General features: G+C 44.1%; 2 protein-coding genes across 3 annotated transcripts; both read left to right on the top strand.

The window, feature by feature from the left end:
• Positions 1 to 6,238: 6,238 nt before the first annotated feature.
• LOC143295359 (protein PET100 homolog, mitochondrial-like) lies at positions 6,239 to 36,634 on the top strand. 2 transcript variants are annotated; one of them, XR_013057006.1, is made up of 5 exons: positions 6,239 to 6,367; positions 8,766 to 8,852; positions 10,157 to 10,189; positions 22,521 to 22,691; positions 28,113 to 36,634. XR_013057006.1 is itself a non-coding variant. In XM_076607015.1 (4 exons), the coding sequence occupies exons 1-4, from the start codon at positions 6,338 to 6,340 to the stop codon at positions 28,188 to 28,190; spliced, it is 228 nt and encodes a 75-aa protein (XP_076463130.1). In that variant the 5' UTR covers positions 6,239 to 6,337; the 3' UTR covers positions 28,191 to 36,634. The 2 variants fall into 2 exon arrangements, 1 of the variants encoding a protein (XP_076463130.1); XM_076607015.1 differs by lacking the exon at positions 22,521 to 22,691.
• Positions 36,635 to 61,474: 24,840 nt separating this feature from the next.
• On the top strand, positions 61,475 to 66,008 carry LOC143294834 (uncharacterized). The gene is made up of 2 exons (XM_076606340.1): positions 61,475 to 61,796; positions 62,607 to 66,008. The coding sequence occupies exon 2, from the start codon at positions 62,854 to 62,856 to the stop codon at positions 63,385 to 63,387; it is 534 nt and encodes a 177-aa protein (XP_076462455.1). The 5' UTR covers positions 61,475 to 61,796; positions 62,607 to 62,853; the 3' UTR covers positions 63,388 to 66,008.
• The last annotated feature ends 6,081 nt before the right edge of the window (positions 66,009 to 72,089 follow it).

A 72,089-nucleotide genomic window follows, 5' to 3' on the forward strand; every position in this document is an offset into this window, starting at 1 on the left:
GAACACCACTGGTTATGTAAACGGACAGTCTACAAGCTTCAAAACAGATAAGTAATTTTTCTGTGATTCTGATTAATAATTTGTCATCACGTTATTGTTTAATCTTTGAATTATTAGTAAATTATTGAGAGGGCTCAAAAAAAAAAAAAATCACTTATCTTTGTGAGGACAAAGTGATATTTCTGTGTAATTGACTGATAATTTGTTCTCGCGTTGTTGTTTAATTATTGAATTATTAGTGAATCACAGAGAGGGCCCAAAATGTGCAGAGCACCGGGTAAAAACCACGCTATGATGACCATTGGGTTATGTAATGCCCAGTGGACCCACCTCGAGTGGCTGGCAGGCTAGTAGGCAGGATTCAAAAGGGTGTTGATACAAATGTGTATCTGAAAACTGGATGTTAACTTACTCAGTACGGCCAGTCCTCTCTTCTCCTCTACACAGACCCCTCGGATGTCCAGTGGGTGTCTGAATGACCCAACCTTTAGCTTCCGTCGTCAGAATTGTGGTATTCTTTGTCAACATTCACGTCTTCAGTATAAGAGCCTTCCGCTTGCAATATTTTGATGATGGTAATTGGGGTGAAACGCTGTTAACGTCGTCTCTTTCGCCGTTCGTATGGAGAGAGTTAAAATCACTCAGTCAGTCAGTGTAAAAGTCTACCAGGTGTTAAAACCACCACTGGTTATGTTAACGGACAGTCTACAAGCTTCAAAACAGATAAGTAATTTTTCTGTGATTCTGATTAATAATTTGTCATCACGTTATTGTTTAATCTTTGAATTATTAGTAAATTATTGATAGGGCTCAAAACTGCCCTCGCTCACTCCGCTCGCTCGGGGAATATTTCAGAATAACCTTCATTTTTCTGCAAAATAGAATCTGCTATGAAACAATACCCATATGCACCCTTCCACTGGCAAAGAGGAGACAACCCGACAAAAATCCCCAATCCCACGGCTTTCATACAGTACCAATGGGATGAATGGCTGTTGGGTTAAACAGTCACTAACTGTATGCAGCCTGACACCAGGCTGACGGACTCCACACAGATGGACATCCATTGCCCTTCCCTGATAAGGGGCTCTGTCAGGGTGACCGAATATTTTCCCTCACCACATAGAACATCCTTCTATGGATACTAAAAAAACCCTGTCTCGCGTGCACCTCGGGGATCAGCTGTATAGCACGAGACATAAATTCAGATCCCCAAAACCACAAAACAGGCGTGGCAAAAGAGGTGGGAAAAGATTGTGCTTAGGTAGCAGAATGACAAAAGCAGAGCGGCTGTCAAAGAAATTCTTTAGAATCGGCAGTTGGAATTGTTCCAGCACAAGAATGAGAATCTCAACAATTGAGAAATTGGCATATGATTTTGACATTCTATGTCTCCAAGAGACCAGGACAAGTGCAGACAGACCAATACATTTTGAGAATTTCACAGTCTTTCAAAGGAATGAAGGAAGAGGGGTAGCAATCATACTGAACAAAAACCTAAAAAACAAAGTTTCCACCATAAATCTAGAGAAATGGTGTAGCAACTCATGTGAATTAGTGGGGGTGCGTCTTGAAAAACCTGACGGAGTTCACAAAAGCATCGTGCTCATCAATGCCTATGTTCACCCAGGAACCTGCACAACAAAAGAGGATTGGGCCTTTTTAGAGGAAATAGAGAACGAACTTGGAGACTCGGTCATTATCTGTGGAGACCTTAATGCAAGATCGAAGTTATGGGACCAGCGGAACACCAACCCACAAGGACTCGCACTTGAAGGAATGATAGGGGAAATTCTTCTTAGCCCTTTAACAACCACATCCCCAACTCGCCTTGGAACAAGACAAGGGGACAGTGACAGTGTGATCGACATCGCTCTAACATCTCCAAAATTCAGAGCAGAAATGAATGCAGAGACGCTTCCATACCAAGGCAGCGACCACCTCCCGGTAGCTTTCAGTCTACAGAAACTGTCAGATAAACCCTGTATGAAACTGCGTGATCCATTTCAGTATGAAACCAAAGAGACAACCGTCATCGAAAAATTAAGACGCAGAAGAAACAAAAGAACGGCACTGAACAGGATGCAAACTATTCAGCCCCCATGGTGGAATACCGACACAAAGAGAGCCTGGATAGAAAAACATGCGGCTGTCAAACTTTGGCAAAAAGAAAAAACAAAACCATCTCCGGACAAAGATATTGAAACAAAAATGAAAGAAAAAACGGAACAGTTTGAAGTCATTGCTCAAGAGGCCAAAAATGACAAGTGGAAACAGTTTTGCGAGGCACTCAGTTATGACACAACATTGACAGAGTTCTGGCAATTTTATCGTCGCATGGAAGGAAAAACGTGCACAACAACAACCCCAGACATGTTAGACACTGACGGAACCAAGCTTAAGACAAATGAAGAAAAAGGATCTGCCTTGCTCAAACGTTTCATACAACAGAGTGATCAAAGAAACTTAGATGAGAAAAAGAAATATATTGAGGAGTTAAACCAAACCCTTATGCAGACTGGACCAGATGATGACTTGACAATGGATGATCTAAACGAGGCAATAGCTAAATGCAAGAAAGAATCGGCTCCTGGCCCAGACAAAGTTCGCTACTCAGACATCAAGGAGCTATCGGAAGAAGACAGAAGCAAACTTTTCAATCTATATCAAAACAGTTTCCACAATGGACAGGTGCCGGAGGACTGGACACACAGCTTCTTAAAACCCATACCAAAACCAGGAAAGGACCATCGTCAGGTAAGCGGCTACCGGATCCTAACCATGCAAAACATTGCTGGAAAGCTCATGGAACGCATGATAGCCAGGAAACTTGCAAGGGATCTTGACCACAGGCACATTCTCCCTTCAAATCAAGGTGGTTACAGAACAGGCAAGTCCACATGGGAAAATGCAGCTGCTTTTGCATATGAGGTGTATGAAGGATTTCAAAGAAAAGAAGAAACACTAGCAGTAGCAATTGACCTTGAAGATGCCTACAATAAAGTCCAGTTTGCGCACCTCATGGAGCTGCTACTAAGTTATGGAGTAAGTTTGACACTGACAAGATGGATAGCAGCAGCGCTTCAGGAAAGAACCGTCGTCCTATGCCTCGGAGATTGGATGTCTGCACCTTCTAAACTATCCATGGGACTGCCACAAGGGTCTCCGCTCTCTCCTGTCCTCTACAATGTCTACACGAAGGGCCTTGCAGACTTAAACAACAATGGAATTGCTCGGGTGCTTACCCTTGCGGATGATGGCCTGGTCTTCAAAACTTCGAAAGATGCTCAGGAGAGAACTAAAGCCGTCCAGAAACAACTAAACAATATTGCTCAATGGTGCAAAGACACAGGATCTTCATCAATCCAGCGAAAGCCCAAACGTTGCTGTGCACCCTCAACAACAAAACCGCGAGCAAATCACCACCTTCTGTGTCATTCGATGGGATTCAAATTGAGAAAACTGAATGCCTACGCTACCTAGGAATACACTTCGACAGGATGCTGACCTTCAGAAAACATACGGAAAATACTGTTCTCAAATGCAAAAAGGGCCTTTCAGTCTTAAAAGCAATGGCAACCAAAGGAATTGAACAACGCCACCTCTTCCTGCTATACCAATCACTCGTCCTCAGTGTGATCGACTACGGACTTGGGCTAACAACACCGTCTCAAAGCAACCTCCTAAAATTAGAAAGAGTACAAAATGAAGCTATGAGGCTGATCCTTGGAACAACAAAAGACACGCCCACAGAAACCATGCGATACCTGCTTGACCTTCCTTCAGTGCAGGCCAGAAACAAGTTAGAACAGGTCAAGACCTACTTCAAAGCATTAGAAAACCCTCAAAACCCACTGCATGACGCAGTCAAAGAACCAAAAGGCAGCCGTCTAGGACGAGGAAGATCATGGATGGGACAAGCAGAAGACACAATCCAGCTAGTATGCCGACTACAAGACCTGAAAGAAACAAAAGAATGGGAGAAAAACCCCAAAAACCTCAACCATCTATTCAACACAGTCATTTCACCCACTCTAGGAAGACATTGTCGGGAATGGCCATAGGGCAAAACTGATGCAGAAGTGAAGCTACTCATAGAAGAAAACAGTAAAGAAGAGGACATCATCATATACACAGATGGCTCAGTCACCAAAGACCAGTCTGGTTGGGGATTCACTGCGAAACAAAATGGGAAAACAATTTGGGAAGAGAATGCTGCCTACAAAGTCACAACCTCCAGCCTAACGATGGAAGTTGAAGCTGCGACACATGCCCTCCAGTGGCTATCGTCCATCCATACGCCCGGAAACCAACATGCCATGATTCTAACAGACTCAATGAACCTCATACAGAAAATTGAAAACGGAATGGGAAGCCCAGAGTGGCATAAGGCAATGCGCAACTTTCAGATTAAAAAACTCACATGGTCATACTGCCCGGGACATGCAGGTGTTAAGGGAAATGAGCGAGCTGACAGACTTGCTGGTAACGCAACACCAACGAGCGGCCTACATCTAGGAAAATCGGAAATCCTCAGAAAAATCAAAGAATACCAAAAAGAACAGGTACAAGGCCATCACACCATCGATCGCCTCAAAGAAATAAAAGCAGAGAGAGGGAGCGGCCGCAAGTCTAACATGAAAGGTAGAGCACGATGCTTTGCAAATCAAACAAATATCGGCATCATTTCCAAACCAACATTGCGCAAATTTCTTCAAAACGGAACAGAGTCTCTGTGGGCCTTTCCAGATCCAATCGACTGAGCAACACACTAGACGCCACGTTTTTTGGCATCAGAGATCTTTTCCCATCCCTCTTGCGGCCAGTCAGTGGCAGCCTCTGTGCGTGTGTGTATGTGTGTTTGTGTGGATGTGTGGGTCTGTGCTTTTGAGTGCGTTTGTGAATGCGCGAGAGTGTAAGTGTACACAAGTGTCAGGAGAGATCTGTGTACGTGTGTGTGTGTGTGTGTGTGTGTGTGAGAGAGAGAGAGAGAGGAGGTGGGAGTGCGGGGGGAGGTGGGGTAGAGGATGAGGTATGTGAGTATATGCATGCCTACACTGTGGGAGCAACAGGATATTGGAATATATATATATCTATATATATATATATATCTTTGTATATATGTGTGTGGGGTTGGGGTGGGAGATATGGACGTATGTGTGTGTGCTTGTACAAGTAAGTGTTCATCTCTGTGAGTGTGTGTTTGTGTGTGTGTGTGTGTGTGTGTGTGTGTGTGTGCCGTGGAAGCTGCGATACGTAGACTAGAAATGAGTGTGTGGAGGAGGGGGGTAGAGGAGGTGCAAGGTAATGTGTGTGTGTGTGTGTGTGTGTGTGTGTGTGTGTGTGTGTGTTGGAGCTCATGTACGTTTATATGTATTTGACTGTGCTTTCATATCTGTGAAACTGCATGTTTGGTGCATTTCTGTTGTGCATGTGTGGGTGTGTGTGTGAATGTGTGTCTTCATGTTTTACATTTATTCGCTTATTTATCACCATTGTTGTCTTTTTTATTGTTTTAAAAAAAAAATAATTTTATTTTTTCATTTTATTAGTATTACTATTATTATTACTACTACCTTTTTCTATATTATAATTATTATTCATTTATTTATTTATTTATGTAAGCTTATCTATTATTTATTCCCCCGGTTTTTTTTGGTTTTTTGTTTTTTGTTTTTTTTCTCAAGGCCTGACTAAGCGCGTTGGGTTACGCTGCTGGTCAGGCATCTGCTTGGCAGATGTGGTGTAGCGTATATGGTTTGTCCGAACGCAGTGACGCCTCCTTGAGCAACTGGAACTGAAACTGAAACTGAGATAAGAGAGAGAGTGAAAAAGAGCGATGTGTACATAGACGAAGGAATATTTAGAACATGAAGTAGTCGTGTAAGAAGTAGTTATAGTAGAAGAGGTAAGAAAGATGACGTAAAAAAATAGCATTACGTCACCTGTTAAGTGTAGTCTGTGATCAAGCTGCCGGGTGGTGGCGAAAATTCAGATTTTATTTTATTTTTTAACAAAATAGGTGTTGGTTTTCAACTTTGTTACACACACACACACACATACATACATAGTGTGTGTGTGATTTTGTTGTTGTTTGTTGTGTTTTTTGTTTTGTTTTATTGTTGCTTCTTTTTATTTCAGTTTCACACGAATGTTGCATGCACTCTCGCTGTGTAAATAAAACCCCATAATGTCCACAACTTCAGTGTATATAATCTATATTCTCCCCACGTTATTCACTGCAGAGCAACTTCCTGTTTTCCAGCAGGCAAGCTTGTGGGGAGTAAAGATTTCGAAGATTTTCCTCCAAAACTGAGAACCTTGATTCCACTGCAAAATGGGAGGATGGAAGCTTGAAGTTTTCAAGGTTAAATTTTTCACCTTTTATATATACAGATTCAGACTAGTCGCAAAAGATACGCACCTTATTGTTTCTTTGTAACTTGTTTTTTTTTTTTTGCATAATATTAATAAAACACGAATGAATGTCATGTGCAGTGAAACAGCTTCAGCTTCAGTTCGTCAAGGAGGCGTCACTGCGTTCGGACAAATCTACATATTACACCATACCACATCTGATGAGCAGAAACCTGACCAGCAGCATAACCCAACGCGCTTAGTCAGGCATAGAGTGCATGCATGTGTTTTACTTTTTGTTTCTGTGGTCTATCAGTGGATGGATTTCTTTACCCACATGTCCGTTGCCAGTGCGTCAAGCGTGTGCTGCCCAAGGGATGGACCCTTGTTTATCGTCTTATCAAAATGACTAGGCACTCAGTTTGATTTTCCAGTCAAACTTGCAAGAAAGGGTGAGACGGATACCCAGACCCTCACGGACACTGTATTGGCAGATAAGCAACTTTAGCAGTGAAACACAATTCAGGAAGGCAGAAGCGACATATAAAGTACTTTAAAACATTTGCTGGTTGGAAGGCTAAAGCATTTGTTACAGAGCAGTGTGACATGTTTATATGTTGTCAGACTTGTCTTAAGATATAAATTGTAAGATATATTAATGTCAGTATTCATAAAGTAATGTTCCTAACCATATCATGAAATGTTACTGTTGGTCCCATTGGATAACACTAAGAACAGTGGAGAAAAACAATAGGATTAACCCTTTCGCTGCCAGGAAAATAAGATTTAAATGAAATCTATTTGCCAGGGTTTTTTCCCCAAAAACGGGTATAAATTTTCCAAAAATTCTGTGCTCTTTGTTATTGGAGAAAGACCCATAAAAGTATATATTTTCTGAAAGGTAAATGAATAAAGAATACAAAACACATGCTGTTTTCCCATTTTATGTATTTTTAGTGACATGCTGTTGTTTTGAAATCAGTGTTTTGTTTTTTGTCACATTTTCAGCTTGTTCATTACAAACATTAGTCAGGTAATTTGCACTAAAATATATTTTCTGGACAAATGGATATCTGCTAACACAAAATCATATTAGAACAAACACAATATATATATTTTCTAAGAGATAGATACACAATGCATTGTGACTTCTCCAAGTGATAAGATGGATGTGAGGCCACGCCCCCTCAGTCTCCAACACCCCCCCCCCCCCCCCCCCCCACCTCCTCTTTCACTTGATCCAGTTCTCATCAGACCGCGTTGGCTGAGTGCCAAGAATATCACTCAAACTGTGTCCTGCTACTAATTTGGTCATGTTCTGTCATCTGCTAACATCTGTACAGCCGGCATCACTCACTGACAGTCGCATCTTGGCCACTCTTTTGATTGCTCCCTTTATTTTCTATCAAATCGTCCTATAAATGTTCATCACTGTCTTCTCCTTCGAATTTACACTTCAATTCTTTCTGAGCATCAGCTGAAGAAAGAAATCTTGGTTGATTTAGTCTGTCACGATCGCATGTCTTGAGCACGGCGTCAGTCCAACATTTTGTTGAATGAGCGAGGAGAGAAGTCAGGCAAACACTGGGACAGTGACCCAACCAAAACGTTCAAATAAAGGACTGCTTCATGACGTAGATGGGGTTTCTAGCTATGAATAGAATCTAGAGAGATTCCCCAGGCTAAAGCTACCACTATTTTTGTCAGCGAAGTGAATGCAAACCAGAGAAAAGTCAGAATATTTCGGTGACGAGTTATCTCGTCATTGTGGCAGCGAAGCATACATACCTTGCCATGACGAGTTATCTCATCATGTAGGCAGCCTAGGGGTTAAAACTCATCTATCAATAGATAGGTGAAGAGACTAAAATAAATCTCCTTTGTTGTGTCCTGAAAGGTTCCAAGAAGTAAGAAATTAGATAATGATATTCTGTTATGACTTTGTGGAATATGTCATGTGAAACTGGTTATTCCTGAAGATATGAAGCAAGCATAATATGCACAAATGCACACACACACACTCACACTCACACACACACACACACACACACACACACACACAGATTCTGTTTGTAGTACGAGTACTGTACAGTACAGTAGTGATGTACTGTTCTCGTTGGAAAAGAAAGGTATGAACAAAACCTCATTTATAAAAAAAACCCCAAAACACATGAACAGAAGAACGACAATGTCTAAAAAGCAAATAGCTTACAATGGAAGATGCATTTGACATGAGCTATTGGATAGACGAAATAAGAAAAGTAATTTAGTAAGGTTGTGTTGTTATTTTGGGTAAATTTGTATTTTCTTGTGTTTTTCTTCTTCTGAATATATTAAGTGTTTTGAGCCTGTTGGCACAGAGCAGTGGACTGATCTTGATCAAATGTAATTTCTGTCTCTGTATGTAGATGGGAGTCTACATGACATTTCCTGTGGCCATGTTCTACTACTTTAACCAGCCTTCATTCTTTGAAGACTGGATGATGGAGAAAAGGGTAGGCTTTGTATTTTTTAATGAAAAAACATGTGTTTGAATTGTACATGCGTGTGTGTGTGTTTGATGTCTGTCCACAGTTGTTATTTTTGTGTTACTGTGTGTGGGGGGGACGGAGAGGGGGAAGGGAGGGTGGGGGGGGGGGGGGGGGGGTTGTGTCTGTGTGTTGGTGTTACACTTGAAATTCTGTTATTATTTTTTAAGATTTGGTGTCACACTGTGATCTTGATTGATTGTATAGATATTTATATAGTGCTTCTCTTCAGTCAGAGACAAAGATCTAAGCGCTTTACATTCATATGCACAGTGGGCTGCTACCTGGGAACAGCCAATTGAGCACTGCCTGTGGGTGGTGGTCATTTGTTTCCTGTGTCATTTATTTGAGCTTCAGTCACACACACACACACACATACACATGTATGAAAAAGGGTTTTACTACAAAATTTTCCACAGACAACTCTCTTGTTGCCCCGGGGTCTTTTGTTTTACATGTATTAAGTGCTTGCAACACATGGAACCTATGCATGTGACTGTTGATCAGTATAGAAAATGTGCTTGTACGTCCTGTAGTTCATTATTTGATAACAGTGATAATGAATACTTATAGCTCACTGCCAGAAAAAAACAGAGGTATCTATATATGGTGGAGTTCAGAAAGATATTCCAATCCAGAGCCACTGACAGCAGGAAAAGAGTGGATAACTTTTACAGAACTTTGTAATCTGTTTTATTGGAAACACACAGCTAGTGGAGAGATTGAAAGAGAAGAGAAACATTGTCAGATTTAAAAACACTGCAAAGGAGTCTGTCAGTGTTATTCTGGAATTATTTCATAAGATAAAATCATATTTATCTGTCATCTTTTACATTAAAAAAAAAAAAAAAAAAAAAAAAAAAAAAAATATATATATATATATATAGAGAGAGAGAGAGAGAGAGAGAGCTTTTTGTTTTATTTTTGCTCAGGAAAGAAATATTAATTATTATGATGTTTCCTCACTTTGGAAATGCAGTATAACACGATAACTAATATATTCTGTTCCATTGTGGACTGCGTTACAGTATCTCTGGCTTTCACTCAGGTCCGCCTTAGAGTCTTTCAGTCCACTTAACTTCGTGGGTAAAAGTGAGAAGATATTGTTAAAACTGAAAGGAAATATTTGATCTGGAAAAAAATCCAGCTTTAATACAATGAAAGGGGGAGGCAAAAGAAAATATGAACGACAAGACAGACTAAGTCTAAATGACACACTAAAGTTAAAAATGATTGTAAGTTGTTCTTTTATATATTTCTGTCTTCCCCAGAATCAGCTGTTCCCTCCACAAGAAAAAAATGCTGTGAGTATGCATTGTCATTATATTTACAAGCATCCTTTGTTCTTGTCTATTCTTCAAAAGTGACAAGCTTATGTGCAAGAAACACAAACATCACATATATTTCTTTCTGGCAGTAGAGATGATTGATCATTCTTTGTGACACTTTGACTTTGGTACCTTAACCAATTTCATTGGTTTGAAAGATTGTTTTAACACACACTTACAAATGATCATACAGTCACATGCATGAATACAGGCACTCAAACATGCGAACACATATGTACACATTTAAATGTGTAAGTAGTACTTAATATTTTGTATGTTGTGATATTGTTGACTATTTAAAATCTGGCAGACACGAGCACATCAGTTATACTGCAGTGGAGCCAACTTCCATAAGGATGGATCACCAAAACCAGGTTTAATTACACATACTTAACCGTGACCCAACTAGTGCAGACTCCGGCAGGGGTCTGACATTCCTGTCCTGTGCAAACTACTATCCGCCTATGCGGAGAAAATGAGAGAACTACGGCTGATAACCTCCCGGAAGTAGGTAACGTCCCCTTTGTCCCCCTGGCTAGCGCCGGTTTACTGGTTTACACAAGCAAATTTTGCATTCCAGGCCAACATTATTATTTTTCTTCATATGTTAAGGTTAGAAAGCAATAACAACCCACAGCATTTTATATGAAAACAAAGCAGAAAGACACATGAAGACTTATCCGGGATTTGCATGAATTTGTCAACTGGAAGCTGTCTCCTGTCATTGTATGTGAGTTTTGTTTTTACTTTTATTTGGTGGTATGACAAAGTTGTTACAAGACAGTAAGACTGTGTTTTCAATGACCATCGGATTGAAGTATTTTTAACTGATTCTAGAAAATTATTGTTTGGTGTCATATACTGTACCATGTCAAACTGATGCAAACTAGGCCTATCGGTTTGCTCTGCTTGTCCAAATTTTGCGCGGCTAACAGTGGAAAGACGAGCAGTGCTGGCCCGGTCCGCTCTCAGCCAATCAAACGCCTCTAAAAGCTATAAGCACTGAATCATTCCTTTGCCCAAGGCTCTCCATGCCATCTTGTCAGGTTTACGCTCTGTCTCGTCTTACGCTTTTTTTGGGCTATTAAGCATATTCATTTGGCCTTATTTTGCTGCATGCGGCTTGTCTGTATTGTATTCTTACATTCTGTGTACTCGATTCGACTCGGCACCCTCGATTCGTTCGTTTTTCTCTACCCTCTATGTCGATCCTGTGTTTCCTTTCTCTGTTGGGGGTCGGATTTTGGGTTGGGTCCCAAAGCGGGGTTCATGCCCTGTGCATACCATGAAGGGGGTATGTTTGCGGGACGAGAGGCAGGACTCCCCCAGGCCCCGGGCTAGATTTTTGATATGGACGCGGCTATGGTCTTTAGACGTGATAAGGGGCGCCTTTATACCGTAAAAGGTCAAAAAAGGGGGGGGGGGGGAAGGGTACGGCGTGCCCCCCGAGGTGCCCGCGCGAGGCGGGGGAAAAGGGGGGGAGTTGAAGTCCCCCCTTGGGGTGGGGGATCGCAGTAGGTAAAAATCCCAGGGAGGCGGCCCCCGGCCTTACCGGGTCCCATGGGCGGCCCCGGGCCCTTGTTGTTCCCCCTCCTCCCTTCTTGTCGACCCCCCCCCAACCCCCTTTTTGGGGGGGAAAAGAAAAATTTGGTTTCCGGGGGACCCCTTACTTTGCCACCCGGCCAAGCCCCCCCCGTCCCCCATGGAGGGGATTCGGGGGGTGGCAACTGCTCTGGGTCTTCCCGCTTTTGGGCCGGTCCCCCCTGCTGGGGGAGGCCACGCATGTCGGTGGCCCGGGCGTGCCCCCGTCTTGGGGGGGGATGATCCCCCAAGTTCCGCCCTATCAATTGGGCCGGGTTTTTCCCCTTTCATGGAGGTAAAGGCCCCCAGTGACCCGGGGGTTGGTCACAGTAGGCTGGCGCCCACGGGGGGGGGTTTCCCCCATTTACCCGTGGGGGGGCCACCTATGGTGCAGTGGGTTGCGGGGAAAGGGCCCCCCTTGCCCCTCCCACTGGCCCCAAACCCAGCCTTCACGGGTAAACCACACACCCCCGACAAGTGGGACGACCTTGTGGTAGGTCGAGCCCCTTGACCAATATTGCCCTAGCCCACAAATCGGGCCTCTGAAAACCACAGGTGCCCCCAGGGCGCCGACGGATTCTTGTCGGTAGGTCGAGCTCCTTGCCCTATGCCATAGTCCACAAATGGGGCCCTGTAACCCCCCAAGGTGCCCTAGGGCCCCGGATGGCCCCAGGGGTCCCGACGGTGCTGAGGGCCCTGTGGGCCCCAGGGGACCCTCGGTTCCCATACCCCCCCCTCGGTCCTACAGGGAGTGGGGGGGTTGTTGTCCCCCACAGCATTTGTGGGCCCTTTGCATCGGGGGACGCCCTCTTGAGAAGGTGGGCACCCCCCATCCCAAGCAGGGTTTGGACTCGGCCACCGTCCCCCCCCGTTCAGGGAAAGGACTAACAGGGGGCCCCATGGCCGGGGTGGGGATGCCCCGTCCCCTGGGCGACCATGCCAAGGACCCCCAGTGGGTTTTAATCCACTTGGGAGGACCGCGGGTGGACTGGAAAAAAAAAGGTGGGACCCCCTTCTTGGTGAGGGAACAAGCGGAGGGAGCACTTCCCCCACCCCGGGGGGGGCAGTTTGACCCCCCCCTCCCTGGGACCAGCCGAACCCAAAAACTCGGCTTTCCCAAGCTCGAAGACCCCCCAATGGGTCCTTTGGAACGCCCTCAGGTCTTTTTTTCCCTGCCCTCCTTACCCCATGTGACTCTAACCCCAAAACAAAAGGCGATCAGGGCCGAAAGGGTTTTGCGGGAAAGGGGTTTAACCCACCCTGCATGTCAGGGGTGTGTCATGCCTCCTCCGGCGGGAGTCCTCCTCCCCCGGGTGCTTTTTTCCGAGAAATTTCCCTTAAAAAATCCCCAAAAGGAGGGGTGGTGTCCGGGTAACGGGCACCTGCCTACGGGAAAGAGAGCCCTCTGCGCAGGAATGAGTTGGTTCACAGCGCCCCCTTCCCATTTCGCTACCTATCTTTAAAATTTTTAGCAGGTGGGAAAAATTTGGCCCCGCGCTGCCCCTCGGGTTTCCACTTTTAACCTTTTTCGACGCTTTTCCCCCAAGGGGGCAGTGACTGGGGAAACGTCCGGTTAACCAGGTTAGGGGGTCTCTTCCCTGTCCCCCCCGGCCTCTTACTTACCAAGGTTAAAAATTTTTGGCTTGGGTTTTGTTTTGGTCTCATGGCAGCTGCGAACGTCCCAGCTTCCCCTTAGTACTGGTAGCGGGCGTGATGCCCATTCTCTCCCTTCTAAATTTGTGGAGGAGAGGGCTCCCCTGCAGCCCATCCCAGACAGCAGCACTCCTCTTTGGATTTGGGCCCCTTTTGTCAGCCCAGGGCAGAGAAAAAACGGGAGGGGGCCCTCATTTGGCCCACCCTCCAGAGGCCCCCGGGGTTTCTAGCCTTGAAGAGGCCCGGCCCGGGGCCCCCTCAAACCCCCCAAACCCCAAAGTCAAAGCGGGTGGCGGGAATCGGGGGGCAGGGAATAAACCCCCTTGTCCGCCCAACCCCGACGGCCAGGTTAAGGCAGAAGGTAGCCCCCATGACGGGGCCCCGATTCAGCACCGCATTCATTAGCCCCCCCAAGTAGGAAACTTGCCCGGGGCATGCAATCAGGGGGCTGCTCTGGGTTCAACGAGGGATTGTATCGGTGTAGAGTCGGGGGTACTGCTGCTTGGGCGGAGGACCGCCCCCTTAAGATCCCTCCCCCCTTAGTGCCGTAAAATGGAGCAGGAGAGCGTCTTAGAAAAGAGTATCGCACAAAACCTCTGGGGCGAAATTAATTTTGGGGCCCGGGGGCCCCCGGTTTTTCCGGTGGTTTGTTTGTGATTCAAAGGTGTGGAGCCCAGTTTTGGATTTGCCCCCCTCTCAAATTCCTCCCCAAAAAACAAATTTTTCAAGATGGCCCAAACAGGCACAGATTCGGGGGGACCACCCAAAGGCGTTTGGGCTCCCTTATTGATCTAAAAGATGCTTATTTTTTTCTCATCTTGGCTCCGCGGTACCTGAGGTTGTTGGAGGGAAAGGTGTTCCTTCCGGCCCCTCCCATTTGGTTGCCCTTCCCCCTTTCCTGTTTCCAAAGGTGGTGCGGGAATTGGTGCCCATGTCCATCGGATATTTTCTTGTTGTATGGGAGGGTTACCCGGCCAGTCGGGGCCCCTGTCCGAGTATACGGCCAGACTTCTAGCCCCTTTTGCCCCAAAACGGGCTTCCCTGACCGGGAAAAATGGTGTCCCCAAAATTTTCCCCTTCGATTCTTGGGGTGAGTTTTCGCCCCGCGGCCCATATAGTTCTCCGCGCCGATGGGGGGGTCTGGCACCTTCGCCACTTGGGTTTCCCAAGAACAGCGCGGAACCTTTTTCCCCGGGAAGATGGGAGTCCATGGCCCCTTCTTCCCCTGGGCGGTTTTTCTAAAGGCCCTGCCCAGAGGGATGGGTACGCTGGTCCAAGACCGCCAGGGGTACCCGTTTTTTTGGGCGGGGGGTTCCTGAGGGCACAGGTTTTAATCACCCTCTTCGGACACGGGGTTTTGCCCATAGCCCACTTTTTCGGTGGCATATTCAAAACGCCTCCCCCCTGGGTGGGGAGCCAAGGATCACCCCCAAGCAGCAGGGATTGGTCCCGGGGGAACCACCCACATCATGTTTGGGAAAAGGGGCAGTTTGCGGGCCCCGCATTTCTGGGGGGGCCCATGGCAAGACCCCCGCGAAAGGAAAGAGGGTCGATGTTATGTAAACCAAAGGGGGGGGGGGGCCACTGGCGCCCCTCTCCCTGGGGAGATTTCCCTCGTTGGGCCCCAAGCAAGGGCTTGCACTTCAGTGAGCATTAGCGGGAAAAGGCCAACTCTGGCAGTGCTCTCAGAGGCCAAAGGTGTAATCCGCACAGATTGGACCTAGAAAAGGCCCCCTTCAGGGGGTGGGGGAAAACGGGGGTTTCAGCCGATGATGGATTTTTGTCACAAATTTAACCAAGGATTTCCCATTATGTCTCTCCGGCCCCGCCCAGAGCGTGGGCAGTGGATGTCTTCCTGATGGGCATTTTGATTGCCTCCGCTTTCCTCCTTTCCAATTCTGCCAAGGTGATATGGAAAAAAGACAGATTGGAAAACCCGAAAGGTGACCCTCTTGCGCAAAAGGGCCCAAAGCCCAGCCTGGTTTCCGGACCTTCAGTCCTGAACTTTTCCCACCCGGAATAAAACCCAAATTCATTGTGGGCGCCTCGCTGGGCACCCCTATTCAACCCTCAAGCCCCCCTGCCGCTTGGTGTGTCGGTCAAACTGTCGCATCACCATTGAAGTCTTCGCCCCCTCGGTGGCCTGTGTCAGCGACTGACCGGGGGGGTCCCTCCTCGACCTCTCCATAGTCCCAGAGAAAGGAGGGGGGGACAAGTTTTGTATGCTTTCGGGGAAAAGGAAAGGGTTTTGCAGTGGGGTACAGCTCGGGTTCCCCCCAACTAACCTACAAGCATGCAGGGGCCCAAACTTTGGGGTCATGTTCTCGGTTTCACCCTTTGCTGTTCTGTGCGAGGGAAAGGGCTCCCTTTGTCCCTCAATAAAAACAGCTAGGGGTCCTCCCTTTGAAGGGATTTTCTTCGGAAATGGCTGGGGGCCCCCTTGAAGGAAGCTAGAAACCCAGAAGAATCCCCCTTGGCCCTTTTTCCGGGTGTGGATTTCTTGAAAACACCCTTTTGAGCCATTGGGGACTATTCCTTTCGACTTGCTCCCCCTAAGGCTTTCCTTCTGGCTGGCCACTGGCCGTGAAAGAAGCAGATTCATGGTTTTGGGAAATTGCCACAAGTCGGGCCCTTCCCACGAGGGGTTTCCACATTTTCGTTTCCTTCCGGGTTTTTGGGCTAAGAACAAGACCGGGGCCCCTTCCCTCCTCTTGAGGGCAGCCTTTTTTGAATTCTTGCCAAGTGTGAGGAAGGATCTCTGCCCTTTTCGGTGTCTCGATATTGGGTAGGTCTCGCTTGGGTTCTTTAGAGGCGTCTCTCATCTCCCCAATGAAAATTTAAAGAAGAATGCGCAGGCACTTTCCGCTGGGTTTCCAGTCATTCGAAAGGCCTACTTATGAACAGGGAATCGGGTCTTCATCCCGGGCAACGAAGTGGGGGGACTAGATTTCGGCTGTTTCCAGCCCGTGCCAGCAGCATGTCTTGGGGGAGCCTTTGGCGGTCTGAGAATCCCCTTTATCAATCCTGGAAAAAAACGTATACCAGGGCTGATGGTTCCCAAAGGGGATTTCCTTTGTTTCGGTAACACTGCCCCCTTTGTTACAAGGCTCCCCATACGAACCCGTAGGCGTTGCCCCCCTAAATTTTCTTTAAAATTTGTTTAAATTTCATGGTACGTATATGAGCCAAAGGGAGGGTTTGTATTTCCCAGTTTGGTGTTACTATACTTCCCTGTCAAACTGAAAGCCCGGCCCCTTTCCTGCGTCTCCAACCCCGGTTCTCACGGGGCATTTTTTCGATGGCCCGGAAAAGTTACGCTTTAGCTTTTAGGGCGTTTGATTTGGTAGGCCCACCGGGCAGCATGCTTCTTTTCACTGTTAGCCACGCAAAATTTTGGGAAGCAGAGCAAAAGAAAGGCCTGTTTGCATCAGTTTGACCAAAGGTAAGGTTATGTAACACCAAACAGGGAGTATAATACAAACTCCTTCTTTACTGTTAGTTGGGTGTCTTGAAATTTGATGAAATGTCTAGTAAGCCTGGAAAAATCTATTTAATATACACATACTTAACACTTGATCTGCTAGTGCAGGACTCCGGCAGGGGTCTGACCTTCCTGCCCTGTGCAAACTACTATCCGCCTATGTGGAGAAAACGAAAGTAGCGACAGCCGATATACCTACCGGAAGTAGGTAACCTCCCCTTTGCCCATGACTAGCGCCCTCTTTTCGGCAGCCATCTTGACTCCTGCTCCTGTGCTCTTCATATGGCTAAGGTTTTTTTCGTATTTTCTGTCTATTCTTGGCGTTCGTGTTTTTGTCAAATTAAGTCTTCAACCAGGTCACATAATTATATAGCTTGATTGGGCAATCGGCTCTAAATTAAGGCGCAATCGCAATCGATTCTAAATCACATACTTAACCATGACCAACTAGTGCAGACTCCGGCAGGGGTCTGACATTCCTGTCCCTGTGCAAACTACTATCCGCCTATGCGGAGAAAAAGAGAGCAACTACGGCGAATAACCTCCGGAAGTAGGTAACCTCCCCTTTGTCCCCATAGCTAGCGCCCTCTTTTTCAGGCAGTCATCTTCGACACCTGTTCCTGTGCTCCGCATTCGGCTAAGTTTTTTCGTATTTCTTTCTGTCTGTCGACCCCTTGGCGTCCTTGTTGTTTGTCTAATTATGCCTTCCAACAGGTCGCATGATTATGTAGCTCGATTGGGCGATCGGGCTAAAATTAAGGCGTGATCGCAATCGATTTGGTGGACACTCCGGGCCCTCTACTTTGGGGCCCGGTAAACAACAACACCGGCCTGCAGCCTCCACTTCCTCCTCTACCTCCAGTTGACTCCAGGCCCCACTGCCTCCGACGTCTCCTCCGCTGATTTCTAGGGGTTTGTTACCCACATACTAAGGCCAGTGGTGCATTGGACAATATTTCTTTTTCGATCCCGCGAACGGAGCTCGACGCGATCCGCGTTTTCGCGGTCCTGCCAGTCGGCAGTGCCCGAGTCGATCTCCTCTATCTCTTTTGCCAACTCCACTATATCAACAATGGAATGTGCCCCAATCCCCTTTGGGAAATCAACACACACTGGCTTGGATCCGCCTGCTAGACAGGGCCCTATAAGCGATGTGTCCCGTGGCGGCGGCCGTGGACATCAGCTCACTCGCCCCCCATGCGGCATGCCCTCTTCCGTCTCGGGTCCTATAGGGACCGAGGCGCTTAGGGATGCCCTCCCCCTGTGCAGGGAGGAAGGTGGACCGTTAGGGGATCTGCTCGCCCATACGTGTGCGTCCTCCCCCTTGTCTCAAGCAGCCGATCCAAGGAGGCAACTCTGCTCCGGCGCCCTTTCCGGACACCGACGCAGTTACCTTCCCTTGCTCCGACACCACCCTTCGCCTTCAGTGCAGGTGGTGGCTCGGCCCCTACAAGCTCTGCCCATACAGCGGTAGCTCCCTGTTCCCCACTCACTAAAGGCGATCAGCAATCTGCTCAACCCAAACAACCAGCAACTCATTGCTAGCTTGCTGCATCAATTATGCACCACTCTGCTTTCTGGTACACACCATCTACCACTGCTCACTCTTCTGCTGCAGCAAATCTGCTTCCACCCTCCATGTCCACCTCCCAGCAGCCTGGTCACGTGCCCACACAACAGCCTGAGCATCACCCTATGCCATTGGAGAGACATTCTCTGAAGGGGACACTGATACAGAGGAACCACCTGGGGAAGATCATCAGCTGGTTTCCTTTCAAGAAGCACCTTGCCCTCCTTGCTTCCTACTCTCCTGCATAGGGTACAGACCATTCGCGCACCGGACTAGCCCTATAACATGTGGTGCTATGGAGATTATGGGCATCCAGATATCCTCCCATGCCCCTCCAGTATGCTCTTACTCAGTCAACCATGGTAGTTGAGGCACTGCAGAACACATTGGCACGCATCAGGGGCCAACCCATCACCGATGTCCCCCCTGACTCACTTCCAAACTTCCCAGCGGCAATGGGCCGGGGGAAATTCCTGAAAACTATGCCCTGATCCACTCCAAAACCCCCGGGCCCTATCCCTCAAAAACCACTTCTGCTTTCTCATTAGGACCTCATACTTCTCCCGCAAAACTTGCGTGACAGTCACAGAGTTACAGTACATGACAAATTCATCATGGACCTGGAGGAAACACTCAGATCTTCTTTAGAATCGACCTCTGCCATGGAAAGCTTCCTTGCGGGCCTTGCTGCGGCCCTCATGGAAGCCCCCACTGAACAACCAGCAGGCCTTGATGTTACAGTTTTCTCACCGTTCGTCCAGCAGATCAGCCAGCTTCTCGTGCGTTCTGCGGGCATACAAGCACAGGCCTACATGAATATAATTTTGGCCAGGAGGGATGCTGTGCTTGACCAGTCCACATGCGCTCTCCACCAGAACACGCTTCCCTCAGAGCGCTTACCCCCACCAACGGTTCCCTCTTTGGTCAGGGATTTCCCACGACGGCCATAAAACGGCACGCAGACTTGCGTAGGGACCTTGCTCTTGGCGCCGGCCCTCTCCGCACTTCGGCACAATCGTGGCACGCTCAGCGACAGCAACCATATTCCTTCAGGCGAAGCAGTGCGGCCACCTTCAGGCCACGTTCACATCAGCCATCCCTCTCTAACGCCAGGGGCCAACCCAGGGGGCAGCCCAGGGCGTACAGGTGTCAGCAGTATGCAGCTTGGCCTCCACACAGGCCGACAGCCAACTCCAGACCAGCCCACCCCCAATGACTCACCCCCGCCCTTCACCCCCCACTCGCGCACCAGCAGCCAGCAGGCAGCCTTTCCAGGCACATGCCAGCGTGGCTGTCCCTCCCAGCATGCGAGTGGGTCCTCCGGGTGATAGGGTCGGGGTTCCGCCTTCCTTGGCTCTCCTCCAAGGCACCTCTCACCCTCTCTCCTCCTCCCTTCCCCCCCCCTCACAGGGCGACTCAGCCCGCTCAGCCCTGCGGGACGAAATCATTTCTCTCCTCCACAAGGAAGCCATAGAAGAAGCCCCTCCTCTGTCACCAGACTTCTTCGGCCGCATCTTCATTGTCCCCAAAGCCTCCGGCAGATGGCGGCCGGTCCTAGAGCTTTCCCTTCTAAACGAGTACCTCCAGTACAAACCATTCAGCATGGATACACCCGCATCAATCAGGGACTCCATCAGGCAAGGCGACTGGGCAGTCTCCATAGATCTCACAGACGCATATTTCCATATCTTGGTTCACCCCAGGGACCGCAAATGGCTACGCTTCTCATGGGACAGCAAGTCCTTCCAATTCAGAGCACTTCCATTTGGCCTTGCGCCAGCCCCCTGGGTCTTCACCAGGGTGGTCAGGGAACTATGCCTAGCTCTCAGGAGCAAGGGCATACGCCTAAGGGTCTATGTAGACGACTGGTTGATCCTTGCCAAGAGCAGGGCCCTCTGCCAGCACCACCTGAACCTTGTCAGGAACCAATGCCAATCGCTGGGCTTTCTCATGAATGCAGAAAAATTGGAACTGGAGCCCTCTCAGCAGTTCGAATTCCTGTGTATGGCGATCGACTCAGTATCAATGACCATACGTCCGGCCATGCCCCGCCTCCACAGGCTACACAGTCTCCTGTCTCAGCTATCACAGGCAACCTCAGCATCTGCCAGGGAACTTGCCTCTCTGCTAGGCTTCATGGAGTCCCTCGCTGCACTAGTTCCACTAGGGAGACTACACAAATGCCCATTTCAGCGCCACTTCCAGGACAGGTGGTCCCAGTCTTCACAGGCATGGGACACCCGTATACCTCTGGGCACATGGTTCTCACAGTCGACCCAATGATGGATGGACATGCAATGGCTCAAGGCTGGGGTTCCAATCTCGAACCCAGCACCGGATGCAGAATTGTACACAGATGCCTCCAACATGGGCTGGGGTGCCCACATGGACAACCACACAGCCTCGGGGACTTGGAACCCACAACAGCAGTCGTGGCACATCAACAGACTGGAGCTGGAGGCGGTCTTCCTTGCCCTCCAGCACTTCCTCCCTCACGTATTGCACAGGTCGATCATGCTATGCACGGACAACACGACGGTAGCATGTTATCTGAACAAACAGGGGGGAGCTCACTCACACCAGCTGTCCCTGCGCGCAGAGACATTCCTCCTCTGGTGCCAGGAGCACAGCATCCACCTGACAGCACGACATGTCCCAGGCAAGCTCAACATTCTAGCAGATTACCTCAGCAGATCCCACACCGTGCTCCAAATGGAGTGGACCCTGTCACACTCAACTCTTCAGCCGATCTGGGACCATTGGCACAAACCACAGGTGGATCTCTTCGCCACAAGGTTCAACTTCCGCATCCCAACATACGTCTCCCCAGTCCCAGACCCGCAGGCCTGGGCCATAGACGCCCTATCGATCAGCTGGTCCAACCTTTCGAGGTACGCCTTCCCCCCACTTCCCATCATGGGAAAAGTCCTCAGAAAGGCAAGGCTGGAGAGTGCCACCTTGATTCTCATCGCACCACACTGGCCAGCACAGCCGTGGTTCCCCGACCTCCACCTCACTCACGTTCCCCCACTCCGCCTTCACATCGGCAGATGCTCCCTAGTCCAGCCCTGCTCGGGCATTCCCCACGGAAACCCAGAGGTTCTCAACCTTCACACCTGGCTACTGTGCGGGAATCTCTGTCAGCACTAGGCGCCTCCGATGACACAGCTGACCTTGTGTGCAGTTCACATCGCAAAGGCACTCAAGGTGTTTACTCTGCACACTGGAACCGCTGGCTCTCCTGGTGCTCAACCCACTCAGTCAATCCCACACACCCATCCAATATGGATCTCGCCAACTTTCTTGCCTTCCTCTCCTCCTCCAAAGGCCTCTCTGCCTCTGCAGTACGGATCCATCGCGCTGCAATCAGCTCCACTCTTCGGCATCTGGGCGGGCCCTCTTTCTCAGATGACCCCCTGCTCAGAGCACTGGTTTAAGGGGCTTCCCTCAGTCATGCACGTAAATCCCTCCGGACCCCTTCTTGGGACCTTTTTCTGGTCCTGCAATACCTCTGCAAGGCCCCCTTCGAACCCCTTGCTATAGCTCCTTTCAAGCTACTCTCCATGAAGACACTCTTGTCTCACTCGCCTCAGGCAGGCGCTGTAGTGAGGTTCATGCCCTCAGTGGCATCACACAAGATATAGCCTTTGAGCCGGACGGATCTATCTTGCTTAGATTCCTCCCTGAATTTCTTGCCAAAAATCAAAATCCCAGTACACCCTCTCCCATTCTTTTCATCAAACCGCTCTCCTCTATACTGGCCCATGACGACGAGGACAGATTCCTCTGCCCAGTCAGGGCCCTGCGCATATACCTTAAAAGGTCGTGTCCCTTCCGATCGTCCAAACGACGCCTCTTCATTAGCTGGAATCTGGACCATCCGCGTGACATTAGCAAGACGTCCCTGTCTCGATGGATAGTCAATGCGATTAAAGGCGTGTATGCAGACGTAGGATTGAGACTTGATGCCTCCTCAGCCAGAGCACATGAAGTCAGAGCATGGTCCTCTTCTCTTGCCTTAGCCCACTCACACGGCTGCCAGACATCATGGATGCTGCCTACTGGAAAAACCCTGCCACCTTCATCGACTTCTACCTGAGAGACGTCGCATGCTTGCGGGATGATGGCTCAAGAGGCATCGCTTCTGTGGTGGTTGCACAACAGGCCATCGCAGCACACAGACATCAGAAAAGGTGAGCCCTCCACCTTATTGCGCTATTCTGCACTAGTGGGTCATGGTTAAGTATGTGTAATTGAAAGGAAATTTTCTTCCTAAAATTACGTATAAGTAACATACTTACCGTGACCCAAATTTAACACCCTCCCGTCCTCGCTGCTTCCTGTTCTCCCTGCATGCTGCGCTGGTTACGGCATATTGCCGTCAAAAGATGGCGCTAGTCAGGGTGGCAAAGGAGAGGTTACCTACTTCCTGGAGGTCATTGGCTGTAGTTACTTTCATTTTCTCCGCATAGGCGGATAGTAGTTTGCACAGGACAGGAATGTCAGACCCCTGCCGGAGTCTGCACTAGTGGGTCACGGTAAGTATGTTACTTAAACGTAATTTTAGGAAGAAAATTTCCTTTTGAAAAATAAAATAGAATTAATAAACCTCCGGAATGTTTCACAAACTTTGAGCATCTGAGGCACAAAGGCATTGTTCTGTTTTAACTGCATCTTATTGTTTTTTTTAGGAACATGAAGACCAGAGGAACTTGAACAAACTTTTTGCTATTTTTGGCACTGTTAATAGGTAGCGGCAGCCCCCATGGCTGATGCCGGGAAACCTATGAACGCCTAAAAAATTGACTAATTTTGAAGTGCATTTTCTCAAAGTTGATTTCATTTTGTGAAAAACTATCCAACTGAAATAATTATTTATCATCCATATTTTTAATTTTTTGTGTTTGCTTTATACAATGCGTAATGAGTTCGCGGATGGAAGAAAAAGAAGTGTACTGTAACGCGAAATAGCGATCCTTGTTCAATGGTGGCCGGCGTCTTTCTGAGCGCGACACAGTTAGTTCAACCACATAGTGGAAAAAATCGCATCCGTTGTTTTCTATTCATTGGTTACTGTTCGAAAAACTGGGAGCCGTGAAAGGCGAAAGTTCAAGGAGAACTTTCGTGTGTTTTTTTACAAGCCTTGGGCGAAGTAGGGTAGTTAGATCTGAGCGCAAATTTACGGGAATTTTTCGGCTATCTTTCAACGCCTCGCGCAGTTCGAAAATGAAATCTGACCCTACGCGATACTGTATGAGCGGTAAAGAGCATTTTCTACTGATTTCAATGGTATCCGAAACTAAGATTTTTGATCCATGGTCAATTTGCTCAAGCGATTCAAAAGCAGGTACCCCTCTTCATCAGTTGCGTCGGCCCAATCAACATTCGACACAGGAGAGCGGCACTTCATCTAACACAAAAATGGCATTGTTTCTCCAGAAAATCTTAAGTTTCATCGGTAAGTTTTATAATATTTTTGAAAACAAATGTCTTTAGCACTTTCATGCACAATATTGAGCTGAAATTCTTTGAATCAGGATTTTGATCGATGTCAGTAACTGGGCAGCTTGGATCTATTTCATCAGTGTTTTCGTAACGTGACACCGTGTTTCAATTGGAACACGATTTATTTTTTTCTGAGTAAAACACACAAAAACTATTGATACAGAATGAAAAATGGACATGTTAAAACAGAGCCCATGAATTCCAATTACTAATATTTGATTGATTTTTGCTTTAGTAAGCAAAATATTACCTGGGTCTAAAACCGGAAGTGCTCGGGACAGCATTAGCGTCGTCTGCTACAGACTCGGTGAGTGTTAAATAAGTGAGTAAAAAAATTGTAATGTGGTTTCTTTTTCCGTAAGATGAGCATTTCATTCAACATCACACAAAAGTCTGATAGTCTGATATTATAGTTGCTTTCTGCTTCGATAGCTGTGAAACTTTATATAAATATATACAGATAGTTACTGTGCTCTCACATTCCAAAAAGAACAAGAACACCAATTCATACTACCCCCCCCCCCCTCCCCCACCTCTGCAAACTTCACTTTAATAATTTGCTGAAAGTTGTATAATCATTCCCCTCACTTGTCTCTGAGTATCATCCACCAATGGTAAGTAGAGGGGAGGGGGTTGTCAATGGTTGTGGCAAACTTGGCACTGAGCCAAATCATTGACCACTTGCTCCGGCTTAGAATCCCTGACTGCTGACCCACCACCTCCTCCCTCCAGTCATCCCCTCCCCCATTTCTTTCCTGTCAGTGGAGTAGGTGTGTGTGTGTGAGTGAGAGAGAGAGAGAGTGCAAGTTTGCATTTGCACATGTATGCTTGTGAGTATGTGTATGTATGTCTGAGTATGAAAAAAGTGTAATGTGAAGAGATATATGATTAATTTGAACAGTGCAGTCAAGATCCTGTTTCTTAAAAAAATTAACACCAATTTTTAACAAACTAAAATTAGTAAAAAGAAAATCAGTACAATAATACCCATAGCCTAAGCTGCACATCAGGTTAAGTCAAACTATATAACACTATCTGGGATCCAGCAATTAAGAGTATAACGTGTGTGTGTGTGTGTGTTCATGTAACCCATGATATGCTATGCATCTCGACTGCATGAAACAGGAAACAAAGAGATAATTCATGAAATGATAAAATGCAAAATACCATGCACATATTGTGAATGAAATACTCACTTTGATATATATATATATATATATATATAAGACATGCATTCTCACATACACACACAAATAAAGGTGAGTACACAAAATATATATATCAAAGAATAAGATACTAAGTATGATGTGCATATTAACAATAAAATATTCAATATTTAGTAATCATATATACCTAAGACATTTAGTAATACATTCATCTCAATCATGAAATGTTGTACCCTGAAGTGGAAATATTTGAGTAAATAATCACATGAAACAAAGACACATGAGTACATGCAGATGGCAAAGCTCTTGTCAGCAACTGGAAAGGACAGACCCCCAAAACTTCAGCCTCAGCTGCCAAAGCATAAGTTATTGCTGCAATCTGAGTTATTGTGTGAAAGGTAAATGCAGCCAAATAGTTCAGTGCAGTGAATTTTGTGTTGCTGTTGAATGCATACTTACCTGTCAGTATGCCATTTTATAATTCTGTTATCACAGTGTTTTCCTCCCACTCAAAACACACACAAATTGACAAAATCCTAAACATATATTAAACTGAGAGCTCTGTTTTTGGTTGTATGTTTTAAATTTAATATAACTTTTGTTCTTTCTTATGAGCTGATCTGTGTATCTAACATGTTGCAGAAAGGGCTGCTCATGGCAGGACATGCAAGACCTATTCAATGATCCAAAAAGGCCAGTATGAACAGCTCAGGTAGCGAGCAGTATGTTATTGCTGATGCCAGGAAACCTGTGAGTGCCAAAAAAGATATTTTTTGGTGTCCATTTTCTCTCTTGTGCATCAAATGCCATTTTGTGAAGAAATAAAGATGCATCATCCACCTTTTATTTCTTATTTATTGTGGTTCTTCTACAATGAAATGCATGACTGGGTTCATGGGTGGAAGAAAACAGATTCATATATCTGTCATTTTTGCTAGCAACTTAAGTAATATTTGCTCCCTCTTGGGAACCTTTGTTGTGGAATGCCCCATCAACCTACCCATTCTGTACAATGCTCTCAAGTTGCATTTGTTTAAAAATTTGCAGTTATTTTGCAGAAGCTGATCAGCCAAGACCACTGGTAACTTATTGTGGCTGTAACTTCAATATTTTTTCAAAAACAAAAATTTTGAAGAAGTCTCATCCACAACGTGCACCCTTATTTATGAGGAAATCGGGTATCATTCCTTTTCTGCCAACTTTAGATGAAAGTTTTAAGATTGATTTTAATTTATTTTGAAAGCTGACATTTCACTTAATACACACACAAAATTTCCTGGTCCTACTTGTGACAGTTACTGAAATATTCATCTTTGCAGCATGCTACCCCAATAAACAGTCTTTTTTCCGCTGGTCAAATTGAAGATTTTTCAAAGTTTGAGACTCTGATAATTAAAATTCAGTAAATTATCCTGCCTGAAAAAAATTCAGTGCACTTTTTGTGATGTATTCTGCAAGATATTTTATTATGAAATGCAGCTGTCTATTCTTTTCAGTGCTGTAGACCTTCAAAGTTGCTATTCTGTGCAGATTGACATGTCTTGATTTTCTATTTCCCCCTACTTTGACAGGCATATTTTCCAATTTCTTTGCTGCTGAAGTGTTATTTTTTTCTTGTACAATATGCTATTATCATATGGTTTTCGGAGTATATGAGTTTTCATAACAGTATCATCATGGACAGTACAGTATGACTGAAAATGTGAAAATATTAAGTACTAACAGCATGTACGCATCTTTAAAATGGAATATCTTCAGAACCAATCAAGATATTCACTTACTTTTTTGTTTGTTTTTCTTATATTGTCTTGTTGTTTGCCAAAAATCACATTTCAGTCATTGTAATGAATATTTAAATTTTCACTCCCGCCACCTACTGTTAATGTTCGGTGTATGTATTGAGATACCAGAGAATTGCTTGAATCCTTGGACCAGAAGTTAAGATAGCACAAAAGAAATTGGTGACAGTAATAAGCCACCACCACCACCAACAACATTCAACAACAACAATAAAAAGGCATTGTTCTGTTTTAACTGCATCTTATTGTTTTTTAGGAACATGAAGACCAGAGGAACTTGAACAAACTTTTTGCTATTTTTGGCACTGTTAATGTTTGGTGTATGTATTGAAATACCAGAAATTTGCTTGAATCCTTGGACCAGAAGTTAAGATAGCACAAAAGAAATTGGTGAAAGTAATGAGTCACCACCACCACCAACATACAACAACAATAAAAAAAGAAATTGTAAATGTATTTTTGTAGTTTGAATGAAAGGATATTCAAGTGAAAGCAATAATTTATTTACAAAATATATAAAATGAACAAGCAATGACAGAACAAAATTAAGACAGGATAAATTTCAATCTTTACTATTTAAGATTATAACAACCCTCCAACCCCCTCTCCCCCACCCCCCCGAAAAAAAAAAGAAAGAAAAAGGCAGCTACAACAAACACATATGCAGAGGAAAAGCTAATATAACGTTGATGTTCTAACAGCTAGTTGGAAGTATGACACCACTTACCAGAGGTTAGATGTAGAGTAACATACATATTCAATATCTGAAGATGTTTAAAATATACAGCACACAGTCTGTTCTCTTTGAATTGAAGGATTAATACTTCAATACAGCATTTCTGAAAGAATGTAACCTAAAGTGAATGGGGAATAGGCTGTGGTTTTATACCTGTGAAGTTTTCATTTCTATTCCTCCGTGTGCTTACACAGGAAAGTGTGGTGGAAAAGGGTTGTGTATCCCCTGATGTCATCCCATTCAAATGTTGAGACACAAACTTTGTAAATATGTTGTTGGACAGCTGTATTTCATTGCCCTCCAGTCCTTCCCTTTCATTGAGCAGTTTATTTTGAGACTGGTAAATACTAAATCTGGAAATTACTGAACACGGGACTGACCTGCTTGTTTGCCCCCTGAATGTTGCAGAGGGAACGGATAAACAAGACCATTGACTATCTGGAAAAGAGGAGAGAAGATCAAGAAAGAGTCAACAAAACTGTGTAACAAGCAGTGCTGTGTGTGTATGGAGGTGTATGTGTAGGTGTGAATGTGTATCTGTGTGTCTTGGGTATTTCAGTTTTAGGCTGTATTTTATTAGTTTTATGCATTTTGAGTGAATGGATGCATTGCAGTGCTTTCACATATATGTATGTTCATATTTAATCTGATTCTGTTTGTGTATAATCCATAAAACACACAGCTGTTTTTAGTGTGAAATTGATTGAACTTAAATAGGCCAGTGCATGGCAAGAAGACTGATTGAACAGGTGACAGGACATTTAATTACACATACTTAACCGTGACCCAACTAGCGCAGACTCCGGCAGGGGTCTGACATTCCTGTCCTGTGCAAACTACTATCTGCCTATGCGGAGAAAACGAAAGCAACTACGGCCAATAACCTCCCGGAAGTAGGTAACCTCCCCTTTGTCCCGCTGGCTAGCGCCCTCTTTTTCCGGCAGCCATCATGACCCCTGTTCCTGTGCTCTTCATACGGCTAAGTTTTTTTGTGTATTTTCTGCCTGTCTGTCGATTCTCTGGCGTTTGTGTTTTTTGTCAAATTATGTCTCCAACCAGGTAACATAATTATGTAGCTCGATTAGGCAATTGCGCTAAAATTAAGGCGTGATCGCAATCGATTTGCTGACACTCTGGGCCCTCTACTCCTGGCCCTCTCAACAACGCCAACCCGCCGCCTCCTCCACTTCCTCCGCTCCCTCCGGTCGACTCCAGACCTCCACCACCTCCTACACCTCCCCTGGTGACTTCTAGAGGTTTGTTGCCACACACTCAGGTCAGTGTTGCCTTTAATGTCATTTTTATCGATCCGCGAACGCACTCGACGCGATCTGCGTTTTCTTGGCCCTGCCAGTCGGCAGTGTGTGAGTCGACCTCCACTATCTCTTTACCCATACCCACAGTTGCACCAATGGAATGTGCCACATCCTTTGGGGAAACAACACCACAAAAAAAGAAAAAGAAAAAAAAGCTTGTTGTGGATCCGCACGCTAGACTGGGCCCTATGTGCGATGCGTCAGTGGTGGCAGCCGTGACATCGGATCACGCGACCCCTGCTTCGGCACCCTTGCCGGTGACTGCCGCAGTTATTTCCCTTGCACCGGCACTGCTCCTCGCCTACAGTGCAGGTGCGTGCATGGTCCCACCAAGCTATGCGGTGATGACCCCATCTGCCACACCGCCGATTGCTGCTGTTTCCCATCCACTAATGGCGTCTCAGCAAGCTGCTCAACCAAACAATCAGCAACTCATTGCTAACTTGCTGCAGCAATTATGCACCACTCTGCTTCCCCGTGCCACACCTTGCGCCTGCACCACCCCTCGCCCACAGAGCAGGTATGTGCACGGCCCATTGAACTTCGGCAGTGCTGGATTCTCCTGCCCCATCGCCTAACTCTGCTGTTACCCAGACTAATATCGGCACTTCCACGTTTGAGTGCCTCTTGATAACTCGATCCTGCCTCTCGGCAGTGCTTGGGCCGATCTTGTCTATCCCTTTATCCGTCAACACACAACAGCTGAACGTCGGTCCTCTCGCAGGAGCTATTCGCGAGGTTGGACCGCCGTTCAGCTACAGGGGGATGCACATCCCACGGCAAGCCGATGGACTTGTCACCCCCTCGTCCACGACGTCCATAACACTGGATTACGGCACCGTCATGCCACATGCCCCGACCGTCTCGCGTCCGATGGCGACTGATTTGGGTTGGGATGCCCACGGCACTAAGGGACATTATAATCATTCCCCTTGCGGCCATTTTCACCTGTCGGTTACGGTGGCATCAAACCACGGACTCTCACACGCAGCATGACACTCCTCCCTCTACAGCAAGGACACGTTGCACTAGGGGATATATATGTGCTCTAAAGACACCATCCTTTTCGACGATTATCGGCGCCAAGGAAGGCAACTCTGCATTTGTAACCTAGGCAGTTGACGCTGTAGTTACTTTTGCCGACACAGCACGTCACTCCTGCACCCCGTGCTGTCCACCAACGATGTTTTTTTTTTTCGGTTTCTCATTGGGTCCTGATGCCCATTCATGGACTTTACACAACTTTGCATAGCAACTGCAGCTTTCTTGCTGTTTCTCAGGCTTTTGGCCACTGAACTTTGGGGTTCTTCATCCCCCCACACTTGCACACAGTCCTCTGCAGGCAACCATCCCTGTTACCGTTCTCCTGGTTATACACAATAACGGGAAATAAATCACAATATTTCCCCATCTTTCTTTTTGATTTATTATTAAAAAAAAAAAATGTATATATATATATATATATATTTAGAGGGAGGGAGAGAGAGATATAGATATAGAGATAGAGAGAGATATATATATATACAATATCTTGCTACATTTATACACATTTCTATTTACACTTATAGATGTATACTTATCCCTCGGTATATACGTGTGTGCGCTTACGGGATAGGTTCATACAACTTTCATATTAACTTGTACAATTTTATTTCTATCTCTATTCATTGAGATTCCCTACATATCAATACAGACACACTTGCAATTGCGTCATTCTGTTCACATGCCTAGATCTCTCTGTGTCGACATACTGGCACTTTATTCATATGCGTATGTACATCTTTATTCATATGCGTATGTACATCTCTTATATATAGCTGCATACACAGATTCCTTCCCATTATGGATTTTGCACACTTACCCATTTACTTGGGTATATCTGTGCACGCTACACGTTTGCTTATACAGCCGCTTATTTCTCGTGACTTGATCTCTTGTCATGTCATTGGCATATTCCTCACACCATCACTTGAGTTATTGGAAGTTTATAATCCCATTGCACATATATGTATTCATTTTCATAAATTCATCCCTACCTTGCTTTTGGAGGACGACTGCACTCACAGACAAAACTGCCTCATTCACACCTGAATGTATGCTCCTTCACATATCAGTAGTGGCTGGTCCTTAGGGACCCACACACACTCCCTTCCCACCCACAGGGCTAAGGATGCCCTCTCTTGGTGCATGGAGGGACAAGGCAACCCAACTCATTTGCCTACAACAATCACCCACAGGGCTAGAGATGCCCTAACCTGGTACAAGGAGGGATGAGGCAGTCCAACTTAGAGGTGCCACTCCGGACACAAATGCCCTTCATTCCTTCCAAGTTTTAGCGGGCCCAAAAACTGCCCACTGGGCAGGAGACAATCACCCTAAGTCCATCTCTTCCACTCCTCACTTGTAGCAGAAGGCCTGGGCAATAATTGTTTTCCTCTACACTCGGGAGAATGGCATATTGACGAGGACGGATGCGTCTCACAAAGCACAACGAACCGTTCATTACCCACAGGGGCATACCTTTCTGCCCACTCATACCGACATGGTAGATGCCACATTCAAGCACATTAGTTCGCCCCATCGCCTTGCTTGAACAGAGATCCAGCATCGATGTCTCAAACAATTGGCGTTCGAAAGCATTTTCTGCACTTGGTCTTCCCTGCCCGATCCTTTCAGCCTCAACACACAACCACTGCTGTGGTTACAGATTCCTTCTCAAGCACTGTCTTTCCAATGAGACACTTCCAGGGGTTTCTAGCCTAGGCAGGCTATCCCATCACAGAGCCCCAGCCTTCAGTCAAGGGCCTGTCAGAGGATGACTTTGTTGTCACTTCGGAAGCAAGCACCATGTCTTTCAGACACATGGTTGCACCACAAGACCCCATCAACTCCTTCCGGCTTCCTTACACTTCAACATAACCTGCATGGTGGACACCTTCATCCCTCAAGCACACAGCAGCTGTTTCCTGATTTACCCATGCTGACTGGTGTCCTCCTAGGACCAGTATGTGATAATCAGTCGTGTACGACATTGACCATCATATCAGCAGAGGAGGCAACTGCTGCCCCGATTATTCGGGCTGGAATTTTATTATACAGTTTATAGTAGAGAGTGTTTTTCCCAAGTTGCATCCCCAGTCCCTCGATCAAGAGGGCCTTAGGACTCACCATAGGGACGGATCCCAAAGGTTAGATAGCCCCCTAGTCTGGGAGACATAGTCAAGGCTACAGCACCAAGTCCCAGTGCAATATGACTTCTAGTCTGAAAGACATAGTCCTTCATTAAAGACTAAGCTGCAAATGATTTCCCTTTGCAATTCAGAAACCGCTGATAATACAGCTCTCACTTTACTGGTGGCCATACTGAAAACGCATGTCAGATCAGTGATTTGATGTAAATGGCCAGTACAACACATCTAGAGCCACTTTCCTCCCTGTCCCCGCCCCGATCCATCCCAGACTTAGTGCGCACCACACACAGCCAGAAGCCTGTCATGGATCTGGTCCCCTTTCTCACTAAAGAACCTTCAGCAAAAATTTTCCCCATGGAAACCCTCTTCCTTTAGGAATTCCACCACAGACTGAGACTCAGTGACCTGCGGGCACATGAAGTGCACTCCCACAGCCTGATCCAACCCAGCCATTGACTGCCGACAACTTTCTGCAGGTTGCTCCAACATGCCACACTCAGGTAGAGAAGCCACCAAGCCTTCCGTATGCCCCTTCGTGATGGTACCTACCTAGGCAGTTACACAGCCCTGTCCCAGAGACACCAGGGACCTCAAGTCTCTTGTTGCCAAATGTCTGCCCTTCTATGCATAGGCAACATGCCAGTGCTGTCTTTTTTGGCAATGACAGAAAAGTGGGGGGGTGGGGGTGGGGGGTGGGGGGGAGAGCGCCTATCGCCTGTCAGCTCTCATGGAGGAGCTCTACAGATCTGGCTGTCACGCCTAAGGCAAGCCCAACATGGTGGCCTACTTCTGTCTCGTGCCACAGTTTCCTCTAAACACATATATCACTTCCACTATCGGCCCACAACCGATGTGGAATCATCAGATCAAACCACATGTGCACCTCCTTGCAGTGACGCTCAACTGCGCTCAAGTGAGACAACCCAGTAGGGTGTTTCCTTCCCTTCCTTTGATTTGAAGGGCTCTCAGTACAGTGTGGATTCAACACACTGACTCAATTTTCTTTGCGCTACATTTATCAGCACAGCTGTGGTCCACAGACCTCTCCCACAATACAGCTGCGGAACTCAGTCTTCTTTACCCGCACCAATATCCCTCTACCTTCAATGAATTCTACTTGAGGGACATCTATCGCTTTAGGTATGATGACTCAAGAAGCATTGCCTCTGCAGTGGTCACACAACAGGCCATTGCAGCACACTGGCGTTAGAACAGAAGGATTGAGACTTGATGCCTCCTCAGCCAGAGCACATGAAGTCAGAGCATGGTCCTCTTCTCTTGCCTCAGCGCACTCAACATGGCTGCAAGACATGGATGCTGCCTACTGGAAAAACCCTGCCACCTTCATCGACTTCTACCTGAGAGACGTCGCACGCTTGCGGGATGATGGCTCAAGAGGCATTGCTTCTGTGGTAGTTGCACAACAGGCCATCGCAGCACACAGACAGTAGAACAGGCGAGCCCTCCACCTTGTCGCGCTATTTTGCACTAGTTGGGTCACGGTTAAGCATGTGTAATTAAAAGGAAATTTTCTATCTAAAATTACGTTTAAATAACATACTTACTGTGACCCAAATTTAAGACCCTCCCTGCTTCCTATTCTCCCTGCTCACTGCGCCGGTGATGGCATAGTGCCGTCAAAAGAGGGCGCTTGCCAGTGGGACAAAGGGGAGGTTACCTACTTCCGGGAGGTTATCGACCGTAGTTGCTTTTGTTTTCTCCGCATAGGCGGATAGTAGTTTACACAGGACAGGAATGTCACACCCCTGCCGGAGTCTGCACTAGTTGGGTCACAGTAAGTATGTTATTTAAACGTAATTTTAGATAGAAAATTTCCTTTAAGGCATCTGTTGTGAAATAGCCTGTGGCGACGAATGATGATAACGTTTCTTCATTTACATAGTGCCTGTCCAAGGACTTAAGGCACTACAGTAAAGACACTGTACAAGAAATAACAATTATAATCCGGTTCTGACATTCACAGTTGCAGGAAAACAAATGAAATTTTCCTCAGGTGTGAAGTCTGCACTCACACTCACACTCTCTCTCTCTCGCTTTCTTTCTGTCACTCTGTTCCCCCCCCTCCCCCCCCCCACACACACACCACACACCATCACACCACACCACTTTCATCCATCCACTATATGAAAATGATTGGATAGTTGAGGGAAAGAGGAACAAACCAAATCTTAACTCACTCCAGACGAATAGTTTTCTCCCTTGCTTTCCCCTGCAGACGACCCATTTGTTTGGGTTAGGAAAAAAATCACCAAAAATACAAAACACAGAGTAACTGAATGAAACTCTCTGTACTTGACCCACTGACCCCTCTTCTAATGTCGTGTGTACGCCCATCCCACTCCCTCTCTTCACAGCCCTCAGAAGCTCAGTCACTGTCAGTACTTTCTTGCTGGTAGCTTTCTTCACTGCAGATACTTTATTCAACGTCTTCATCATCCTCGTCGATGTCAAAACCTTCAGTCTGAAGCGTTTCAATCCCTTCAGCAGCAGTAAAAAGCTGCCGTTATGATCTCGTTTGCTCCAAAAATTTCCACTTGTATTGCCTGTGACACCATTTTCGATACGTATGCAGATTAGCTTGTCATGTGGGGTACCCCAAGGTCAACAGCTGGCCAGTGAGTGTATAGTCATGGAAACCTCATGAAGAAACTTTCCATTCGACCCTTGACATGTTGCAATGCCTGGTGTAGCTGCGATTTTTATGCTACCCATGAGGAAAACGACAAATTTTTAATTGTCAAAACCGCTATAGCGTTCCATTGTCTGGAATGCTACCTTACGTTAGGAACGCTGTAGTGTTCCATCATCCAGAGTGAGTTAATGGTTTTTTGTAAGAGAGTGAATTTATCTGAAAATATGTGATTTCAACATGAGCACAAACATTTCACTTAACATCCCCCACAGACTCTTGCCTTCTCAGTAGGTTTGGTTTTCTTGTTTTCTTTTCATTTTACTTTACTGTAGCTGATATTAGTATAATGCATTCAGTGGGGAGAGGAAGCAAGGTTCGTCTTACAAATAATTCTCATGCATATGCATGAAAATTAAATTATCAGTTGTTTTGACTGAAATATAAAATTATTTTTTAGTGATTGATGTTTGCTTATAAATGCACCTGAGTATATTAAGACTTTCTTTTGGATTCCTCTCCCTTAACTTCACTATTTGTGTGTTTGCTTATTTTGCAAAATCTTAAAAAAAAATTTGTTTTATACTATTCACATTTATTATCAAATAATCAATTTTTTATCAAAAAGTGTCTCCATGACAAAATTTTTAGGAACTGTGTGTTTGTGTATGCATGCATGACTGCTTGTGTGTGTGTGTGTGTGTGTGTGTGTGTGTATTTGTGTGATTTTCAATTTTAAGGCAAACTCATATTACATCTGCTCTTGGAGAATGCTTGATCATGAGCAACTACTGTAACCCCATACAGACCTTGCAGCATAAAAAAACAACACAACACAAAACACACACACACACACACACACACACACACACACACACACACACACATCACACACACACAAACAGCAAATAACAAAAACAAAAACAACCATAAATAAGTCTGTGTTGGTGCCAGCGAGTACAAGGTTTTCAACAGTTCTAAAACTAACAGGGTGATACTGTTTTTGACAGGAGTTTTCTCTGAAATTTTCACTTTGTTTATGTTTATGGTAGCTATATGAAAGCAACTCTGAATGAAGCCTTTATGTACCTCTATATGTACAAGAGGGCTGGTAGAACAAGCATCATGGAGCAAAGTCAGAGAAATTTACCAGCAAAATGGCAAAATTTTTAGTGATAACAGAAATAATGTTTCTAAACTGGAAACTATTCATCAGTCAGCTGTGTACAGTAATTTAATCAGATAAGACAGATTCATGCAATATCAAACAGGATAAAGCTGAAGGCTTTTGTGACTGAGTTCATCAAAGATGTAAAATGCATTTGTGGAGAACGCATAGTATATTCAAATGCCAGAGTTTGAAATCATTTTTACCAAACTTTCTGGAAAGTTCATTTGAATTTATTTTTGACAATTTCAAGATGATGTCTGCTATAATAAAAGGTTTGATGCACAGTCCAATTTAACATTTGTAAAACAAATTTTTCGACCTCAGATGCAGGCAGGTCATGGAGCACTTTTTTCCCCCCACATAATTTTACAGGTTACATGTCTATTTAACTCCTAAGAACGGACATCTGGTTATTCACCTTCATACATTACATATATAAATATAAGGTATATTTTGTTTTGTACATACATCCACGGTTGGTGAACGAAAAAGTGAAATAGATAAAATATCACCAGTTTGAAACAGTATCCTGTTCTGTCTGATAATTTGACTTTCTTTTTATTCACTGCATATTCTGTAAATAAACAGCGACTTTGATGTTATATCCAAGTTCGATCATGACTCAATCAATATGCAGGAGTAAGTGAGTATTGTGAGTGAGTGAGTGTGTGTGTGCGTGGGTGCTCACACATGCTTGTTTATTGAAATGCTCACTGATATATATCATTTTAGTTGCTTGTTCATTCACTACTTTACACTTACATCGACAAAATGTTGGTTGCTTAGTTGTTTTTTTCCCTTTTCAGTGTTCTGCACTGGATTTGTTGCTCAAAAATCAATTGAATAGATGTCTTCTTTTGTTTTCTTCTGTATGTGGAGTGATGGCCTGGACGTAATCCGTCCGCCTAGGAAGCGAGAGAATCTGAGTGTGCTGGTTCGAAACACGGCTCAGCCGCTGATATTTTCTCCCCCTCTACTAGACCTTGAGTGGTGGTCTGGATGCTAGTCATTCTGATGAGACGATAAACCGAGGTCCCGTGTGCAACATGCACTTAGCGCATGTAATAGAACCCACGGCAACAAAAGGGTTGTTCCTGGCAAAATTCTGTAGAAAAATCCACTTCAATAGGAAAAACAAAACTGCACGCAGGAAAAAATATATAAAAAAAAGGGGTGGCGCTGTAGTATAGCAACACGCTCTCCCTGGGGAGAGCAGCTCGAATTTCACACAGAGAAATCTGTTGTGATAAAAAGAAATACAAATACAAATATATGCACATTTTCCCAGTCAGGATAAAACAGTTGATTATATTTTTCATGTGACTGCTCTATTCTTTTCATTCCAAACAGAATGTCACGCAGATTTAAGTTGAACCATGAACCAGTCTGACCATGTTTTAACCTTCCAAAATTGTTTAACAGGAGGGCAATAGTAAAAGAAATGTTCCTCACAATCTACCTTAGTTTCCAGAACTTGAGAATTGAATTAATTATAGACCTTGTTTGTTAGAAAAAAATTAGAGTAATTTGCCCTTGATTAAGCCGAAAAGAGAATTCGTGGGGAGTCTCTAAAAGTGAAAGTTGCGAGTTCGTCGATTGTTCTTGTGTAAATGCTTCATAATGGGTCTGGGGAAAACGGGAGGAAAGAAGTACTGTGTGTACTGCTTGAACTTCAAAGGAAAAAAGGTGACATCGCAACGAATACCAGCCACGAACCGGTTGCATAGAGCGTGGCGAGCTCAGAATCACTTCGTGAACTGAAAAGGACAGCACCCTCAGTGGCGATGATATTCCTTCACTTTTTACTAACAAGGTCTTCAAAACAAGCACGGTATGTGACATTTTGAATTGAATATTCATTTTTTATTTCTCAAAATATATTTGTTTCAGTTCAACAGCCAAGCCTAAGAATGTTTTGGGTCTGATTTCTCGACGAAGGATAATTATACTGTCTTCATTTCTCACACACTTATCTGCCTGATGTTTGAATCCAAAAGCACAATTTAACCTTTAAAACAGAATTACAGTACACCAGCTGGGTGGTCTTTTTCAACTTCCAGTCACCAATGTTGTATCATTCAAGTGGATTTTGTGTGTGCGTGTGTGTGTGTGTGTGTGTTTGTTTTTTGGTCACATTCTTAGCTGTGGTTTGTTTTTTGGTCACATTCTTAGCTGTGATATTTATTCAGCACAGATATATGCATCTCTGACATATAGTACAAAACTGACTAGTGTACCCCAGAAACAAACACTACAAAGAATTTCCACTATACAACATTTGTCAGCACATACTTCTTTCAAGTGGAAATGATTGCACATTTTCAGAAAGTGCTGTAACAATGATACTGAGACAGTGAGATCCTTGCTACTTCCACAGGCAATGTGAATGTTTACACACACACACACACACACACACACACACACACACACAGAGTGATAGGTAGATAGATAAAGCATAGTTATTGTTGCAAATTTAAACAACTCACTGGCATGAGATTCTGCACATGCATAATGCAGTATAGATCTGACAAATTTTGGGGTTGTATGGAGTTTGACTGAAAATGTGTAACGAAAACAAATGTCATAACATTCAAGCTATAATTATATATTCTTTTCTTTTTTTTGTCACAGCTGTCACATGTGCAAGTCCAAGAAGATTTCACTGCTACTTCTGCATCAGCAGTGGAAACCAATGCTGCTGACAGTAAATTGAGTAATTTTACAAAATTTAACCAATTTGGAAGTGAAAATATGTAATGATCTTACAGCTTTGCTTCCGCCTTCACACCAATCTGACACTGATGACACAGTGAAAGATGACTTATTAGGGCCTTGAAGACTGTTTTGTCATAAAATTTAGACTGAAGGGGGGTGTCACACACACACGCGCACACACATGCACAGCATCCAAAACTAAATGGTGCTCACGTCAGAAATAACTCAAACTGTTTAGACAATTGTTCATTCTTTAGCATTTAGGTATGAATGAATGATACCCCCCCAAAAAAAAGAAAATATCTAATCGAAGTGATTTTCTTCACGTCTGTTTGTGTTTGACTCAGACCTGTTTACACTGCATTTTGTAAACAGTCCAAATTTGATTGTATTGATCTGACAACAAGCAATAAACAAATGAAATATATATATATATATATATATATGATAAAAAAAAAATACAGGAAATAAAAGATGGAAGGTGGGGCATGCAAATGTAAATTAATGCAAATATTTACACTAAGAATTTACAACACTACCAGTTTGTAAAAAATGGCATCAAAGAGAAAACTGGTATGTATGTGTTAATCCTTTGGCCCTTTGGCCAGTTGTTAGATACAATGAACGTACAGGTTTCCATAAAAGAAATACATATTCTAACCTGGTGAAAGTACAGACATATCCATTTTGGGTTAACAGGCCAGCTGATTGTACCAGACTGGTGTGTCTGAATGTCGGGGAGTCTTGAGAAGACTTACCAATGCATGTCACTTGCAATGATGAATGAGTGAGTACTGTATGCACACATGCATGCATGCTACACCATAAGATGAAATCATTCTTGCTTGCAGTTAATCATCAATGCAACTGTGGTGAAACACACATGAATCAGTTTTTGATGATTATTATCTTTAATCAAATTCCATGCACCGCTCCACCACTCTTCTCCATACAATTTCCATGCTAAACTGCACCACTCATTTCCCCACAGATTTCAACATTCTCCTCCCCCACAATATGCATTATAGCTACTCCAAGAAAAAAAAAGTGATAGAAAAGCCAGAAAAAGATCAACTTCATTGGAACAGCAATGGCCGTTATCTCAAGTCTGAAATCTGTTTTTAGAACGCAAGAACGCGCACGCGCGTGCACACACACACATTTATATTATGTAGCAACAATATGAAATGCTAGAATGTATATAGATTCTGAATGAATGGGTCACACACAGGAGCGATACCTTTTTCTTCAACTCGGTTGTTAAAAATCTGCGGGAGGTTTATGTCGCTTTGACAGCAGAAATGTCTCTGTGACAGCAGAAACTGACTTGACTTCACCTTCTTGTTTCTGGTTCCGCGACAATTGAAAATCTTTGCACGACGAACAAGTTCAACTTTCGCGCTACATATCAGTCGTCCGGTTTTTTTTAGTTTTTTTTTTTAAATGCTCTTTTGGTTCTTTAACTTTCATGGATTCAAGCGCACTTTCAGTTTCAGCGGACAGAGTCGCCATGTTGCCTTATCCGGACGTCCGAAGGGGCTGAACTTTTCACTGACTTAGGGTTTTCTAATTAACAATGTCTAAAGCATTGTGTTTGAGTAATAGTTCTGCTCTATTCTGATCTATTCTAGTAAAAACCTGTTGATTGCTTAGTAATATTCTCTTGTTTTTGTGCAACAGAATACCTGTTGGATATATGTTATGCAAAATTTCCGATTTAAGTTCTCCTAATCTAACTTCTTTTTTGGCAATGTGTAGTCATTCAGGCGCTGTACAAGACATCCAGCAGCGCAGTCCTCCTCAACAACCAAATCGGAATATACTTTAAGACCACAGTCGGTGTCCGTCAGGGTTGCCTGCTCTCCCCAGTACTATTCAACCTTTTCCTAGAAAACATCATGCGCGAAACCCTGCATGACTTCCACTCTACCATCTCCATAGGAGGAAGAATCATCAACAACTTGAGATTCGCAGATGACATAGATCTACTAGGAGGCAGCAACAAAGAACTACAAGACCTCACCAAGAGACTAGAAGGAAGAGCAGGTGCATACGGAATGGAAGTGAGCACCGAGAAAAGCAAAGTGTTGGTAAACAGCTCAACCAACACCCAAGCTCAAATCTTCATGAACGGACAACAACTTGAAGAAGTGGATGCTTTCAAATATCTCGGCACCACCCTCACAAACGACGGTCGCTCAACAACTGAAATAAAGATTAGGATAGCGATCGCAACATCAGCAATGGCTAAGCTCAGCAAGATTTGGAAGAGCAGAGAGATCAGCTTTCCAACAAAGATCAAACTGTACCGATCCCTGGTGCTATCCATACTGCTGTATGGATGTGAAAGTTGGACTTTAACAGCAGAGACTACTAGGAAAGTCCAGACGTTTGAGACAAAATGCTTCAGACGACTGCTTGGAATCTCATGGAAGGACAGAAAGACCAATGACTTTGTCAAGAGCCAAATAACTATGCTAGTGGGTCCACTGGAACCACTCTTAGCAGTGGTCAAAAGGAGGAAGCTGTCATGGTTCGGGCATGTGACACGCCACAATTCACTGCAAAAGACAGTTCTACAGGGAACGCTAGAGGGTGGTAGGCGAAGAGGGAGGCAAGCCAAATGCTGGATGGACAACATCAAGGAATGGACCAATATGGATAGCGCTACGCTGATACGACAAGCAGAAGATAGAACCGGATGGCGTCGTCTGACTACGGAATCGTCCCTCATGTCTCCTCTACGCCCATCCCGGGCAGGAGAATAATAATAATAATAATAATAATAATGGTACTTATATAGCACTAAATCTTGTGCATAAACAAATCAAAGCGCTTTCGCACCAGTCATTCTCACGCAAGCATAACTCTAAAACTGAAAATCTAAAAAGACAAGGAAGAGGCAGGGAAGGGAGGCGATTTTGGGAAGAGGTGACTTGAAAGAGCTGAGTGTGGAGACTTGACGAAGCGAAAGAGGAAGTTCATTCCAATTGCAAGGTCCAGAGACAGAGAAAGAACGGTGGCCAACAGTCGAGAGTTTGAATCTGGGTATGTGTAAGTGGAGTGGATCCGAAGCTGATCGTAGTGAGCGAGATGGAGTGTAGAGGTGAAGGCAGCCACAGAGATAGGAAGGGGCTGATTTGTGAATACATTTGTAGCATAGAGTGCTGATCTTGTACTTTATTCGGTGTGAGACAGGGAGCCAGTGGAGATGTTGCAAAAGAGGAGTGGTGTGCTCAGATCTTTTCTTTCTGAGGACGAGTCGGGCAGCAGAATTTTGTATGCGCTGAAGGGACTGAATGGATGAAGCAGGCAAACCAGACAATAGAGAGTTACAGTAGTCAAGGCGAGAGAGAATGAGAGAAACGACAAGTCTAGATGTTGCGTCAGTGGACAGATATTTCCGGATGGAACTGATGCGCCGCAGTTGACAGTAGCAGGATTGACATGTCTGATTGATAAATGTTTGCATGGACAGTGTGTTGTCAAGGACAACGCCGAGGTTCCTGACTGAAGTGGACAGAGGGATGGATGTACTGCCAAGTTTGATTGTATTAGTTGTAATGGAAGAGAGTTTTTGTTTAGTTCCTATGATCATTGCTTCAGTTTTGTCCGCGTTCAATTGTAACTTATTTAGAGTCATCCAATTTTGAATATCCAGGAAGCAGTTAGATGTTTCTTGCAAGAGCGACAACAGTTTTTCAGGTGTATCACTCTTCTGGAGTTGAGTGTCATCAGCATAAGAATGATGACTGACATTATGGCGGTTGATAATTTCAGCGAGAGGAGCAGTGTACAGTGTGAAGAGCACTGGGCCTAAAACAGATCCCTGTGGGACTCCATGTTCAATTTTAACGGGTTCAGACTGGAAATTATCAACAATGACAGACTGGAATCGATCAGTGAGATAAGATTTGAACCAGTTTAGAACGGTGCCGTTGATACCAAATGTAAAATGAAGACGGGAAAGAAGGATTGAATGGTCTATCGTGTCAAAGGCGGCTGACAAGTCGAGAAGAGTGAGAAGGGAGATCTGTCCTGAGTCGGACGCTAGCAGTAGGTTATTCAGGATGTGAATGGAATGAATGGAATGGAAGCATTAACCAGACGTCCTTTTTGATTTCAAAGTTAAGCTTTCTGAGCCAAAACCCATAAGCTCAGGTACTTAAATTTGTCCCTTTGTTTTCCTTTATCATTTTCAACCAAAGTTTCCAGGACTTGAGAACTGAATTCATAATAGCATTGTATTTGAATAATAGTACTGCTCTGTTCTGATCTATTCTAGTAAAACCATCTTGATTGCTCAGTAATATTCTCTCGTTTTTGCTGATGATATCCTTCATTCTTTCAATCCCAGCTTTTGTTCACATGAGAAAGAATAGTGAACGTCCTTTGTACTGAATGAGTGAATTATTCCATAAAAGTTGATTATGGAAATTCCCTGGCCCTATATTGGTTTTGTTGACAATTGTTTTGTGGTCCAAATGGGTATGAAGTATTTTTTGCCAAAATGGGTTTTTGATATCACTGTTCGATGTTAACAACTTCGTTCTACAGTTTATGTCCAAAGCACCCAAATTATTTACCAGTTTATCAAGATGCCATATGGGGATGTAGCTCCAGTTCCTATCTACTGTAAATGAAAACTTTCTTGCATCTTATTAATGTCAGTCATATTAACCCCTCCTTGGCTGACGTCTGCTTCCATTATTTTTCTCTTTACTTTTTCAGAGGCTATCCTGTTTGTTTTCTTTGCCATATGAATTTATACAGCGTTCTATTTACCTTTGTCAGAACCCGTTGTAGTAGACCAATAGATTGCATGATGAAGACAATTTGATTCAATATAAAAGTTTTCATTGCAACTATTTTCCCATATAAACCAAGATCTCTTTTAGTTTTACTGCGTGTTTTAATCACGCTGTCATTTGCTTCAGTTCTGTGTGTCCAGTTGTCCTCTATATTAACTGCATCTTGGTAATTTTAAAAGTATTTTCCTAGTATTTTTATTTGTCCAGTGAAAACAGATGGCAAGTTATGTTTTTGTATCCTCAAACTCATTGCTTTAGTTTTTTTGGCATTTAGTTTGAGTCCAGAAAAAACCCTGAAAATTCATTTATCACATCATGTGCTTTTACCATGTCTTCTTTATTGTTGAGAAACAGGGATGTGTCATCTGCTTCTGCTTTATTTTAAGCCTTACTGAATCATTATTGACTGGTGGGATAACGATTCCGGATACGTCACCGTTACGTTTTTTTAAGATTTTTTTTTCATTGCAGGCAGTTACAGCGAAGATAAAAGCTAATGGTGAAAATGGGCAATCTTGCCTGATTTAGCATTTCACCGGAAAAGATTCAGAAATCCACCCCCCGTGATTTATACTGCTGACTGTGTTGGATATGATCACTCTTACCCATCTTTTAAAATCACACCTAAATTAAAAAAATGTCAAAAGATTGTAACATAAATGTCTTGGAGATTGAGTCAGATGTTTTTTGATAGTCGAGTGCTAACAGATATCAACCTTTGATAACGTTGTGTATGGTTTGGATTACAGTTATTTTTGCTGATATTTGGTAATCTCTATTGGTGAGTGTTATAGGACGCCAGTTCAATATCTAGAAAGGTCTTGTCAGTTGATTTCGTGTTCAGAGAGATAAATGTGTTATGCACATCGAAATGAGTAGGATGTGACAATCATTTTCATTTTGACTGTATTCAAACAATTATCTTTTTTTTGTTGTTGTTGTTGTCTTCTTCCTCCTTGTTTGTTGGCTGTAGGTCCCACGTTCGCTCATATATAATGCACGAGTGAGCTTTTACGTGTATGACCGTTTTTACCCACGCCATGCAGGCAGTCATACTTCATTTTCGGGGGGTTTGGGGGTGGTGGTGGTTGTGCATGCAGGGTATGTTCTTTTTTCCATAACGCACCGAACGCTGACATGGATTATGGGATCTTTAACGTGCGATTTGATCTTCTGCATGCGCATACACATCAAGGGGATTCAGGCACCAGCAGGTCTGCACATCTGTGGACCTGGGAGAATGGAAAACTCTCCACCCTTTACCCACTAGGCGCCGTGACCGGGATTTGAACCCAGGACCCTCATCAGATTGAAAATTTGTCAGCTGCTGGTTACCTCTTGCGCACTATTTGCCGACTACCAGAAGGATACGCACTTTGCTTGCTACCGCTAATGGGCAAAATTGTGAAAATTACCACTATTGAGCGCGCCATATAGGTAGGTATACAGGCTTATTTTATACCAAACACTGTGCTGAGAGAAGTAGCAGCTGACAGACTTTCATGGAACTCAGTGGATGAATAGTCAGTTGTGCACGTGTGTGTGCATGTGTGTGTAGGCCTGCGTGGTTGCGCGCACGTGTGTGAATGATTTCCGCGGCAGGAGCCACTTGAGTTCAGACGATAGCAAAAAGAATTAGCGCGCGTGCAGCGCGCGCGCATGTATGTGTTTTTTTCTCTCCCTTCATTATCGCTATCGCTCTCAATCGTCCATTCCCCCCCACCCCCCCACCAAGGACACTTGCTCCAGTGACTTAAAACTGTGTTTTCTGTCGCAGTATTCCAGTGTCTGGTGTTTGTTAAATCGAAATAGATATAAATCGGCAATTCCTCCATTATCGAAAGCAAATTATACGTGTCACCGACTGCAGAGTCCGAATGCTTGGCCGACGGCCAGAGAGAGAGTTACCTCCCAGCGTGATGTTTCAGCATTGGTTAATCCCCTTTATATCACACACACACCGTGCTGCATACTCGCACGGACACACACACACACACACACACACACATGTTAAATGCGAGCAAAGAGATTTAATGCGATGTTAATCTTTAAGAAAAGAAAGGGCATACACCCCCCAAAAAACAACACAAAAAACAGACAAAACAAAAAAAGAGGATTCATACATGACAGCAGTTCATACATACTAATTTATGACTGAATCCTGTTGCTTCGAAACTATCTTTTTGACACACATTGATGGCTCGAAAGAAAACGTGTGACCATGTGCAGGGGTAACGAACTTTAAAATAACTTCACAGCTCGCGGCCGATGCCGCCCCACCTCCTACCCCACGGAAAAAGGGAAATGCAGTATCCACCACAATTCTGTGAATAAGTTTACTTTTTTGCTTTCTAGCCTTTATATGATTTCGAGAGACAGATTAAGGAGCTAAATCTATATTATGGGCGTTTGTCTGATTTCGAGAGACAGAATAAGGAGCCAAATCTATATTATGGGCGTTTGTCTGATTTCGAGAGACAGGATGAGCCAAATCTGTATTATGGGCGTTCAGCACGGAGTTGTTGATAAAGCTCATCGGGAACTGCCTGGGCGTTATCTGGTGTGTGTGTGTGTGTGTGTGTGCGCGCGCGTGTGTGTGTTGCTGTTGTTGTTGTTCACGTCCGTGAATACATACTATGTTGACTTCCCCCTCCCCCTTTCCCCCTTCACCCCCATAAGAAATTTACGAGCTGTGTGTGTGTGTGTGTGTGTGTGTGTGTACGCGCGCGCGAGTGTGTGCTTGATCATGTGTTTGCGTGGGGAGAGAGGGGTGTCAATAATATTGGTCGGTGAGGGGCGGGGCATTGGTTTGATGATGACCGACACAGAAAAGGAAAGAAAAGAAAAGGAGAATGGGGTTGAGTTGGATGTGCTGTATGCGGTGTGTAGGTATAAACAACAACAACAAAAACGACAACCAAATCTCTTCAAGCCCCGATAGTTTACTGCTGTCAAGCCAGCGGTCTACAAAGACCTCCTGGTACGGTTGTCATGTAGGTCATCGGCGTATCTGGAGAGCCCTGGAGTGGTTGTTGAAGGCAGCGATACAGAGGATGCAATATCCCACCACCCAAAAATCCGTGAAGATTTATGAGCAGATACCTGTCGCGTCTACGAGTGTGTGTGTGTGTGTGTTGTTAGACTTAGAGACTGGAGGCGGGGAAAGGGATGTGACAAGGAGGAGGAAGAGATATAGGTATAAGTTTTTTGGGTGTGAGAGTGGGGTAGGTGTTGTATGAATCGACTGACCTGGATGCGTATTGTAGCCTTTGCCAACCGACTTTGACACGAATGACTCATCGGACTTTTCTTTCTTTATTTCAAAAGATATCTGTTATCACGTCCGTGAGTACATACAATGTTGACTCCCCCTCCCTCTTTTCTCCCTACTCCCGCTTCACCCCCATAAGAAATTTATGAGCTTAGGGGACGGCGATGTTTTCACTGCGACTATTATTTTCTTTTTATAAGGATGAAGTGTTTAGAGAGAGGGGTGATCAACATACCATTATATGCAGGAATATAGAAGGAAGTGCAAATCATGGGAAATGCAACATTGTTTCGATGGGGAAAAGAACTTGACATTGATTTCCTGTCCAACCATTTTATGGTTGTTCATAAAAATTAAAAATAACACACGCGTGCGCGCGCGCTCACGCACACATACACGCATGTATGTATACACACACGCGTGCGCGCACGCATGTACAGACAGAGACAGACAAGGACACACACACACGCACGCACGCACACACATACACACACACACACTCTCTCTCGGAGAACAGCACACCTACCACCGTACTCAACGCGGGGTTCAAACGACAGATACGATAGAAGTTCCCACAGAACGTCAGCAGAGCCAGCCCCCTCCAGGTACACACATTGGGAGGACAGACGCCAGAGAGATCCCCGGGATGGAAGAGGTGACTACACTGAGACACACGCAGATGGAAGACGTTGTAATGGTCATGACCGAATCCCAACCGCTGACCATCCACAACCCCCAAAGCCCCACCCCCATCGGACTCGGAAGTCCCGACCGCCTGCCAGTTGTTCCCGGCACGAGACTTTACAGTCATGTTTTGAGAAACGATGTGCTGTCAGGTTCTACAGGACATACAAACCAATCAGTCCGTCTCACTTCTACCACTACGGAGGGTGGTCCACATGAGACCAGCAGCCAGCAGCCTGTTCATCACCATGTTCCAGAAGGAAGGGAACCCGAGAGAAACATCCCTCTGATCCTGGCAGCAGAACAGCAAGAACCAAGCGTCCACCCCTCTCATGCTGTGTGTGACGCCAGTTGTTCCAGCACCGACCACTCTTCAGACCCGGTGCCGCCCAACACGGAGGACACAAACACAGACGTGATAGCAGACGCAGGAAACCCTTCACACCAAATAATTTCTGCGACGACAACGAACGAGGAGACGACCCCCCATCTACCCCCTCCGACCTAAGAATGCATGGAAAACCCCTCTCCCTCCCGCCCTTCCACAACAAACGGTGATGAGAGCGGAAAAGGACGAACGCAAAAGAAAAGTACGCCTGCAACTAAAAGCGCGGCGCAGAGAACAGGGGATTCCTCATTGGACAGAAGCAGCAGCAGTCCTCCTGCGATGTCCGTGCGAGGCAAGCAGAGCGGTGCTGCACGGACACCAACAAACAGCAACTCACAACAAACTCTGACTGACAGATACGTAACACTCGGGCAAGACTTCCGACAGACTGGGTGACTGCTCTAAAAGCATTTGGACACGAAAGCTGGTAAGAAAAAGAAATGACATGAAGGCCGTGACCCCGATGAACTCGGTAACAGTGTACTTGCTGGTAACGCAACACCAACGAGCGGCCTACATCTAGGAAAATCGGAAATCCTCAGAAAAATCAAAGAATACCAAAAAGAACAGGTACAAGGCCATCACACCATCGATCGCCTCAAAGAAATAAAAGCAGAGAGAGGGAGCGGCCGCAAGTCTAACATGAAAGGTAGAGCACGATGCTTTGCAAATCAAACAAATATCGGCATCATTTCCAAACCAACATTGCGCAAATTTCTTCAAAACGGAACAGAGTCTCTGTGGGCCTTTCCAGATCCAATCGACTGAGCAACACACTAGACGCCACGTTTTTTGGCATCAGAGATCTTTTCCCATCCCTCTTGCGGCCAGTCAGTGGCAGCCTCTGTGCGTGTGTGTATGTGTGTTTGTGTGGATGTGTGGGTCTGTGCTTTTGAGTGCGTTTGTGAATGCGCGAGAGTGTAAGTGTACACAAGTGTCAGGAGAGATCTGTGTACGTGTGTGTGTGTGTGTGTGTGTGTGTGTGAGAGAGAGGAGGTGGGAGTGCGGGGGGAGGTGGGGTAGAAGATGAGGTATGTGAGTATATGCATGCCTACACTGTGGGAGCAACAGGATATTGGAACGTATATATATATATATATATATATCTATATATCTATATATATCCTTGTATATATGTGTGTGGGGTTGGGGGTGGGAGATATGGGCGTATGTGTGTGTGCTTGTACAAGTAAGTGTTCATCTCTGTGAGTGTGTGTTTCTGTGTGTGTGTGTGTGTGCCGTGGAAGCTGCGATACGTGGACTAGAAATGAGTGTGTGGAGGAGGGGGGTAGAGGAGGTGCAAGGTAATGTGTGTGTGTGTGTGTGTGTGTGTGTTGGAGCTCATGTACGTTTATATGTATTTGACTGTGCTTTCATATCTGTGAAACTGCATGTTTGGTGCATTTCTGTTGTGCATGTGTGGGTGTGTGTGTGAATGTGTGTCTTCATGTTTTACATTTATTCGCTTATTTATCACCATTGTTGTCTTATTTATTTATTTTTATTTTATTTTTTATTATTATTTTTTTTTTTCATTTTATTAGTATTACTATTATTATTACTACTACCTTTTTCTATATTATAATTATTATTCATTTATTTATTTATTTATGTAAGCTTATCTATAATTTATTCCCCCGTTTTTTTTTTGGTTTTTTTGTTTGTTTTTTTTGTTTTTTTTGTTTTTCTCAAGGCCTGACTAAGCGCGTTGGGTTACGCTGCTGGTCAGGCATCTGCTTGGCAGATGTGGTGTAGCGTATATGGTTTGTCCGAACGCAGTGACGTCTCCTTGAGCAACTGAAACTGAAACTGTGCCCTCAACGCTGGATCTGAAGCTGACATGCAACTCAGTGTTGACAAGTTTGCCACTGCCAGCAGGAACTTCGGCCTTACCATCAGCACGAGGAAAACTGAAGTTCTCCATCAGCCAGCCCCAGGGAAACCCTACGTTGAGCCCAACATCACAGTCAACGGTCAGAGACTCAGTGCCGTGGAGCGGTTCACATACCTTGGCAGCACACTGTCACGAAATGCGACCATCGACGATGAAGTGAACGTCAGGATTGCAAGAGCAAGCGCAACTTTTGGTAGACTGAGTGCAAATGTCTGAACAGAAGAGGCATTAGTCTTGAGACCAAGCTAAAGGTCTACAGAGCAGTAGTTCTCCCCACACTACTGTACGCGTGCGAAACTTGGACAGTGTACCAACGACATGCCAAGAAGCTGAACCACTTCCACACAACATGCCTCAGGAAGCTACTGAACATCAAGTGGCAAGACAAGACCCCAGACACAGAGGTGCTCGCAAAAGCCACCCTTCCCAGCATCTTCACCATCCTGATGCAGTCCCAGCTTCGCTGGGCTGGACACGTGGCGCGCATGCCAGACCATCGGCTGCCCAAAAGGCTCTTCTATGGCGAGCTGCAACAAGGGAAGAGGTCACACGGAGGTCAGAAGAAGCGCTTCAGAGATACTCTGAAAGTCTCTCTGAAAGCGTTTGATATCAACCCTGATTCCTGGGAGGAATCTGCAGTAGACCGTGACAAATGGCGCGCTGCTGTGCACAAAGGCGCCAAGTTGTGCGAGGCCAACAGGACTGCTGCAGCTGTTCAGAAGAGGCAGGCCAGAAAGTCACGGGCAAACAAGCTCCCTGACAATGGTATGCCTGTCTTTGTCTGCCCCAACTGTCAGCGAACATTTCGTGCGCAGATTGGACTATTCAGCCATCTGCGCATTCACAGATAGATTCATGAGCATCCTCCCCCCCACCCCACCACCACCCTACCCCCATCCCCCAGCTGGATGACAACGATGGTCATCATCGATCTCGATGGACACACCACCATGGCAACGGGTACATGAAGAGTGTATTCTTTTTACATTTTTGTGAATCCTTGGTGATACCTAACAATATTTACCTATAACCAGAATTTAGAATAAAACTGTTTTGAAAATAGCTGAAAATAGCTGCCATGTCTTGCCTTAACAAATCTAACATTGTTATTTTCATTTTGGGGGAGGTGTGTGGCAAAGAAAAAAATGTGGTTTCACAAAGGTCAGGTTGTAGCAGTAGTAAATTCTTATAAATATCTGGGTCTGATTTTTTCAAATGAATTAGCATTTAGTAAAGCCTTCAGTGAGTTAGTAACTTGTAAAGCAAGAAAAGGAGTCACGTGACATTTTAAGAACTCTTTGTGGAGATTAAGAGATTGTTCAGCAACGATTTTTGTAAAAAAAAAAAAAAAGATTTGACACACAAATTAAACCAATGTTATTGTACGGTGCAGAAATATGGGGTTTAACACATCAGAAAGCGGTGAAAATATTCACACCTTTTCATTAAAGAAATTGCTGAATGTTAGCCCCCGAAACCCAAATGACATGGTGTACGGCGAAACTGGACATTACCCCTTACACATGTTTTCACCTATGTTGCTTGTATCAAATACTAGTACTTTAACACCACTAGACGATTCCATTCCCATGAGGACATGCAGTTCATTATGGACAGGTTCTTAACCTCCTGCAGGCGCTTTGGACTCACCACCAACCTCAGCAAGACCGAGTCCATGTACCAACCAGCTAGCTCACAGAACGCCAGTGCCTCCCCCCCCCCCCCCTCCACCTGCAATCAAGATCGATGACACAGAGATCAAGTCAGTCAACAAGTTTTGCTACCTGGGCAGCACCCTATGCAGCAACGGAGCCCTTGATGCAGAAGTGACGCTGCGCATCGCCAAGGCCAGCTCCGCCTTTGGCAGTCTCAACAACAGGCTGTGGAACAACAAAGGCATCAGGTTCAGCACCAAGATGAAAACCTACAGAGCTGTTGTGCTGACCACCTTGTTGTACTGCTTCGAAACATGGACGACGTATCGCCGTCACATTCAACAACTTGAGCAGTTTCACCAGAGATGCCCACGAAAGATCCTCGGCATAAAGTGGCAAGACAGGGTCTCCAACCTCCAGGTCCTAGAGAGGAGCGGCCTGCCCAGCATTGAAAGCCTGCTGATCCAGTGCCAGCTATGCTGGACAGGACACGTTGTCCGCATGACAGACAGCAGGATCCCGAAGATGCTTTTGTATGGCCAGCTGAAGGAAGGCCACCGTGAACGTGGAAGACCCTGCAAGCGCTTCAAGGACACCTTGAAGACAAACCTCAAAGCCTGTGACATAGACATCGCTTCCTGGGAAAATGATGCCCTTGACCGCTCTCGCTTGAGGATGCTGTGCTCTAGTGGCATAAAGACGTTTGAAAACAAGAGAACGCTGGCTATTAAGGAGAAGCGTGAGCTAAGGAAACAGGGCTCAACTTCTGGAGACGTTTTCCCTTGCAACACCTGTGGGAAGTGCTGCGCATCCAGAATCGGCCTTTTCTCCCACATGAGGACACACACCGACAGATAAGCCTGCCTGCCTACTCATCCGTCGGACCGACGGGAGACTCCATCATCATCAGACGATTCCAGACTTCCACGAAAATCATACAACATGCTTATGTCACTTCATGATGGCAAAATTTGTTGGGTAAGTCATGTTTATAAAACTTTACACGATACGGGTTTTGGCTTTGTATGGGAAAATCAGGGGGTGGCAAATCAAGATATATTCCTGAGATCTTTTAAGCAGAGACTGATAGATTGCTACTATCAAAAGTGAAATGAATATACCAGCAGTAACACTAAATTTAGTGTTTACCACACATTTAAAACATCCATATCCTTGGAATCCTACTTCACAACAATTACCAACAAACATATCCGTAACATCCTGATAAGATTTAGATTAGAACTACAGACACACAAAAAACGTCGCACTGCTGTCTCGGAGCAAAACCTGATATGCTCATTCTGCCATAATGCTATAGAAACGGAACTGCGTTTTCTTTTCCACTGCACGGAACTGAACGATTTACGACAGAAGTACATTCCTAAGAAATGTACGCTTTATCCTTTGATGACTGGGTTTCAACGTTTGATGCAAGATGAGCATTGTCTCTATGACCTTGGTAGATACATTTATTATGCAAACCGACGTCGTCAATGCTTTTTCTTTTTCTTGACTTTTTTTCTTTTGAAGATTTATTTGACATTGTTGATCATGTTTATAGAACACAAAAACTATTGTTAACTCTAACATTGTCAACACGTTCAGTTGTAATGGGTCATATGGCCTATACAATAAAACTTCTTGCTTTCTTGCGTTCTCTGTCTTTCTCTTTCTCAGTTCGAAGTAGCACCCTTCTGTTTTCAATCCATGGTAAAGATGACTGTCTTATCTAAAAATCTTCAAATTCGCAACCGGAGAGTTGTTTGGGAGGTCCTTTCATGACAAGTACGTGTATGTTTGTGTGTATGTGTATTGGGAAGCGAGAGAGAGAGAGAGGTGGGGAAGGGCAGAGACAGACAGACAGGCAGACGGACAAAGAAATACAGAGGCAGGACAGAGAAATGTCCATACCCATTCCTGTTAAGGAACAGTCATGAGAGCCATCAAACTGAGACACTTGGTTACAGCCAGCTGGTTCAATTGATTCACACTTCACTGACTAATTAATGGTCGATTGAATGATTTGTCGGTAAATCTATCGGCTCAGAGGACTGGCTGGTTTGCAATGGATCGAGACAGGTTGAGCTGTCTGGCAAACCACAGTAATATTTCACAAACAGCAGTTAAATTTAGCAAAGTGTGTATTTATACACATTACTCCCGATATCATGTTTTTATGTACTATCCACAACATTTTCCCAGGAAAAAAACAAACAATAACAACAAAAAAACAATAGATGTAACATACGAATGGGTGTATTACAGGCTTACACACTACCTGCAGTAGGATTTGATCATGTGTTTGTGAGTGGTCTTTATTTTAATGTCTTTTTCTTTTAAATGATATTAGAACGTGTTTAAATAAATTTTACCACCGATGCTTTTATCTGGAACAATGACTACAACAGTAATAAGTTGTGCATACCAAACTCCTTTTTGGCAGATGAGATAATTTTAAAACCACTACCCCTCCCCAACTGCAAATCCGTTGAAAAGTTTAACCCAAACTGTTTTTATGCTTCTTCCACTTCTTTATGGAAAACGAAGACATCTGGGATTGGATTTATAATTTTCTCTCTCACTCCCTGTCTCTCTTTATATATATATATATATATATATATATATATATATATATATATATATCTTACAGTCTCACACAATTCTCTCTCTCCCTCAGAGAGAGAGATGGATCGATACAAGCACAACCTAGCAAAACGCGTGACGGATAGTGTGTGCGTGTGTGTATGCGCGCTCAAGTTTGCTGAACGTGGCCCAATTTTATCTATTAGATTCTAATCACTTGTCTTTTTGTATATTTTTTCGTATTCTATTCTAATGTATTTGCTTATTGTTTTATTGATTTTACCCCAATTTATCATGTTTTACCAACATGTTTCTCAAGCAGCATTTGACAGGCTCTCAATGCTTCAGTATCCAGCGCCTAGGGTCTGTGCATTTGTCAGGCATCTGCTGCCCCCACCACTCCAATTAAAAAATAAAAAAGAAGCAAATCTGAAACAGCGTTTATGTATCAGTTCACTCCCTTGGTTCATCCTAGAGACTGAATCTATCTCAGAGTAACACACACACAGGACAACCCCATTGGGGTCATAGCTGTGCTGATCGAGAGCAGATACATTTGTTTGGATTTGCTTTGCTTTGCCTGGATGTCTTGACCCTTGACAGGATTCTGTACACAAGTGAAACAAGGTCACATCTTCTCTGGTAGTGTTTTAGACAGGTTTCCGATCGACAAAGAACCACATGCAGAGCAGTTCTGCCATGAACAGACATCTCTAGAAATATGAACTGCGCAAAGGTCACAGGAAATATTGGGAAGTGTTGCAGATCTTGCTGTGGTCATGGCAACTGCGCAGACCTCTGCACACAGACACACACACAGACACACATGTACATGATTTCGTCCTTCGGATTTGAAGATGACCATGGATTAAAAATCAGGGCTAAGTTCGGTGGCCGTGGGTCTGGAGGTGACTGATGAGCGAATCCAGGCCCTGAAGGCTCGTCCACATGTGGGACACATGTAAGTTGGTGCTGTCGTGGAAGTGGATGCTGCTCGGCCTTGCGCACAGCACGCTTTCATTGCGCCTGACTTAAGCTGCACGAGCCCCTGTGGTGATCTTGCTGCGCCAAGCTCGACGGTCCAGAGCATGAGTTGATGACGACGCCCAGGTCTTTGAAGGACGCTTCGAGGCGGTCTTTGTAGCGTTTCTTCTGCCCTCCAACTGAGCGCTTGCCCTGACACAGTTCTCCGTGCTGCAGCTGCTTGGACAATCGACTGTCTGTCATTCTGACCATATGTCCAGCCCACCTGGCCTGGGCTTTCTGAAGAAGGGTGTAGAGGCTGCAGAGGCCAGCTCGTTCCAGGACTTCCGTGTCGGGGACTTTGTCCTGCCACCTGATGTGGAGGAGTCTGCGGAGACAGCTCAGGAAGAAGCGATTGAGCTGTTTAGCGTGTCTGCTGTAGACAGTCCAGGTCTTGCTGGCGTAAAGGAGGGTGGTAAGGACACTGCACAGTAGACCTTCAGCTGGGTGGTAGCGCTGAGTCCTCTCCGCTCCCAGACGTTCTCACGGAGTCTCCCAAAGGCGGCGTTGCCTTTGGCGATCCTGTTGTTGACCTCAGTGTCTATGTTCAGTGCGCGAGGGAGCGTGCTGCCCAGGTTGGTGAAGTTGTCGACTTGCCTGGAGGTTCTACCCCTTCACTGTGATGCGCGGCTCCTGGTATGACTTTCGTGGGGAAGGCTGGTGCATAACTTCGGTCTTTTGGTGCTGATGGTGAGACTGAAGTTGTGGCTGGCTTTTGAAAAGCAGTCCATTTTGCACTGCATCTTCTGCTCTGTGCTGGCATTGAGTGTGCAGTCATCAGCAAACATGAAATCTCTGATGACTGTCTCTTTCACCTTTGTAACAGCCTGCAGGTGCCTGAGGTCAAACAATCTCCTGTCAGTCCTGTACCTGACGTGCATTCCTTCTTGGCAGTCACGGAAAGCATCTGTCAGCATGGCAGAGAATACCACACTGAACAGAGTCGGGGGGAGAACGCAGCTTTGTTTAACGCCGTTTGTCACTGGGAAGGCCTCTGACTTGTCTCCGTCATCCAGAACTTTCTCCATCATGCCGTCATGGAACTGGCGGACGATTGTGATGATTTTGCTTGGGCAACCAAACTTCTCCATGATTTCTACAAGCATTCTCTTCTGACCGTATCGAAAGCCTTGGTCAGATCGACAAAGGTCATAAAGAGGTCGCTGTGTTGCTCCTGGCATTTTCCCTGGAGTTGCGCGGCAAAAATCACGTCTGCTGTCCCACATTCAGTACGGAAGCCGCAGTGGCTTTCTGGGAGGAGACCTTGTTCAAGATGTTGGAGAAGGCGGTGGAGCAGGACACAGGCAAGAATCTACCCAGCAATGGGCAAGAGGGAGATACTTAGGTGGTTGTTGCAAGACTAGCGGTTGCCTTTCCTGTTGTAGATGTGGACGATGCTGGCATCTTTCAGCTGTTGCGCGATCTGTCCGTCGTTCCACATGGACTGGAAGAGTTAAGTCAGCTTTTGCATCATTGCAGGTCCTCCTGCTTTGTATACCTCAGCAGGTATTGCATCAGATCCTTGCACTTTGCCACAGGAGAGTTGCTTCACTACCTTCCTGCCTTTACACACACACACATTCACATACACACACTGAGAGAAGACTACCGCAAGATAACTGGCCATTTACGTCACGGCGAGAATAGTTCAGTGGACACAGCGTATGGCACTGAAAATACATAATCTACAAACACATCGTCACCCTATTCTTCCATCGACTGGCATGTGAGTTCTACAATTTTAACTACCGCCACACCACCCCCACATCTTTATCGGTTTGTCTGTTCTTTGCTCTTTTCCTCCCCTTCTGCTTTTCTGTGTTTCTGAGAGCGCGCTCATTCATCCAGGACACACACACACACACACAAAGTTTCAGTTGTACCCCTCTCCGCAAGTGAACCACTGAGTATCTCAGTACCATGGTGACCACTCACAACAATCTGTTGGGGTATACATGTCAGCCGTCATAACAGTGTTAAGCCACCACACAAATCTGGCCAACAGTGATGGAATGGGAACACACAGAGAGAGAGAGAGAGAGAGATAAGGGGGCGTGGGGGAGGGGGGGGGGGCGGTGGGGTGTGTGTGTGTGTGTGATGGAGTGGGAAGGAGCAGGGATTAAGAGAGAGTAAAATAACGCCAGGTGGGCCTGGTGCATGGGAATGTATATTAAAGTCTTCACGGAGTCTTGCCCTTACGAGGGTGCAATGTTACACATTCTCAACGAAAGGTCAAGATTACTGAATTTTATTCATTCGGTCAAATATAACTTTAAAGGTTGCCCACTTACATTGTTAAAAAAACAATAAACGCTACACAGTATGAACGATTAATTGCCCTGAAAATGAGCGCACACTGACTTGTCAAACCACAGTGACGATGAGAGACGAAATTCATTGACTGATGCCCAAACTTTAGTCTGTCAGTATTCTGGAGTTTTCGAAAAACCGAGACTGAATGAGATTTACGGTCAGGTAAGGACTGCACTTGGTAAGGATTTTATCCCGCGTGGGACCGTATGACGGCGTCGAAGGCAGACGTGAAATGGGTGGGGAGGGTAGGGAGTGGAGGGAGTGTGGTTATTGGTGCCAGAGCCTCATGGAATGGCAGTGTTTGAAAGCTTACATTCTTGTGTGTAAGCTCAATTCTGGCCCCAGTGCCAGAAAACTAGTATCTATGACAGTGAGTGTGTGAGTGAGCATGAATCAAATTCCAATCAGAAACAGTTTTGATACATTGCCCAGATCGGCTTTTCACTCTTCAAATCTTCAGATTTGCATGGATTTTCTTTAATTGGACAAGTTTTTTGATCCGCACTGAAACTTCTTTCTATGAAAAAAAAAAAAAAAGAAGAAGAGAAAAAAAAGTTTTGAAAGAGTAGACGGGGGAAACATTGAACTGAGTACACGGAAACATGGCAGAAAGAGCCAGGCTCCACTGGTTGTTACTGTGATGACGAGCATGGTTGGTGAGAAAAAATGGCCGTGTTGGCTGTGACCCAGATGGACGTGGCCGTTATTGCACATGTTGTGAGTAATCAGCGCCAAGTACCAGTTACAAACGTACTAATCTTACATTTTAATGATTTATCATTCGCCTCTGGCTATATCATTTTCATCTGTTGCTTCTTTCATAGATTCTGAACCCTGTTGAATGATCCCCCAAAACGCCTATCTTGCCGCAAAACACATTTAAAATGAGTTCATTTTTCAAAACAAAGGTCCCCTAGCCTACATCAGGGTAAGGTCTTTGGAAAATTTAAGTCTTGAAACTATGCATTCAAGTATATTGTATTGTATTCAATTACTCTTTTTGTCACGACAGATTTCTCTGTGTGAAATTCGGGCTGTTCTCCCCAGGGAGAGCGCGTCACTGCACTGAAAGCGAAACCCCATTTTTGGGGTATTTTTTCTGCAATTTTGTTTTTTGTTATCCTATCGAAGTGGATTTTTCTACAGAATTTTGCAAAGGACAACCCTTTTGTTGCCGTGGGTTCTTTTACCTGCGCTGAGTGCATGCTGCACACTGGACCTCAGTCTATTGTCTCATCCGAATGACCAGCGTCCAGACCACCACTCAAGGTCTAGTGGAGGAGGAGAAAATACTGGCGATTATGGGATTCGAACCAGTGCGCTCAGATTCTCGCGCTTCATAGGCGGACGCGTTACGTCTATGTTGCAAAGACATGTTCTCAATGTTTTGATTTTTTTTCCGTGATCAAAAATGTATGTTTTCAATGTCTTTTTTTCCGAGATCGTATATTATTTCCGAAGCACCGGCTGTTTTCCCAAAGCACCTGGTTATGAAAACACTGTACCCCCACGCCCCAAACCCACCAAAGTGTCCAAGGCAACAAGTTCCCACTGCACGCTAAATGGCTCACTGCACAGTTGTTGATCTTGGGTTTAACGTCCAACCCACTACACTGTGTTTCTAATGCCTGATAGTTGCTTGAATGTATGTGTGTGTGTGTGTGTGTGGTGTGTGTGTGTGTGTGTTTGATTCCTGTCTGTCTATCTCTTATCTAAAGAGCCTCCTCACTAACGCAACACAGCCTCCCAACTCACGGTCAAAGGCACACATGAACACGGCACAGGGCTGAACGAAACGTTAAAAAACGGTGAAGAATATAAGGTGAACATGAATCTTGACTTAATACATCACTGGAACTAAATTTAGCATGGAAATAATAGGTGTACATCAACATGCTGATAAAAAAACTCAGTTCCACGTCAGAAAAGTACTTCAAACCAATAGCCAAATTATCAATGCACACACACAGTATTTGAACTGGTATGTTTAAATGGACAGTTACAAAACCTTTCATTTTTCATTAACTCTAGACCTCGGTTGATCAAAGTAAAACACTTGTAGTATTGTAACTAATGCGGTCACACCAAAATTTTCTTTGCGCAACCACTTTTATCTACTTTAAAAAAAAAAAAAAAAAGAAAGAAAAAAAAAAGAGAGAAAGACAGCCTTTTTAAACAGTTTGCTCACATTCATACTCTCATATGGGCAGGAGTCTGAACTCAAAGAACGAAACCTGAAGACTTGACCTCGATTTTAGGACGGAAGCAAGTCATATGAACTGGCAATGTGGGCGTCACTTTACGATTCATGACCTTGTTTGTCTCCATGACGGCTTACAAAATTTGTGTTGTGACACAGTGTGGATTGGTCTCATCATGCGTGTTTACCAGTGTAACGTCCCAAATCACCCCCCTCTCGTGTAGGTCCCCCGTGGGTCTTATCAGTGTCCCAATTCGTCCCCGTGAGGACCTGTCATTGTCCTAAATCATCCCCCTGGGGTCACTCTAGTGCCCTGAAACCAACCCAACCCAACAGATCAAAACAACTGCATGAAGAAATCCGTCATGAAGAGTTGGTCAAGAAACAGAAGATGAAAGTCTACATTGACAACCGATGTCAAGGACATGCATCTGAAATCCAGGTCGGTGACACTGTTCTTGCCCTTCAAGAAAGAAAGAAAGAAAGAACTCCTTACTATTCTCAAACACCTCTTCAAGTCACAGTAAAAACAACAACAAAAAAACAAACAAAAAAACCGGTTTCATGTTGACTGCAGGAGAGGGTGACAGAGAAATTACACGCAACTCTTCTTTTTTTCAATAAAGTCACCCAACCCTTATCTTCAACTGGCAGAAAAAGGAAGTCATCCAGTCGCATCGACCCAGTAACATCTGATGCTGATCCAGTCAACCAGTCCATGCCTGCTCCTGCCCCAGTTGCAACAGAAATTCCCCAGTCCAGAATGAGCAGCCCAATTCTAAGAAAAACACAACATTAAAAAAGAATTTATAAAAAGCCAGCACATCTCAAAGACTTTGTGACCACGTGAAAAACAAAACAAAACAAAGAACTGACAGTTCAAGAGAGGATACTACAGTTAGTTCAGTTTAACTATGAGCTTTTGTAAAGTTCTTATTTAAATGATTGTATGAATTTACGTGTTAATCAGTTCAAGAACGTTTCTTCAAGTACATCAACTCTCAAGTCTAAAAAGTAAAGAACATTTTGATAACATATTTTGCTCTTCGAAGCCTATGAACTCTCAAGTGCAAGAAATTAAGCACTTGATAATACCAAAATTCATTCATACAAGTTTATGTGACAAGAACAATTCAAAATCAGCAACACCTTTTTAGATATATTTTTATTCCAAGATGAGGAGGGATGTAATGTCTACATGTTTTGATATCAGTCTTATTTGTATAAACAGACATTATAATAAAATTAATTATTGGTAACCCGGGCAATGTTTTATTTATCAGTCTGTTTGTATAAAGAGACAATATGATAAAAATGATTATTGGTAACCCGGGCAATTCAAGAACCCGTATGTTATTGACGTTACTGAACGGACGGCATTCAGTTGAACAGATTGCAGCTCAGCATGAGTCTGTTATTCTTTTATATGAAATAACAGCGACTCTTCAGCAGTGCTCCTTGGTTAGGCGCTAAAGAAATCGTATTAACTACTATTAAAAACAAAACAAAACAAACAAACAAACAAAAAACCTACTATGTTTACTGCTACTACTACTACCGAGAGCGAATGAGCGATCGATCGGGACTGACAGAGAGACAAAGAGGGGGGCGGGGGAGGGAGGGAGGAGGGGAGAGAGAATATCCCGTCCTCCCAGTTCATGAATCAAACCTTTGCCCAAATGACCCTGAACGCTGACCTCGCAGTAAACCTAACCGACTTTTCACCGAGACCTGTAACAATCTACGCTACATTATTGGCTCACCCCTCCAAACTCTTATCACCCTTATTTATGGTACTGGCAGGCAGCTAGCTACTCACGTGGAATGTATCGACAGGAATACCATTGCTTCCTCCCGCCCACCCCACTGGGTCGCTGCCAGAACTGCACCCAGAGCGGACTAATCCTTCCTGCCCTGTCTGGTAAACAATACTGACTACGTACTGCAGGTCCGTTCGAGCTAAGCAGACAGTGTGATTTAAAGGCAGTCGTATCAGACCTGTTTTTCTCATTGTGTGTCAGTCAGCTATAGGAGGAAGCAGGTACAGTCAGTAGGGTCGAGTAACAAATGTGACGTTACTTGTATTGATCGGAGTATGCCGTGTGGTCCTTGCATTATCTGTGTACAAAAAGAGAATTTTTAATCTGAAAACTTATTTCCTTTAGGAGGGGACTGGTTTGAGACCTGAGATTAAACACTTTCATCATCTGTCCGTCAAATGGGAAAGGTAAGACAAGTATATCCATGTCACTCTTCTTTTGTTTAATCTATTTATTTGTTTCTCATTTTCTTTCGTTCTTTCTTTTTCATACGTCTGGCTGTTGCTCCTAGCAGCTTCCTTAATTTCTTCTGTCATCAAATTCATTTAAGATATCAAAACATAAATAACAGTTTGACTTTGCTGTAATTTTTTATTGAAGAATTTGGAATTTGTTATTTTTTGTTTATATTCATTTGTTGTCACAACAAAAAGAAAGTCGCAAAAAGCAAAGAAGAAAAACAGCAGCAGCAACAACAAAAAACAACAACAAATACTGTAATGTATTTTCCAAAGGATGGGAGAGAGAGAGACAGAGACAGACAGACAGACAGATAGGGAGAGAGACTGACAAAGTCTTTTTATCGTCCATTCAGCGTTATAATACCCTTCACACACACACACACACACACACACACACACACACACACACACACACACACACACACAGCGACAGACAGACAGACAGAGGAAGATGATCGTAAGAACATCAGACCTACATATGATAGTCATTTTTACTATATACTGCTCATTTCTGCTTCAAATATTCATCTTATCTGATCTCGGTCTTAGCAATTCTTATTGAGACACCGGATACAAAGATGAAAATATGGAAAGCCAATGAAGAAAGACACGTGTGGAGCTTTTTGGAACAAAGAAATAAAGAAACTATGTGCTCAGTGATCTTACATGCAACTGATCCTACAAAAATGCATACGGATGGAACTGCTTTATTTATTCGCATTATTGCATTGTATTTTCTTTTTATGTTTATTTCAGTGCAGATTTGAAGTTTAAGGACGGACGCCATTAGCTTTCTTCGGAATGGTACGAAGTGGGAATCTGGTCATCGACACCTCAGCACTGAACAGTGGCAAGAGTCATTGACAGATCATCTTCTGCAGCCCTGCGCTCTGTCCACAGATACAATATATCAAGTCGTGAAGGAAAAAACACAACTCCCCTAAGTCACCAGAAAGCGTCTGCGAATGTTCGCATCCACACAAGTTTCTGTCTGTCGACCAGGATGGAAGGCGTAGAAGAAGGGTCGGAGAGCCCTGTGTCGCACGCTGTCAGCGGTGATTACTATTACATGAAAGCCCTGAGCTACCTAGCTTCATCAGCGGAGAGCAGTTCTGAGGACATGCACTGCAGCTGCCTGCACTACCCGCCCGCACAGGGCAAACTGGATGAGGACCACTTCAGCACGGGCTTCAGGCCAGGCCTAACGCTCGACGACCACCACGGTTTCGGTGCCTGCAGCGAAGTCAGCAGCTTGAGTCAGTACTCCTCTTCAGCTCCTTCCTCGTCGGGGCACCTCCGGGACCACAAGGATGGCACGGGCAGCAAAGGCGGGCTGAAGACCGGCAGTAACGATGCCAGCGGGAAACATCACCTGAAGCGGAGAATGTCGGACGGTCACGTGCACTGGGCGGACGAATTTCAGAAGGACCTGACACGCTGCCGCCCTCGTAAGTCCTACACCCGTCACCCGTCTCTCCACGTTCCCCACATCAAGCCCATCCTCAAGGCCAACCCCGAGGACGGTGACCCAAACTAACCAGTGAGCAGTGACCCCTTAAAGCTGTGACCAGCACTAACCAGTAATTAGTGACCCCCTAAAGCTGTGACCAGAACTAACCAGTGAGCAGTGACCCCCAAAAGCTATGACCAGAACTAACTAGTAATCAGTGACCCCCTAAAGCTGTGACCAGAACTAACCAGTGAGCAGTGACCCCCTAAAGCTGTGACCAGAACTAACCAGTGAGCAGTGATCCCCTAAAAGCTGTGACCAGAACTAACCAGTGAGCAGTGACCCCCTAAAGCTGTGACCAGAACTAACCAGTGAGCAGTGACCCCTTAAAGCTGTGATCAGAACTAACCAGTGACCCCCAAAAGCTGTGACCAGAACTAACCAGTGAGCAGTGACCCCCAAAAGCTGTGACCAGAACTAACCAGTGAACACTGATTGTCAAAGACTGGTAATAAATGATTGGTGAAGACTGACTCTGGATAAACAATCAATGAACAACAATTAAAAAAACAACCCACCTGTGATCATAATTTGCGATGTTTGAACCTTGCAATCAGACCTCCTCTCTCCCCAGCCCCCAAATATGAGACAAGACCTAACTGGTGAAGACTGAGCCCAAAAATTTTGCTGGTGATATTTAGTGAAACCGACCCCTGAAGACTATGACCAGATATAATCATTGAAGACTGGCCCCTAAAGATAGTGATCACAAACAATAAGTGAAGGATTTGTTCAGTCATTGAAGGCTGGAGCCTATGGATCCTGTAAACACACCACCGGGGCTGTACAAATCGAGGCCAAGCTGGACTCACGTGCAAATGAAAAGACACTTTATTTCTGTTTTGAAATTGCTATTTGTTGCGCACTACAGGAAAAGTGCAACTTTCTATGATTTAAGGAAAATGCGACAACAATGTGATATCATTTACATTTTGCGATTTTGTGCGTGAGTGGACGAGTTCATGATATAGGGATATGTGTGTGTGTGTGTAGCTGGTGAGTGTTTATGTGTGCATGTGTGTGCATGTGTGTGCGCGCGCGCGCGCGCGTGTGTGTGTGTAGCTCGTGAGTGCGAGTGTGTGTGTGCTCTTCAGTTTAACGTCTATCCTCATAATGTGAGTTTGGACGGACAGACCAAAACTGGAAAGTGTGTGTGTGTGTGTGTGTGTGTGTGTGTGTGTGTGTGTGTGTGTGAGAGAGAGAGAGAGAGAGAGAGAGACACACACACACACACACACAGAGACTGAGACAGACACAGAAAGAGATTATTTGGTTGAAAGGATTCAGAACAGATCCGCTGTGTATGCGGTGCTTGCATGGATACGTTTCAAACCACAATTTCTTGAAGAGAATGTCTTAAAATGATGTGAATTACGATGTGATCTTTCTCGAGACAAATGATGCAAAATACAGGGTATATAGAGTAAAGCCCTTTCCATTGCGATAAGTGACCATCATCAGACATCAGTTACATCTGCGGCAACGAGGAGTTGCTGGGATACCCTTGTGTTGCCTGACAATCCATCACACGTTTTGTGCTGTCATATTAGCTTATTGTGTAAGTCTGCAAAATGTTGTCACTCATTTTTCTAAACTTTGTCAATGGGTGTGATACTGCGTTTCAAAACATACCTCTGTATGTGTGTGTGTGTGCGTGCGTGTGTTTGTTAACTGTTCGTTTCACCACCGTCCTATTTCGATTATCACTGGCATCTGCGGGGTATGTTTGGATTGTGATTTTTCTGTCGTAGATATATGGAACACCAGCAGACTGCAAGCTGTGTGTCGCTTATATATCATGGGAGGAGGGTTCACAAGTCTAGGAGGGCACGAAACTCGAGTCATGTCAGGAATAACAAATGGAAAAACTTAATTGGAATGTCACCACCGTCACCGTCTTTGAAAGATTTAAACACCGCTCAACTTCACTAATTAAAAGTGGATTATTATAGTCGTTTTAATTAGACAGAAAAGTGGTGTACCCGCTCTTGCTTTCCTTCATCACCATCACAGTGTTCCGAGTTAAAAATATGCATCCCTCCACCTCCCCTACACCCTCCACCCCGCCATGGAGGGCCCGAAATATTATGGTGACCCGAAGAAACCAAAAGGCCGAAATATTTGGAATTTCAGTGTAACCAATTTTTTTTTCATTCTGTTGGCCTGATTGTGTTTATTTCTTCATAGTCTGCATGTTTGATTTTTACTCGTTATTGCCATAAAGGTGGCCATGAGCCAATCGGACAAGCTGCGATTAATAATGACTGTACGTTACAAGTCACCCAATGCCTATTGTAAATGACTTTGTCCAGGTTCCTTGTAGCTCTACACTGTTGTTTTACGTTTACGTTTGTTTTTGAATATTTTGAAGGGATACCTTTGTTTCTGGTGCTCTGGAACATACTGCCATTTTTTACAGTGACTTCAGATCAACGAGCATGCAATGTTGCTTTCTTTTATTATGTCTTTTATATTCAATTCTCTGTCTTATTTTTTCCTGTTTCTTTATAGCACAATCCTTTATTTTGCACATAAACCACGCCCATTAAAGTCACGCGAGTTAGAACGAAACGGTACGGAAGATCATTGCCTGTACAATGAGCATATATAATGCACTTGCACGATTGTTAATTTTGAGGGTGCAACGTTCTGGGACAAGCTGTTAATAAACGCCTATTAATAAGGTAATTCTATATTTGTTTCACGAGTCTTTTTGTCATCCCTGTGGAAAGTGTCTCTCTCTCTCTCTCTGTGTCTCTCTGTGTGTGTGTGTGTGTGTGTGTGTGTGTGCGCGCGCGCGCGCTCGCTCTTGTGCTTCTTTCTCTATGTGTCTGCGAGTGTGTGTGTGCGCGTGTGCGTGCGCGTCTGTGTGAGTGTGTATGGGTGTGTGAGTGTGTATGGGTGTGTGAGTGTGTGCGCATACGTGCCTGCTTACGTGCATATATGTGCGTGTGTAGATATGTGTGTATGTTCGTGCGTGCGTGCGTGCGTGCGTGCGTGTGAAATGGAAATGGTTTATTCATGTTAAAGCCATAACCCCAAATGAAGGGGTGTGAGTGACAAAATGGACAATTGCAAATACAAATATTGATGTCCATATCTGTATAGAAAAAAAGGACATTTTACTACGAAAACATTGAATATCTGATTTTAAAAGCTCGATACAAAAACATACTGAAATTGATTACATTTTCATTTGTCGATATCATCAGCGAGATCGGGCGGAAAGGACATGGTCCTTGGTATTTTCCTGGGATCAGTCTCTCACATTTTCCAATACTGGGCTTATACTGTATAAATCCTTTGTCGAAAATAATGAGTTCAAATAACAGATACTCCAAAACGAAACTTCGATGTAATTTGTTTTACAGTACAGTTCAAACTGAGATACGAACACGGTTTTCCATGTGAGATATTCCGTTGAATATGGAATGTATCTGAAATCTTTCACTTGCTTGGATATGGTGCTGTCAGTTCTGTCAGTTTCAGTCAGTAAGCCTTTGACGAAGATCACAAATGAACATCTTAACATTTCATACTCGATTTATCCATAAATGCCCATATCCGTATTCAAACATATTTTTACATTAGTTGCTCAGTTCCTTTTACCCCTAGCATGAGTTGTAAAAGTATTGTGTATGCTTTATGCAGTATCCTATTTTCATCCAAACCGATTTATCTTTGTTTTGCTGTTGTTTTTTTACAACGTAAAACAAAGCATCACAATGGGATATCTATCAATTTCTCCATGGACAAAGTCATTGGCGTACCCCTAAAAACCAGTTCAAAGTATACAAATGCACCTCACACTGTTCGGCTGTTTTTTCTTCACCCCATAATCCAGCACTATACTGAGGAATCGGCTGTATTTTTTAATCAGTTTCAAGAATATTTTCAGTGACTTATTAAGCATGTGCAATTTTTGCATTTCGCTAAATTTTTTACAAGTACCCATGAAAATTTTCTCCAAAATATATTCCAAGATATTTATAAACATTTACAACAGGCATATTTTCGTCATAGGTCCATCTTTCTCTACTAGATAAATAGCTTCCTTTTCTAAACATAATGATATTACTTTTGAATGAATTAACTTTTAAATCTAGAGCAACTGCATCGCTATGTAAACTAACTGCTTCTGCAAACCAGTAGTAGTGTCACATTAAAATAACATCAGCCAATAGTAGAATAAAAAGTTCCAAGGTATCAAATGAAGAAAATGTAGCACCATGTCTGCCATTTCTCATTTCAAGGGCTAATCGATTCATAAATAAAGAAAACAAAACCGGGCTACAGACATCGCACTGCTTGACACCAGCCGTACAGTTTACAACTTCAGTTTGGTTCTGTTTTTCGCACGGGCTCTTAATGTACATGCTCTTGATACATCTAAACAGTTTTCCTTTTATGTCATTTTTCTACAGTAACTTTCGGTTAATTGAATCAATAGCTTTTTCAAAGTCTATAAAAGCTAAATAGAACTTTCGGTTTCCAGCAAATTGTCTCTGTACTAATGCCATTAAGGTAAACATGTAATCGATAGTGGAATACCCCTTCTTAAATCCTGCTTGTATATCTCCAGTCAGGCCATTTTCTGAGAACCAGGCTTGCAATGTATTATTGATGATAGTGCTAAAACGTTTACTGTTGGTGCCACACAGAGCAATACCCATATAACTACCAGGGTTATTTACATCCCCTTTCTTACGTATCAGGAAAAATACCAACAACGCATTAAAGAAATTAGCAGAAAAAAAACCGTTTCATCACAAGAATATTTGGGGAGTTTTCCGATTATTCCGTCTGGTCCTGGAGCTTTATGTTTCGGTTTCCTTAATGCAAGCAACACTTCCTCTCTTGAAACAGGGTGATTGAAAACAGACCCTCATCATCATCTTCATATTCAGTACCTGTGTTGTCATCAGTACCTAAATTTTCATTTTCTTTTTCAAGTAGTGTTTGAAAGTTTTAGTACCAGTCATCGAGTGTATTATTGTACCCAACATGCCTACGTTTACAGGAAATTCTACTTACTCCGAAATTCCTGCTTTTTTTTAAATTTATTTTTTTAACAGTTTGGATCAACACTTTTTGGTTATCATTAAAAGTCCTTTTCTTCTTTGAGAATTTTTTCTTATTACCGTCTAGCTATACAAAATGCATTGCAATCACCCGCATCTGATGTGCGTCGATATTCATTAAAAACTTTCTAACATGTTTTCTTTTAACACGACACTCGTTATACCAGTCCTGTGGTCTTTTGTTGTTATTTACAAAAATACGTTTTTTCATACATCTATCTTTGATAAATTCATTGAACAGAGAAAGTGCTTAATTTATTTCAATATCAATCATATCAATTGCTGTATTCAGATACACACGTGCTAAGACCTCAGAAGCCTATAAGCTTGCGGGTATTCTACCACTAGATGAAATCAGAAAATTAAGTTCTGCTAAATATATTGTGAGATGTACAGCAGTGGATGATTTTGAGGAATTAAATATTAGGTCTGATATTGATTTTCCAAAAAATGCACAAAATAATTCAAATCTACAAACCATTCGCACATATGTGTCAGATATTTTAAATTCTTCAGACATTGATTTGCATGATATGGCACCTCGTGTTCTGGTGCCACCTGTCCCTCCCTGGGAGTTAACAAAAGCAAACGTCAACATATGTACTTCTGACACAACAAAAGGAGAATCTCCACATATAATAGCAGCATCTGTCAGAATTGAATTAGAAGAAAATTTTGATTATCATTTAAAAGTTTACACTGATGGCTCGGTCCTGGATGATAGCAGTGCAGGATCTGCTTTTGTCATTCCTGACCTAAAAACAGAAAAATCATATTATTTAGGTAAGGGACATTCAATTTTTACAGCTGAATTGGTGGCCATCCTTATGGCTTTAAATCATCTTGTTGATATACCAATCATAATAAGTAATATCCTATTTTGTGTTGATTCTCAATCTGTCTTAAAAGGTTTGCTCCTTTTTGAGAATAATCAAAGAGAAGATTTATTTTTTGAAATTAGGTATTTATTGCACTCCCTATTTGTGAAGGGTACAAATGTTGATTTTTGTTGGATACCATCCCACACTGGATTCCGTTATAACGACCAAGCAGATAGGGCAGCAAAAAGGGGAGCAAAAAATCATATAGATAGTATAAAAGTATATTGCCCATTGTCATACAAGGAAATAAGCAATATACTAGAAAGAGACTTTTATAGGTGCTTGAATTCAAGTCTAAAACCTCGTCAGTTGACTCTCTCAGACTTTGGTCCGATTCGCAGACCAATTCTGAGCTTAGCTCTCAGACTATTATCAAATTCATTACGGACCAAGTATTGTTCTAATGTCAAGTGTATATGCTTTAATAACCTGACAATTGAGCATATAATTTTTCACTGTAGCTTGATGAAGCCTTTTGTACACGAAAGTGTGTCTTCACAAGTGACTGAGAACGTTGATGTTTTTGACTTTTTGCATTCATTATCAGTTGTTTCGCTTGTCAGTTTAACGACTTCTCTTGTACGAAGTCCTTTAAGTAATTTCCTGTAACTGTATTTAGAGGGTTTTTTGTTTGTTTGTTTGTTTGTTTTGTTTTTCTTTCAAATTTCACCCACATTTTTACCCTCATTTGCCCAGTTTCCCCAAACCCTCCATTCATCCACATCTCCCACCCCTTCTAACAGATAATACTCAGATGTATTCATAAATACTTTTACAAAATGTCTTCAATCACCGATATGTGTGACGGGACATTAAACAAAAATTCCTTCCTTCCATACACACGTGCCTCTTCTGATTTTATAGCATTGAATATAACTCTGCATTGTCTGAGTTCCAGACATACTTATCAAAAGCATAATTATCTTCATCTTTGTTTTGATTGTTTTCATTTGGAAAAATGTATGTACATCTGTACAGGTAACTGATTTGAGTCAATCAAGTTGCGAGAATCACAAACAATGGAGAACAAATCACGTGATACAAGAAAAAAAAATCAACACTACTGTCCAAGTCACAAATGTACGTGTAGCAACCAACACGGTCATCACCACAGATACCGTTCAGAATGCACAGATTTAAAGCAGTACATAGATGTAATAAACATTTACCATACGAATTCAACACTATCTTGAGAAAGCATCCCATAGTTTACAGACTCACTTGTATTATGCTGGCTTATCTCCTTTGAGTTAAAGTTTAGTGAAATGTTAGAAATCCTGCTTTCAAGATCACCTGATACAATATACACATCACCTGTGGTTACAATACAGTCACAGTCTTCCAAATTTGCAATACCATTGTCAATATCAGCAAACGTGTAGTACGGGGAGCCTTCTGGTTGAACATAAGCACAAACATACTAAAAATCTTTATCAGCACCAAATAATGGTTTATCAATAATGAATAATATGATAAATCACAGATATTTTTCTAACATATTTTTCAAGTTCTTTTTTAATCAAACATAGAACCCCAACAAATCGTCTCCCTTGTTTGGACAGCTTGGCAGCGGACTCACTGAACACCATATGTAACATGGGAATCTGTCAGGTGAAACATTTTCATGAAACGTTTCCACAACACAAACAAAATGAAGGAAAACAAGAAAGACATCACATCAGAATCTTGTAATTTTGAAAACAAACCCTGAATATTCCAATGAAGAAAAGTGAAAAATGTTTGGTTTTTTAATTTCATCGAATGTCACACTGTTAACACATTTTCGTCAGAATCAAAAACATTGTTTTTGCTATCTGACACGTGTTCTGTGGCAAACGGTGTCACAAACCCTGACATTGGCAGCGCATGGCACAGAATCCAGATCACACCAGCTGTGTTGAACAACCACATTGCCTCATTTCACGTGCAACCCGGTTCACCGGTGACGATGAGCCATGACATGCTGTTCTCACGCAAACACTGTTAGGGTTGCTCAAAACATGTGTCGACCCAATTTCGACCCTCGAGTATATGCATAGCGGACATTTTGAATGTAAACAAAAATAAAAACATGCATTTTAATCGAAATTAACAGGCCGGCCTGATCGTTATTTTAATTCAGTCAAATTGTCCTTGTTATCCAGAACGAGTTTTTTGCCGTCAACTAAAAGGTGATCAGACACCATAGTAGCTCGACACTCTTCATTCTTTTTCTGTTTTGGCGGATGTGTTGTCTGTCTGCGTTTGATCTCACACACACGCGAAAAAAACCAGTCCTCCCTATCGAAGATTTTCGTTCCTTTTGATTTCATTTTTGCATTTAGAAACTTCGTTTTGTCCTTGAAGGTACATCGAGCGATGACAGGAGCATTTGGCTAGGAGTTCAGCCGATGTACTCGGAGATCTCCATCGTGCCCATGATTAAGTCCTGCAGCAACACTTCACACTGCTCGCTGGTTCCCCCCCCCCCCCTTCTCCAGGCCGTAGAATATATCAAGTTGTCACGTCTCGACCTCCCAGATAGTTGACTTTCGTAGAAATGGCGTTCCCGTAGTCTTTAGACTGTCGTTTTACTGCTTCAGGTCCGTGTTTTCCCTCAGCGCGCTCACTTCTGCTTTCAGTTCATTCACCTTTCCCTCAGGCCCACGTAATCTTCCCGGAGCTGCTTCACGTCGTCTCTCACCAGATCTTTTTTTTTCCATTTAACAAGTCAGCCATTTCAGACATCGACAGACATCTGAGACATTTTCATCATGTTAGACATTGT

Source organism: Babylonia areolata, chromosome 20, assembly GCF_041734735.1.
Source record: "Babylonia areolata isolate BAREFJ2019XMU chromosome 20, ASM4173473v1, whole genome shotgun sequence".
In the NCBI taxonomy this organism is placed as follows: Eukaryota; Metazoa; Mollusca; class Gastropoda; order Neogastropoda; family Buccinidae; genus Babylonia; species Babylonia areolata.

Coding starts and splice junctions, on each gene's coding strand:
- LOC143295359 (XM_076607015.1), top strand. CDS start 6,338: ATGGGAGGATGGAAGCTTGAAGTTTTCAAG. Junction 6,368..8,765: donor GGAAGCTTGAAGTTTTCAAG/GTTAAATTTTTC, acceptor CTCTGTATGTAG/ATGGGAGTCTACATGACATT. Junction 10,190..28,112: donor CTCCACAAGAAAAAAATGCT/GTGAGTATGCAT, acceptor TGAATGTTGCAG/AGGGAACGGATAAACAAGAC.
- LOC143294834 (XM_076606340.1), top strand. CDS start 62,854: ATGGAAGGCGTAGAAGAAGGGTCGGAGAGCCCTGTGTCGCACGCTGTC.